Below are 70,217 nucleotides of genomic sequence, written 5' to 3'. Positions count from 1 at the left end.
GCTCGTATCTTCATCCTTGTCGATTAACAGGTCAAATTGACTGGCACGCTTTGGATATCGATTCGGGTATTAGCCCTTTGTGTTTGTAGATCTACTTTTGCATCAATAGCCCCGTTCGCTAGGGGACGGCTAGTGGTCTAGAGACGCACTCCAAGAGTACCAGGGGGTTTCTCTAATGGGTGCCAAGGTCATTCGCTAGCCTCGGTGGCTCGGTGCCTCCCTACGGTGGGATCCCATTTGGATACTTCCCCGCCAGTCTCGGACATGACTTAGGACGCCCCGAGCGACCGTTTGCTTGGGCCTAGGCCATTTGTAGGCTCGCCCCGATGTCATCCCTAACTCTGTTGCCCTAGGGCGGCTGTCGAAACCTCTTGGAGGCCCAGCCTTCGAACCCCTGGACCGTAACAGGCTTGGTGCCCTTTATCGTGTTTGTAGCGAAACCTCTAGCACAGTTTTAGACCCGTTTGTCTTTGTCTTCGGTATCCTAGCCCTTTCATCTGATCTTCACATGTCCTTTTTGTTCGGACAGAGGGTTAGTTTGCCGAGCCCATTCTGGTCTCGGCAAGGTTGCAGGAAGAGCCCCTAGCCTCTGCGTGAGAGGGCCATTGGGAGTTCCCCTGGCTTTTTATACGCCCCTCGCGCATGAGGGTTTGTTTACCGAGGCCCCTTTGGGCACGAGCCCGGGTCATGGGGTCTCGGCATATTTGCAGGAGGAGCCCCCTAGCCTCTGCATAGGGCGAGAAGGCCGTCGGGGGTTCCCCTGACTTTTTATGCGACCCTCGCGCTTCCTTTTCGCTCGGAAGGAGGGGTGGAATGTGCCTCGCTACCCTCGATGGGCACAAGCGGTGGCACTTCCGGTGAGCTGTTATCGGGTAGTCCGAGTGGAGGCCCGAACCCTGTTTGTTAGGGGACGGCTAGCGGTCCAGAGACACACTCCAAGAGTACCAGAGGATTTCTCTAGTGGGTGCCAAGGCCATTCGTTGGGCCTTGGTGGCTCAGTGCCTCCCTACGGTGGGATCCCATTCGGATACTTTCCTGCCAGTCTCGGACACGACTTTGGGCGTCCCAAGCATTTTGCTCGCTTGGGCCTCGGCCCCGTATAGGCTCGCCCGTAGTCGCCCCTGACTCTATTATCCTAGGGCGGCTGTCGAAACCCTTTGGGGTCCAGCCTTCGAACCCCTAGATCGTAATAGGCTCAGAGCTCGGTTCATTCCTATGAAAGGAACAGCCCGCGGGGAATATGTTCCCTATTGGCTCGGCAACGGGTGGCGCGCCTTTTGAGGTGGTTTCATGGGGAGGCGAAATGACGCCTGCTGCCGTAGTGGCCGAGTGTGACGTGATGGATGGGACGTAACTGTCCTCGCATTTAATGCGGGAGACGTGGGCGCGTGGGTCGCCGAAATTGGCTCATGGTTAACCATGCCGGACGGGGGGGAAAACCTCCCCGATTTCGTCGCCCGTTCGTTTCGCCTCCTCGTTGCATAAATACCCGAGGAGTCTCACCCCTCCTCGTCTTACCTTGTCGCCGCCCCCGATTCCTCCATCGCACCCATGGCCGACAATGTCATCGTTGTCGAGGTGGACCCCTGGGATCCATCGGATTTCACCAAGGAGATGCTCCAGTCGCTTGTCGATGGTGGACTCCTCCGCCCGGTGACAGACCCTAGTAGGCTGAAGTGGATTGCTCCGTATGGCGAGCCAGAGCCGAGGCCCCATGATGGCTACATCATGAGCTTCGTCTCCTTCCACGAGCGCGGCCTCGGTGTCCCAGCGGATCGGTTCATGCGGGCGCTCCCACACTACTATGGCGTGGAGCTCCACAATTTTAATCCCAACTCTATCGCTTAGGCGGCTATCTTCATTGCCATCTGCGAGGGGTATTTAGGGATCGCTCCCCATTGGGAGTTGTGGCTCCACCTGTTCCGGGTGGGGCATACTACCAAGCCGACGGGCACGTCGGGTAAGAGGAAGGCATCGAGGGCCGAAGGCTGCACTCTCCAAGTGCGGCAGGACCGCCTGCACCTGTACATCCCGGCCCAACTCGCGTCCTCCAACCACCGGTGGTACACGAGTTGGTTTTACCTCTGCAACGACGATGGAGGACTTCCCCCCTACACTAGGCGGATTGTGGGGAGTTGCCTAGAGAAATGGAAGTGGGGTGTCCCAAAGGTCGACCAGCCCAAGCTAGAGCCGCTCCTGGAGGGGCTGGCGAGGCTACGGGGCCATGGCCTCACCGTAGCTGTGGTCGTGGCCGCTTTCCACTGCCGGAGGGTGCTGCCGCTGATGGCTCAGCAATGGCAGCTGTTCTAGATGAAGCTAGGTGAGCCCATTGAGGGCACCCGGATGTCCTTCTCCGCCCTCTCCGATGAGGAAATTCTCTGTCAGGTGGGGGAGACGGTAGATGCGAAGTTGTGGGGCGGCAACTTGACCCCCTTCGTGATGCGACCGTCGCGGGGGTTCCTTTCGCTGGTAAGTTGAGTGCTGTTGTAGCCACTGAGCCTCCTCAATTTCCCCTTATCCCTTGTTTCCTTATGCGCGTTTGTCGTTCCTTTAGGGGATGAGGGACGTGTGCTCCTCTCCGCCGCCCGTTCCCAAGGACGCGGGGCGGCGGGTGATCAATTGCGCACACGCCGATGCACAGAAGAAGTGAAAGGATGCTAAGGCGACGAAGCGCACGAAGCACATCCTCGCATGCGAGGAATTGGATAAGCGCTGCCGTCAGCAATGGAAGGATGGTCTCTCGTTGGAGGAATCCCCGTCGACGTCGTTGTCGACGGAGGCCTCGGACGAGAACGATAAGGGCGAGGGAGGGTGAGGTCCCCTAGACCACCTTCCTGATGTTGTGGAGGTGGTGCCCGGGGCATCGGCAAGCAGCCCAGCACCCCCAGGAAGGGGAGGAGAAGCAGACCCGGGGCTGGCGGTTGCCTACTCTGGGGCCGAGGCTGACACGCCCGAGGCGCGGGCGTTAGGCAAACACGCCGTCGGCTCGGTAGGCTCGATGGTCGTGGCAGAGCAGGTGGCGGTGGAGGCGATGCCACCACCCCTGTAGAGGACCAAAGGGGCGTCGGGGTCCGCTGAGGACCGACCAGCGCCGATGGATACGGATGCGATGCCACTGCCGCCACCTCCACCGTTGCGGATGAGGTTTGCTGTGGCGAAGTGGGGGCCGCCCTGTTCAAAGTAAGTGTATTTTTGGTAGGGTCATAGTGTCTTTCGTTCGCTTTTTTGGTCTCGTGCTGACCCTATAGGTTAATTTTCTTTAGTCAGAAGTGGCCTACGGACGACCTCCCCTTGGCGCCCCTTAAGGCGCTTAAGGCGAGCCCTGGCTCCTCCACCCACTGGGTGGCGGAGGCACAAGCCGCCATCCAACACGGCGCGGCATCGGCGAGGGTCGACCCAAAGGGACTGCCCAAGGAGGGGTTGCCGAGGCGGCCCCTACACAGTCGAATGGGGCCGTCGTGCCCTTTGTTGTCGAGGCTCCTAGGGCCTCCAAGGCTAAGGCGATGGAGGCCCTGGTGCCCACGACCACCGAGACCGCAGTGGCCGCGGTCGGCGTCTCTGTGTCTACCGAGGCCACGATGGCAGAGGTCGGAGCCCCCAAGACCGCTGAGGCCATGGTTGCAGAGGCCGGAGCCCTCGAGGTCACCAAGGCCGTCGTGATGGTGGCGAGGCCGTCTGTGCAGGAGGCGGGGATGCAGGCGGCGGAGGCCTCGGTCGTGCCCTTGGTTCAAGGTCCGCCGTTGTTCCGGGAGAGCGCCCGGGAGGCAAAGGTCTATCCGATCTCCTCCGACGATACTTCTCGGGTGCGGGAGGTGGTCGACGCTGAGGAGACCGATGCCGTGGAGCAGCTGGCGCTGCTCTTGGATGAGGGAAGCTCGACCCTCGTGCGGGTGCGACCCGAGCCCTGTGGGTGGGATCACCTACGGGTACTGTGGTAGAGCCGGGACAACCCTGAGGGGGAGCCTCTGTTCACCCTCGAGGACGCGGCCGAGGGTGGGCGCTGGAGCACCTTCGAGCAGTACTGCGAGCTGGCGGAGCGGTCGCTACGGACGGCGCTATCTGTGGTGGCCGACGAACTGCCCGGAGTTGCCTAGGTTCGTATTTTCCTTTCTCGCGTGACATTGTTCTTTTCTCGGTTTTGTCACAATCAATGACCTTTGTTCTGCCTCCTCAGGAGCTCAAGACCTGGTCCCTTAGGAAGTCGGTCTTTTCTTCGGTGGGAGAGGGGAATCTGGGACCAGCTTCAGCGGCGGAGGGGCCTTCTTGCCGATGCTAACGAGCTTCTGTCGGCACGAAGCATGGAGGTGGAGGACCTCCACCTTCGCTGTGCCGACACGAAGGTCGAGGTGGCCACAGCCCAGACGCAGCTCGCCCCCTTGGCGGCGTGGGTTAAGGAGCTAGAGGAGGAGCTTACCCATGCCGTCAGCGATCGGGATGCCTTCAGATCCTAGGCCGAAGAAGCGACGGCCTCAGGCAAGGCCCTCGTCGGGTAGCTGGGGGCAGAGGAGAGTGCGCACCGGCTGACCAAAGGCGCTCTAAACGAGGCCCTTGCTGCAATTGAGGCCTCGCAAATCGAGGCTGTGGTTTTGAGGGGGACGGTCGAGGGTGAGTTCTAGTCCCCTTGTTTTGTTTCCTTCTCCTTATGTTCGCTCCCTAACTTCCTTGTATGACGCAGAGCTAGGGAGTGAAGCTTCCAGGGCGGCCGAGGCCTCTCAGGTCGAGGCCCAGCGGTTGAAGGAGAAAGCCGAGGCCTGTCAGGCCAAGACCCGACGCTAGGAGCAGAAGGCCAAGGGTGAGTTCTGTGGGCTTCCGTCCCTAACTTAGGTTGTTTTTTCTCTGGCTCGACCTCATTCCATTTTCCGCGGTGCAGAGTTAGAGACGGAGTTCGCTCGGGCCACCGAGGCTTCTAGCGCGATGCAGACAGTGCTCGACACCAAGATCGAGGAGCATGAGGCGCTAAAATGTGCTGCCCTTTCCGCCTGCGAGGCCTTGGAGGTCGAGGGGGTTCAGTCAGGCAGCTCCCTTGGGAGTGCTTGATTGCGCTGAGCAGCCAGATGCACGAGCGACTCTGAGGGGCGCTGCACATGGGTGTTAAGCAGGCAATGGCTGTCATCTCCTCTCACTACCTTGGCGTCGACCTCCCGGCATCAGTGATGGCTATGTTCTGCCTGATGATGACGAGGAGGCCAATGTGGCGGTCGTGAAGCTGATGGAGGTGGCGGAAGGCCCTGGCACGGCGCTGGCGACGCTCTTCAAAGAGGAGGTGGTTCCTCCCCTACCATCTGCCGGTGCTGAAGGCCCCGAGCCTTAATCTGGGCCCCGGGGGCTATGTAAAGATAGAATAGGGGTTATTTTTGTATCATAACGCTTGTGGCCGTGGAGGCCTCTATTTCTGAAGTATTTGTGTTTCTTAGTTGTTTTCCTCATGTTTCTGAGCCTTTGCCCTCTGTTGCTTCTGATCAGATTTCGTTTGCAAAACACCCCTTTGGGGCCTAAGCCATCCCTTAAGCGAGAGGTAGTGAGGGAGTGCCGTAGCCCGGGGGCATGGGCCATCTCGCGACTCTACCGGCCTCTTGCTTAGAAAACAGACCTTGGTCCGAGGAGTTTTTACAACTGATTCGTCAGAGCCTGCTAGAGTTTGGGCATAGAAATTTTTGCGACAAACAACTGAAGAATGGTGCGTGGGACCTAGGGGGATTCCCCCATCTAGCCCCCGAGGGAGGCTTGGTTCTGCCGAGGCAAAGCCGAGTCTCCCTTGTCATGTTTATTGTGCTGCCGAGACCTATGATGGGCTCGGGGGGGGGGGGTTCTCAAAAAATAAGACCAACTAAAGAACGCTTTTTAATTGTATTTCGAGAAACGACATATACAATGCTTGGAAATTTAGGGATAAAAGTGACGTAGCTGTTCTATGTTCCAAGTGTTGGTGAAGATTTTGCCCTTCTCATTGGCCAGCTTGTAGGTCCCGGGCTTTAGTACTTGGGCGATGATGTACGGTCCTTCCCATGGCGGGGTCAGCTTGTGGCGACCCTTGTTGCTCTATGCTAGCCTCAACACCAGGTCACCTACCTTCAAGTCTCAGCCTCGGACGTGTTAGGCCTAATAGCGCTGCAGGCTCTGCTGGTACTTGGCCGAGTGTAGTAGCGCGATGTCTCGGGCTTCCTCCAGCTGATCAAGGGCGTCCTCTCAGGTGGTGCAGTTACTTTGTTCGTTATAAGCTTGCAGCCTTGGGGAACCATATTCCAGGTTGGTGGGGAGGATGGCCTCGGCCCCATAGACTAGGAAGAAAGGCGTGAATCCCGTGGCTCGGCTTAGAGTGTTCCTCAGGCTCTAGATGACCGACGGGAGTTCGGCGAGCCATTTCTTGCCAAACTTTTTCAACTAGTTGTGAATCCTTGGCTTGAGGCCTTGTAGGATCATGCCGTTGGCACGCTCCACTTGGCTGTTGGTCCTTGGGTGTCCTACGGCCAACCAGGCCACTCGAATGTGGTGGTCGTCGCAAAACATTAGGAACTTTTTGCCAGTGAACTACGTCCCATTGTCAGTGATGATGGTGTTGGGGACCTCAAACCTGTGGATAATGTTAGTGAAGAACAGCACTGCCTGCTCAGATTTGATTCGATTGATCGGACGAGCCTCGATCCATTTGGAGAACTTGTCGATTGATACCAGTAGATGGGTGTAGCCCCCGGGGGCCTTTTGCAGAGGCTCGACCATGTTGAGTTCCCACACGGCGAATGACCATGTGATGGGGATGGTTTGCAGGGCCAAGGACGGGAGATGTGTCTGCCGAGCGTAGTACTGGCATCCTTCATAGGAGCGTACTAGCTTGGTAGCATCGGCGACCACCGTTGGCCAGTAGAACCCTTGGCGGAAAGCATTCCCTATGAGCGTCCGAGGCACCGCATGGTGCCCACAGGCGCCTACGTGTAAGTCCTAAAGCAGGGCTTGGCCCGCCTCGGCACTAATACAACGTTGGAGGACACCTGAGGGACTTCACCTGTACAATTCGTCATTGTAGAGGGTGTAGGTCTTGGCTTGGCGCGCGAGCCATCGCGCTTCAGTTCTGTCATCAGGAAGCTCCCCCCAATCAAGCCAATCGAGATATGGGACTCGCTAATCCGCGTCCTAATTAGTCTGCGGAGGCTCGGCGTTGACTTCCATGACCTCAGGCTCGGTCGAGGGGGTCTTGGCAGCAGAGGGGGCGTCGGGCTTTGCCATGGGTTCCACAGGTGGGCCCTCCTCTATTGTCGAGGTGCAGCCGATGGAAGGTTTGTGGAGGTCTCTGGCGAAGACGTTCGGGGGGACCAGGGCTCATGCCGAGGCCATCTTTGCCAGCTCGTTGGCGGCCTCATTGTACTTCTACGTGACGTGATTTAGTTTGAGACCATCAAACTTGTCTTCTAGGCGTCATACCATCTTGCAGTAAGCCTCCATTTTGGGGTCGAGGCAGTTTGACTCCTTCATCACTTGATCTATGACGAGCCGCGAGTTGCCTCGGACGTCGAGGCATCGTGCCCCAAGCTCGATGGCGACTTGCAAGCCATTGATGAGGGCCTCGTATTCGGCCACATTGTTGGAGGCAGTGAAGTGGAGCCACACCATGTAGCGCATGTGTACTCCGAGGAGCGAAATGAAGAGCAGGCCCACGCCTGCCCCGGTCTTCATCAGGGATCCATTGAAGTACAGGGTCCAGCACTCCATCTAAATTTGAGCAGGTGGCAGTTGGGTATCTATCCATTCAGCCACGAAAGGTCAAGGTTTCCCCCATAAGCTCGATAGCCCACTTGGCTATCCTGCCCGAGGCCTCCCGGTTATGAACTATCTCACCCAGGGGGAAGGATGACACCACAGTCACTAGGTGCGACTCGAAGTAGTGGCACAGTTTGCGCCGGGCCAGGACCATGGCATAGACCAACTTTTGGATGTGGGGGTAGCGTGCTTTGGTCTCGAAGAGCACCTCACTGATAAAATAAATAGGTCATTGGGTGGGCAGAGTATGCCCTTCTTCCTACCTCTCTACCACTACGGCGGCGCTGACCACTTGGGTCGTTGTGGTGACGTAGAGTAAGAGGACCTCATCCATGGCCGGGGGTATCAGGACGGGAGGATTGGTGAGCAGCCTCTTGAGTCTATCAAGGGCTTCCTCGGCCTCGAGGGTCTAAGAAAAATGCTCAGACTTTCTCAAGAGTCGGTATAGAGGCAAACCTTTTTTGCCAAGGCGCGAGATGAAGCGGCTCAGGGCCATAAGGCATCCCATGACCCTCTGCACTCCCTTGAGGTCTCTGATTGGTCCCATGCTGGTTATGGCCAAGACCTTCTCTGGGTTGGCTTCAATGCCGCGTTCTGAGACTATGAATCCCAAGAGCATGCCTCGGGGGACCCCGAACACACACTTCTCGGGATTGAGCTTGATGCCCTTCTCTCTAAGGCATTTGAAGGTTATCCTTAAGTCATCGATGAGACCTTCAGCCTTTCTGGTCTTGACCACGATGTCGTCTACGTAGGCCTCGATGGTCCACCCAATGTTGTCGCCAAAGACCTAGGTCATGCATCGTTGGTACGTGGCACCTACATTTCTAAGGCCGAAGGGCATCGTCACGTAGCAGTACATGCCGTATGGTGTGATGAAAGAAGTCGCGAGCTGGTCAAACACTTTCATCTTGATCTAATGGTAACTAGAATACGCATCGAGGAAAGACAAGGTCTCGCACCCTGCGGTGGAATCAACGATTTGATCGATTCGAGGTAATGGGAAGGGGACCTTTGGATAGGCTTTGTTCAAACCGGTGTAGTCTACGCACATCCTCCATTTCCCATTTTTCTCCTTGACCAACACAGGGTTAGCCAACCACTCTGGGTGGGACACTTCCTTGATGAACCCGGCCGCCAAGAGTTTCTGTATCTCCTCACCGATGGCCCTACACTTTTCCTTGTCGAAGCGGCGCAGGCGTTGCCTCGCCGGTCTAGATCCAGCCCAGATGTCCAGGGCATGCTCAGTGACCTCCCTTGGTATGCTCGGCATGTCTGAGGGACTCCATGCGAATATGTCGGTGTTCGCACAGAGAAAGTCGATGAGCACGGCTTCCTATTTGATGTTGAGGGTGGCGCTGATCCTTAGCGCTCGGTCATCGGGGCAAGCGGGGTCGACTGGGATGAGTTTGATGGTTTCAGCGGGCTCGAACGCCCCCGCGCGACGCTTGGAGTCAGGCACCTCGCCACTAAGTTGGTCGAGGTGGGCGATGAGGGTCTTGGCCTCTGCAAGAGCCTCGGCGTACTCGATGCATTCGATGTCGCAGTTGTATGCATGTTCATACATGGACTCAATCGTGATGACACCGCTAGGGCCTGGCATCTTGAGCTTGAGGTAGGTATAGTTGGGCACTACCATGAACTTGGCGTAGCACGACCGCCCTAGAATGGCATGGTAGGCTCCCCCGAACCTGACTACCTCGAAGGTGAGGACTTCCTTGCGGTAGTTGGAGGGGGTGCCAAAGCAGACAGGAAGGTCGATGTGCCCGAGGGGTCGCATGCGCTTCCCTAGCACGATGCCATGGAAGGGTGCGATGTCGCCTCGGAGCCTCGATCGGTCGATCTCCAAGAGCTCCAGGGTGTTGGCGTAGAGGATGTTGAGGCCGCTGCCTCCGTCCATCAACACCTTGGAGAGTCGGGTGTTGTCGATGATCGGGTCGACGACCAGTGGGTACTGCCCGGGATTCGGAATATGGTTAGGGTGGTCATCTCGATCGAAGGTGATCGCCTCTCAAGACCAGTCGAGGTACTAGGGGGTGGCCACCTTGACTGAGAAGACCTCTCGGTGTTCCCTCTTGTGCTGCCGCACCGTAAGGCATGCCGAGGGCCCACCGAAGATCATGAAGGCATTGCGTACCTCGGGGAACCCATCGTCCTTGCCATCGTCCCGGTCGCCGGCGCCCTTCTGCTTGGTGTCATCGTCGGGGAGCCTGAGCCTAGCGTTGTAATGCCGCAGCATGGAGCAATCCTCGAGGGCATGCTTGACCGGGCTTTGGTGGTAAGGGTAGGGTTTCTTGAGCATGTCATCGAAGGGCCTAGGGCCTTTGAAGCCTTAGGGGTTCTTGCATTCCGCGACTGCGACCAGATCAGCCTCCAGGACCTCCTGCTTCCCTAGGCGCCCCTTTTTCTTTCTCTTAGGGAGGTGGGAGGCTAAGGCCTCGTCCCTCCGCTTACCCTTGGTGTCGGTGTTGGGGAAGATGGCTCCGACAGCCTCTTCACCTGAGGCGAAGCTGGTGGCGATGTCGAGAAGCATGGTAGCAGAGCGCGGCACATTCCGACCTAACTCTCGGACCAAGTCCTGACAAGTGGTGCCAGAGAGGAAAGCTTGGACGATCTCCGAATCGCCGACGCTAGGCAACTCGGTGCATTGTTTGGAGAAGCACCGGATGAAGTCTCAGAGAGACTCGTCCAGCTTCTGGCGACAGCTCTTAAGATCCCAGGAGTTCCCATGGCGCACGTATGTGCCCTGGAAGTTCCCGACGAAGATCCTAACCAAGTCGCGCTAGTCGTGGATTTGCGAGGGAGGAAGGTGCTCGAGCTAGGCTCACGCCGAGTCCGACAGGAGCAAGGGGAGATTGCGGATGATGAGCAGGTCATCGTCCATGCCACCTAGCTGGCAGGCTAGGCGGTAATCGGCAAGCTAGAGTTTCAGGTTGGTCTCACCGCTGTACTTCGCAAGATTGGCCTGCTACCGGAACTAGGTGGGGAAAGGAGCAGCGCGGATGGCCTTGTTGAAGACCCGAGGGCCTGGCGGTTTAGGGGAAGGACTGTGGTCCTCCCCGCTGTTGTAGCAACTGCCTCGGTGTGGGTGGTAGCCCCGAGCGGGCCCCTCATTGTCGTGGCGTCGTCGCCTACTGACCACCTCATGGTCTCCCTACACCTCGCGTCGATTGCCGAGGTGGTCTAGAAGCACAGGGACCCTATGGGCTATTGGCGCTTGGTCGGGCTCAGGATGAGCTAGGGCTTCCCTGTCCTACCGAGGCGGTGCCGTGGGAAGGTTCGAGGCCCCCCGTGCCATCGGGAGGTGGAACTCTCAGCCTGCTGAACCGCAGCAGTCTCTAGGAGATCGCGGAGATCGCCGCGGACTCGCCGCCCCTCCGTGGTAGAAGGCTTGGGCATTGCGCGGACCAGCATTGCCGTAGCCGCGATGTTCTGGCTAGCGTGATTGAAGACTGGGGGTTGCTCACTCCCTTCATCATCATGGATGTGGTGATGCACATCGTGGGCCCTTCGTCGGGCTCCCCCGCCTTCGCCGCGGCCTCACTGTTCTTGTTCGAGAGAGTCTCAAAGCTGCTGCAGAAGGAGTTGGTCTTGTTCGACCTTGGCCTAGAGCTCACGGAGCTGCTCTAGGTCTGGGCGCTGAGGTCGTGCAAGAGCGACATTCTCATTTCGTGTGGCTGGCAGGACATTGCGTGGGGGCGTGGCGGCGCCCGCCCCTGGACAAAGTGGGGAATGGCTACCTGCCCCCTCATCCTCTTCGCCGGCCCTCGGTATCCCGAGCCCGACGTGAAAACACTCGCGAGTGGGGTCATAAGTGCCTTTGTCGTTGGAGTTGGAGTAGCTGAGGCAGTAGTCGCTTGCGGCAAAGAACTGGTGCAAAGCCTCAAGGTCGTGGAGCCCAGAGAAATCCACTCCAGGCCATGCCTCGTCCTCATCCGAGGAGTCGCGTGGGTGCTTAGGTCAAGAGCGAAGCGCTGGCGATGTTTCGAGGGATCCTCGTGAGCGATAGTGTAAGCGTAGGCGTAAGAGGTGGTGGCATTTCTCAACCCAAAGGGGTATGGGGATGGTGCCGTTGCCAGATTCTACTCCGCCGGGGTCGGTTCTTTAGGGAGTGGTGGAGCAGAGCTTGATGACTGGGCATCGCTGTGTGTCATCAGCGATTTTCCTTTGTCCAAGCTTAGGCCAGACAGGTCCCCAGCCAGGGACCCTATGCTAACAGCTGGTCGTAGGATATCGGTAGGGAGTGGCGTGCTGCCCCGGGTTCGCATAGCGTTGGGGTGGCCTTGCTTGCGTCGTGCCTGGCGAGCGCGGCGAGAGCAGCCACCCGGGCGCCACCTGCGCATGGGCTGCCGGTGCGTAACTTCATCGTCAGATGGTGGGGCTCGAGGTGTGAGGAGTACCATGTCGTACTCATGCCCTAGAGATATGAACTCTAGGCTCCCGAACCAAACTACGGTGCCAAGACGCAATGGTCGTACAGGGTCTGCCATCCAGAACCTACTGGGATGACGAAACTAACACGTAGAGGCCCCTACCTGGCGCGCCAACTGTCGGTGTTTCAGACTGGGGGGGGTCCTCAATCGACTAGTGAATTTGTTCTGCATGCTCCCGATTCCGGATGGTGATGCAAAGAGACACAAGATTTATACTAGTTCGGGCAATCGGTGCCCTACGTCCAGTCTGAGAGATCGAACTTGTATTCCTTGCACCGAAGTGCTCGTAGTAGGGGGTTACAAGCTAAGGGAGAGAAGGAACTAGTCCTAGGTCTCAGCAGGGTGTCATGTGGGCCATCTGAGATGTTGCTCTCAAGCGGCTGGAATGTGTGCGTATGTGTTACCCAGTGTTCTCCCCCCTCCTAAGTGGCCCAAGTCCTCTCCTTTTATAGTTGAAGGGAGGACAAGGACAGTACATGTATTACTATGCAGCGTCGTGCCAATAGGGGTGGCACGTCCGAGCCCTATGGCCTATTCCTGTGGCGGCGTGGTCATAGGAGTGGTCCGTCCTTGGAGTACTAGGGTGGCGTGGTTGTCCTATCAGATCCTGTGTGTCGTGGGAGCCCCGAGAATGCCTTAGAGCGGACGTGGCAGCGAACGTGCAAGCCACTGTGGACAGACTGTGCGCGAGGCTGAGACTTGGTCGGTGCCGAGGCTTGCACTGCGGTGCGGGGGGGTCTCGGTAGGCACAAACCCCAAGATCGCCGAGGCCCTGGTGTACAGTGCTGAGGCCTTGTGTGGGCGGCTGATCGTGGGTACAGCGTTAGGACATAGTGGCTGGTAATCCCCGTCGTACCCTATCCTAGCCGGTATGGCGCTGATCGTGGACACAGCGTTAGGACACAATGGCCAGTAATCCTCGCCGTGCCCTGTCCCGGTCGGTATGGTGCTAATGCGACCTTGGGTCGTGTCAGCCATTCTGTGGTGTTGAGCCACTGTCCGGCTGAGATTGCGGGAGTGGTTGAAAGTATTAATGAGACGTGACGCGCTGTCGGGGGGGGGGGGGTCGACCAAGGCGGGGGGTGATGGGCTGCGGACGAGCCGGCCTCGAGCGGTACGGAGAATGAGGCCTCGTGCGGGATGGAGATCAGGCTCCTTGCCGAGGCCTCACGCGATACGGAGAATGCACCTCCTGCCGAGGCCTTCTGTGGAGAGCCTCGGGTGAGGCGGAGACGGCGTTCCCTACCGAGGCCTTCTCCAGAGAGCCTCGGGCGAAGCGGAGTTTGCGTCAGGATATCGAGACCTCCTGCTCGAGGCTCGAGGCGAGGAGGAGGAGGACCCAGTGGGCTCGGTCGTGGCGGGTGAGGGGCCCACGACTTGCCTTCTAGTTTTTATTTATTAGATGGGACTCTAGCGACCCTTTTGATGTTTGCTTGGGGTACCCCGTTCTAAGGTACCCGACACTAAGTGCCTCTAGATGCAATCACTCAAGCAATGCACTTGGATTCTCTCCCAATCTCACAAAGATGATGGATCAATGATGGAGATGAGTGGGAGTGCTTTGGCTAAGCTCACAAGATTGCTATGTCAATGAAAATGTGTAAGAATGTGAGCTAGAGCTAGCCATAGGGCTTAAATAGAAGCCCCCATGAAATAGAGCCGTTATACCCCTTCACTGGGCACTGATCGGGGTGACTGGATGCTCTGGTCCTACTGACCAGACATAGGGCTCAGCGTCCGGTCGCCCGATGGCGGCCACGTGTCATCTTGTGTTCAATAGGAGTCGTCTGATCTCAACGGTCATGACATGACCGGATGCTCTACCATAAGTGACCACACGCCAAACATCCAGAGTCCGGTCATTTCCAGAAAGCTCCCAAAGACGGCAAAACTTGACCAGATGCGTCCGGTGGTACTTGACCGGACACAGCCAGTGTCCGGTCAGTTACCATGACTTCTGTGTAGCTACGTTAGCTCTGACCGGATGTATCCTTCCAGCATTCGGTCAGTCAGAGGCCCAGCGTCCGGTCACATGACCGACACTAGGTCATTACTGCAATGCTTGACCGGACGCATCGGTCCCCCTGAGACCAGCGTCCGGTCAGTTGTAAAACAGCGAGACTGACCCTTTTTCATTTCTATCTCCTTCACCCTTGCTCAAATGTGCTAACCACCAAGTGTATCACCTTGTGCACATGTGTTAGCATATTTTCACAAATATTTTCAAGGGTGTTAGTACTCCACTAGATCCTAAATGCATATGCAATGAATTAGAGCATCTAGTGGCACTTTGATAACCACATTTCGATACGAGTTTCACTCCTCTTAATAGTATGGCTATCTAACCTAAATGTGATCACACTCACTAAGTGTCTTGATCACTTAAACAAAATGGCTCCTTCATTTTATACCTTTGCCTTGAGCCTTTTGTTTTTCTCTTTCTTCTTTTCTAAGTTCAAGCCTTTGATCATAACCATCACCATTGTCATGATCTTTGTCATTGCTTCATCACTTGGAATAGTGCTACCTATCTCATGATCACTTTGATAAACTAGGTTAGCACTTAGGGTTTCATCAATTAACCAAAACCAAACTAGAGCTTTCACCTGCGCAATTGCCCCATTATTGTCATAATGTAGACTCAACGGGCTAGACGCATTCGAAAACACACCAAGTTCAATGAGGAACCTCCTCATCCAAACACCTTCCTTCATAGCTCCAGAAGCTACAATGTACTCGGCCTCTGCTATTGAATCGGTCACCGTCTCCTGCTTGGAACTTTTCTAACTTACAGCACCACCATTTATTGTGAACACAAAACCTGATTGAGACTGAATCATCCATGTCAGTTTGGAAGCTAGCATCGGTGTAACCATTTACAATGAGCTCCTCCTCACCTCCATAGATTAGGAACACATCTTTAGTCCTTCTCAAGTACTTAAGAATGTTTTTAACAAGTGTCCAGTGACTCTCTCCTAGATCAGCTTGGTACCTGCTCGCAACACTTAGAGCATATGAGACATCTAGGCGAGTACATATCATGGCATACATAATGGAACCAACTGTCGAGGCATATGGAACCTTACTCATGCGCTTCCGCTCATCAGCTATCGAAGGACACTATTTATCGCTAAAGCGCATACCATGTGACATAGGCAAGAACCCTTTCTTGGACTGTTCCATGTTGAATCGTTTCAACACCTTGTCAATGTACGTATCTTGGCTTAATCCTATAATCCTCTTCGATCTATCTCTATAGATCTTGATGCCCAAAATGTATGTTGCTTCTCCTAAATCCTTCATAGAAAAAATATTATTCAGTGAAGTGTTTATGGATTGCAACATAGGAATGTCATTCCCAATCAATAATATGTCATCCACATACAAGATCAAAAATACAATAGCGCTCCCACTTTCCTTCTTGTAAACACAAGGTTCTTCTTCATTCTGATGGAAGCCAAACCCTTTGACCACTTTATCAAAACGAATGATCCAACTTTGAGATGCTTGCTTTAACCCATAAATGGATTTCTGAAGCTTGCAAATTTTTCCAGCATTGTTTGGATCAACAAAACCTTCGGGCTATATCATATACACATCCTCATCCAAATTTCCATTTAGAAAGGTTGTTTTAACATCCATCTACCATATCTCATAATCAAAATAAACAACTATTGCTAGAATGATCCGGATAGATTTAAGCATCGCTACCGGCGAGAAAGTCTCGTCATAGTCAATTCCTTGAACTTGCCAAAAACCCTTTGCAACAAGTCGAGCTTTATAGATGTGAATGTTTCCATCCATATCCTTTTTCTTTTTATAGATCCATTTGCACTCTATGGGTCTAACCCCATCAGGCGGGTCAACCAAGTTCCAAACTTGATTATTTCCCATGGAATCTATCTCGGATCTCATGGCACTTTGCCATTTCTTGGAATCTGGGTCCATCCTTGCTTCTGCATAAGTTGCAGGTTCATCATCGTCTAACAATAACAAATCCCCACGCAACTCATGGATTCTTGCTGACCTTCATGGTTGTGGCGGTGTTTCTATTACCACGGGTATCTCAACTTGTTCTACTACATTAGCATCACTTGTGGAGTCCTTCCCAACTGGCTAATCTTGAACTTCTTCAAGATGCACCTTCTATCCACTTTTCTCTCTTTTGAGAAACTCTTTCTCTAAGAAAACACCATTCTGAGCAACAAACACTTTGCCCTCTGATCAGTTGTAGAAGTAATACCCTAAAGTTTCCTTCAGATATCCCATGAAAAAGCAATTGTCTGACTTGGGTGTTAGTTTATCTGTCATAAGTCATTTGACATAAACTTCACAACCCCAAATTTTTAGAAAAGACAAACTAGGACTCTTACCAGTCCACATCTCATGTGGTGTCTTAACTACGGACTTAGATGGTACCCTATTCAATGTGAAAGCGGCTGTTTCTAGAGTGTATCCCCAAAATGATAATGGTAGATCTGACTGGCTCATCATAGACTGAACCATGTCCAACAAAGTCCGATTACGTCGCTCGGACACGCCATTTCTCTGAGGCATTCTAGGTGGCGTAAGCTGTGGAACAATTCCACAACTCTTTAGATGATTGCTAAACTCGTGGCTCAAATATTCACCTCCATAATCAGATCACAAAGCCTTAATTTTCTTGCCACGTTGATTCTCTACTTCACTCTGAAACTCCTTGAACTTTTCAAATGTCTCAGACTTATGTCTCATTAAGTAGACATAGCCATATCTACTAAAGTCATCAGTGAAGGTTATGAAGTATTGGAATTCGCCTCTTGCTGTCGTACTCATTGGTCCGCACACATCAGTATGTATGAGTTCTAGCAAGTTTGCCACCCTCTTAGGAAAACCTATGAAGGGTGTCTTGGTCATCTTGCCCAGTAAGCAAGCCTCACATGTCACATATGATTCAAAATCAAACAAAGTTAAAAGCCCATCAGAATGGAGCCTCTTCATGCGATTCTCACTTATATGACCTAAACGACAATGCCACATATAGGTAGGACTTAACTCATTAAGCCGAGACTTTTTAGCACTTATATTATAGACAGGAGCATCTTCAAGATTTAAAATAAATAATCCATTCACAATGGATGCAGAAGCCACAAACATGCCATTTTTAGAGATCACACAACCATTGTCTTTACTCGCAAATGAATAACCATCCTTCATCAAACATGAAGGTGACACAATGTTTCGACTTAAACTAGGAACAAAATAACAATTATTCAACTCCATAATAAATCCTGACGAGAGGTGGAGTTGCATCATCCCGACGTTCAATGCAGCAACTCTTGCATTATTGCCCATGCAGAAATCAACTTCTCCCTTTTCCACGCTTCTACTTCTTATCATTCTCTACATCGTATTGCAAATATGAGCAACCGATCCAGTATCAAATACCCAAGAATTAATATAAGAATTAGCAAGGAAAATATCTGTAACATAAACAACAAGTGTGCAAGCTGCGGGAGTACCTTTACTGCCGCGATCCTTTATGGATTCCAGGTACAGTTTGCAATTCCTCTTCCAGTGACCTTTCCCATGACAATGAAAGCACTCAGTATCAGCAGGTGGTCCAGCCTTGGGCGTAGGTGGGTTTGGCTTAGAGATCTCATCTTTAGCCTTGCCCTTTTTCTTCTTTCAAGAATTGCCCTTCTTCTTAAACTTAGGCTTGTTTTGGACCGCCATCACATGGCTACTGCCAGCACCTTTCTTGATATCATCCTCTGCTATTTTAAGCATGCCACATAATTCATTCAAGTCCTTCTCCGCCCCATGCATATGGTAGTTCGTGACGAAATTTCCATAGCTGGGCGGAAGAGACGCGAGAATAAAATCAGTAGCTAATTCAGGGCCAATTAGGAAGCCCAACTTCTCTAACCTCTGAGTGTAACCAACCATTTTGATCACATGTGGCCCAACTACTGCACCCTCTGCTAGCTTGGTTTCAGCAAAAGCCTTTGAGACATTGAACCTTTTAGTCCTGGCTTTAGTCTGGAACATATCATTGAGTGCCACAATCATATCGTGCGCTGCATGGTTATTGTCAAACTGCAATTGCAGATCTGGTTCCATACAAGCAAGCATAAGACAACTCACTTCAAGATCAGCATCACATGCTCTCTTGTAAGCATTTTTCTCTTCAGTAGGTGCATTGTCAGCAGGCTCTTCTGGTAATGGGGTGTCTAGAATTTCTTCCTTTTTCTCAGCCCTGAGAACAATTCTCAGGTTGCGAATCCAATCCGCATAGTTTGTTCCATTCAACTTATCTTTCTCAAGAATTGAACGCAAAGTAAATGGTTGATTGCTAGGCGCCATTTATCTACAACAAAAGTAATGCAAAATACTAAGACAATGTATCCAAGATAGAGTAAACAATATTAAACCTTTAATAGAATCTACTCCCACTAAAATCAATATCCCTCTCTTGAAACTTAGTGATTCAAGACCCATAACTAACAAGTCTACTAGTGAGCTTTAGCATCACCGCTAGAAGACATGGTAGATTGGTAAGCAACTCTTTGCTAATAATATCACATATGACTCTTGTTGTTGGGTAGCATCTCTATGCTTTGGTTCCCAACTACTCATGCTCCAAGGTCCCTAACCGTTAGGATGACCTTGTCCAAGTAACCAACCCTTCTGCTGTAAGTATTCGATACGAACCTGTCTAGTCAAGAAAAACCAGTGGCACCCTAATTTCATAGACCCACCACCAATTGTACAAGACACATGTGAAAGGTCCTTGTGTGGTTTTGGTAATTGAGTGACAACCTAGGTGGACTAATTGTGTTTATATGAGATACACAGGTGATTAGTCCACAGGTACATGTGTGTGAGCAACATATGCCATGAAGGTGAAAATGGCTTGGAGATGTTACAAAGCTCACACATGTGATAATGAAGGAGCTTAAATGCACATGAGACATGACATTGAGTCATGTGATCAAGGTGGAGAAGATCAAGACAAGACTTAGCTTGATGGACTGGTTGCAAGCATGAAGGGCAAGTCAAAGGCTTTTAAGTGATGGACCGCGTGGCGGTGAAGCTTGAGAAAGACTTGGCGTTGATGGATGATGGCAATGGTGAAGGGTAAGTGAAGTCAAGATCGATGAACCAATATGATCACGTGATGATATGAAGTGGATCATATCATTGTTGATCATGTTGGTGCATGTGTTGCATCATCATTGGAGGAGATGGAATGGAATGCACAAGGCAAAGGTATAACCTAGGGCATTTCATTTCATCAGTCATAGGTGTGTAGAGAAGTTTATGACCAGGTTTAGGATAGATGGTCATACTATCAAGAGGGGCAAACTTGTTTGCATATCGGTCATCTAGTGCCACTTGAGTGATCTAACTTTGCATCGTTGCTAGGATCGAGTGGCGTGGCAAGTTGAGTGGCTAATCCTTTGAAAAATGATTATGAAAATGCTAACACACATACACATGATGGTGTACACTTGGTGGTGTTGGCACATTTGCAAAGGAGAAGAAGTTGGTGATGAAAGCGAGTGAGTCGCGCTGGTTACAGAGTGACCGAACATGTCCGGTATGGTGACCGGACACGTCTGGTATTTGGCGGCGTACTCAGTGATCGGACACATCCGATCGCCACACCAGATGCGTTCGGTGTGAATTAGAAAAGGCGGTGTTCGGCAGTGTAGTCGATTGGACGCTGGCAGCATCCGGTCCGATGTGACCGGATGTGTTCGGTTGTTAGAGGATGCTTACTGTACTTGACCAGACGCTGAGGCTCAGCGTCCGGTCGGTTTCTAACTGTCGCATCTGGTCGGCCCTAAAGGCTTACTGGACTCGATCGGACGCAGCAGTCGAGCGTCCGGTTGGTTCATGCTGAGCATCCAGTCATTGTGTCAGAGAGCCATTAGAGGCAACGGTTGGACACGTGGTGGTCTGGCAGCTACCGGACACATCCAGTATAGCGACCGGACACGTCCAGTATGCACGATCGGTGCGTCCGGTGCAGCGTCCGATGCTACATCCGGTCGACCCAAAAAATGCCCAGTGAAGGGGTAACGGCTCTATTTGTCCGTGGGGTTATAAATAGAAGCCATGGTCGGCCTTAGGCCGGTAGGAGAGCACACTAGAGCCTTGGTGGCTTGTGTAGTAGTGCTTGGAAGCCCTCCATCTCACATATACTTGATAGCGATTATCCGATTGTGTGAGTGAGCGATTCTAGTGCGATTGCATCATGAGGTTGCATCGAGTAGCACTAGGTGATCGAGTTGCAAGTCGGTGGTGCTTATTACTCTTGGAGGTTGCCACCTCCTAGATGGCTTGGTGGTGGTCTCCGACGAAGCCCGCAAGAAGCTTGTGCGGCGCTCCAGAGAAAAGCTTGTGAGGGGCATTGTGCTCGCCTTACAGGAGTCGCAAAGATCAACTTTAGTAAAGCGTGTCATTGAGCTACCCTCACTCAAGGGGTAGGTTCTTGCGGTGCCCGACGTGTGGGCTTGGCGGGTGTTGCCAATTAGCCGCTGAACCACCAAGTGAGCGATCGACACAACGAGGACTAGCGTGTTGGCAAACACGTGAACCTCGAGAGAAAAATCATCATGTCAACCTTGTTCTTCCTGTTGGTTTGCATCCCTATTACACAAGCTTGCAATTACTTTTATACATATTAAGCTTGTGTGGTTGCTCTTGTAATTGGATAGCTTGTGTAGCTTGCTAATTACCTTCTTGCTTGTGTAGCATAAAAGTAGCTCCCTTACGTGGCTAATTTGGTTTGTTTAACCTTGTTAGTCACATTACTTAGTTTGTGTAGCTAAGTATTTGCGCTCTCTAATTTGGCATTGGTTGCCTTGTTATTGAGCATTGCTAGTGAGCTTAGTTGGCTTTATGCTTTTGCTTACTAGCATGTGTATGAGCTCCCTTGTTGCTTAAAGTACTAGAGGCATAGGTTTGTGTAACCTTGCTCCTAGAATTAGTTAGGTGAGCTCTAGCTAGCCTGGCATCTTTGTTGCTTGATTAGTATCTTTGAAAGGTGCTAGAGAATATAGATAGAGGGGTGTAGTCTTGGCTAGACCGATAGTTCTTAATTCCTCACTTGCTTTGGTTAGCCGACGCGATTAATTTTAAAAAGGACTATTCACCCCCCTCTAGTTGCCATCTCGACCCTTTCAATTGGTATCGGAGCCTAGTCTCTCATTTGTGGTCTTCACCGACCCAAGAGGATAGCAAAATTTGGGCTAGAAGTTGTTTGTGACACACACATTTTTATGGCACACACTATGCACGGTGGAAATGTCATATGCTTGATCATTTTCATGAATTGGGTCCCAAGGCATGGTGGATCATTGTTGTTGGTTTTTCTCGTGATGCCTTGGATAAGGATAACCTCACTCAAGCGCAAGAGGATTGCTTACAACTTGATCATTGTGCTCTTTATTATCTAACGTGTGCTATACATGATGATATTTTTAGACGTGTGTGAGACTTGGAGAGTGCTCATGATATGTGGCTAGCACTCCAAGCCTTTTACGGTGACTCCTCCACATGGGATGATGGTAAATTCAAGAAGGAGGATGAACCAAAGAAGGAGGCGCATGAGTGTGTTGAGCATAACCACAATTTGGTGATTGTGGAAGATTGCTCCACCTCATGGTCAAGTGATGATGATAATGATCGATCTACTACAAGTTCACTTGACAAGGTTGATGATGATGCCACAAGTGTTGCAAGTGACGATGCTACCCCATGCACACTTGATGGTGATGATGGTTCATGCTCAAGCCATGATGATGCTACTACAAGTCCATCCACTACACCACATTGTCTCATGTCACAAGGTGACACCAAGGTATCAAATGATGATGTGGTTGATCATGTTGATTCATATGATGAGCTTGTTAGTAGACTTGCTAGCATGACCATGTCTTTAGAAAATGAGAAAGCTAAAACATTAAAATTAGAAAATGAAAAATCATTTCTAAAGAACACTTGTGAAGAACATAAGAAATTACATAATGCTTTTAAATCTTCACTTGATGAGCTTAAATTGAATCATGGGACACTACTTGCATCTCATGATGAATTATTAGAACAACATTCTTCTCTCATTAAAGTATTTGCAAAGAAACTTAAAAATAATGAGAGTTCATCACATGGGTCAATTGATCAATCACATATTATTGCTAACCCTTGTGATGTAGGCAAGAAGCATGTATCCACCTCTTGTGATAATTTATTAGATATGCTATGCTCTTCACAAATAGATGCTTGTTCTACTTTTATGTCTTGTAAGACTAACCTTTTGAAGGAGAACAATGAGCTCAAAAATGAAGTGAAGAAATTGAGCAACAAGTTAGAGAGGTGCTACAACTCTTAAGTCACCTTTGAGCATATGTTGAAGACTCAAAGAAACTTTGGTGACAAGAGTGGAGTCGGCTTCATGACTAGCAAAGTCAATCATCAAGAAAGCCGCAATGATATAAGTGGCATTGGCTTCAACAAGAGCAAGATCAAGGGCAAAAGATGGGGCAAGAGAAGATATGAAAGAGAAATAAAGAAGCAAGAACAAGAGAAGCTCTCTCATTTCATGTGCTTTAAGTGCCATGAAGTGGGACATCTTGCAAATGGTTGCCCCAATAAAGAAAAACTCAAGTTGAAGAAAGAAGAAGAGAGGCTAAGGAATGTGAAGTGCTTTAAGTGCCGCACTTGGGGTCATCTTACCTCAATGTGCCCAACCAAGCAATTGGTGAAGCAACAAGTGAAGCCTTAACCAAAGCCACAAGTTGAGCAAGAGAAGACACCCCAAGTTCAAATCAAGATCAACCATGAAGATGGTAGTGATTTGATGATAAAGAAGAAGAAAACAAGAAGGGGTGGAAAGACAAGGCATCCAATGCAAACTCAAGATGTCAAGATGATGAGCAAGAATAAAGATGAGAAGAAAGATTATGCTCACATCAAGTGCTTCAAGTGTGGAAGTATGGGACACTTTATCTCTAAGTGTCCTACCAAGCTTGAGAAGAAGGCTCAAGCAATCCATGAGAGGCAAGGCAATGAGAAGCACCACATGGACAAGGAAGAGAAGGCTCAATCAAAGAGAAAGTGCTACTCATGTCGGGAAAGGGGACACATGGCACATTCATGTCCCCTAGGTGACATTTCTAAGCCTATTTAAATTGTTGATAATAATATGCTTAGGAAGGATGGCAATGGTACCTCATTGGTTGCAATTGCAAAACATCCCGCTACTCATACTAAGGCATCGCCTAAGTATGTTGCTCCTAACTTGAGAGGACCCAAACTTGTTTGGGTACCATCAAAAAGTGGATGATTGATTGTAGGTACCATCGGCATTGGAGGCTTGGTTCAAATGATATTCATCTTGTTGATCATGTAGTTGAGCCAAGTATTGCTAAGTGATGATCATTATCCCAATGCCATGACAAATTAAATGAAGTCCAAATGTGCTATCAACATACAAGTGTCAATTTCAAGCTGTTGGTAATTCATTGGATATATTTGATGACTTGCAAATAATTGAAGTCAAAGCTTGCTAGTTGAATGATCATGAGCTAACCAAAGGTATATCTTTTGTTGATCATTTCATTTGGGCGCATATGAGTTGATTGAATTGGATAAATATGCAATGTTGCTTGCTATGAGATGATTGAATGGATAATTGATTAGTAGTCAAGTTTGGATTGATTTGTGTTGGATAAGTTCATAAGATGACTTTTAGTAAGTGGTTTGAATGGATATATGTCTTATGGAAGTATTCAAACAAGTTGGTATCAAGTTTGATTCATATTTGATGAAGTATATAGCTCAATTGTTGAAATCTGTCCTATATTGCAAAATCTGAGCTAGCTATGATCTTAGCCATGTTTGAGAAATCAAAACTTATTGGATTGGCATAAGAATTGGTGTACATGCTCTAGACTTATGATATAAGATGTTGTATAAATTTCATGAAAATTGGATAAGAAATGCTTCGGTTTTGGAGCGGTTCTTGTCAGCTATAGTGCAGCAGTTTTCAGCATGTAGCAGTGGTGAAAGAATTGAAATATGGCAGCAATCTAGAGGTCAAATGAAGCTCAAATTTTTACAGCTGCTAGATAACTTAGTGAAGAACATATCCACCAAATTTCATAGTATTTGGATTTGTACTTTGGAAAATATGCTTATTTCTTTGAAGGATACAAAATCTGTTAGAAAAGTGACAAATGTTGGATTGATCTAGAGTCACTTTGATTGAAAGGTCCTCAAGTTGGAAACATATTTACAAGTGTTTGAGGTACCTAAGTTTGGTTTTGAGATGATCTAGAAGCATGACAAGATATGAGTATAAGGCTAATTTGATTGTGGAGTGTACTTTGCACACATTCGGTACTCAAATTGGAAAATCAAGATCAAACTCAAGATGAAGTTGAAGTTTAAGTTCTAGTGACTATTGAAAATCATTTGGTAGAAAGAAAAGAACTTAAACAAGAAGAAAGAAAAGGACTTAAAGAAGGAATCAAGGTTACTCATCAAGTTAAGTCCATCACTTGGATCAATCAATCAAGTTATTTCAAGTAAGTGTCAAGAATGGTTCTTGGAGAGATGTCACTTCTCCCTAGTGTAGGGGCTTGCCGCCTATGTGTAGGTAAACCAAATGTGGTACTTGGAAGGCTAACATGGAAGTGGTGATCTGAGGAATATTTGAGATGCTTAGTTGAAGCAATCAAAAGGGTTGATCAAGAAAAGCAAGCAACACCCAAAAGAGAGCTAATCATGATATTTCAAGTGGTATTCTCAAATTGATACTCTCATGCAAGCAAAGATCAAAAGATAAAGCAAGTCAACCATAACAAGAAAGTGTACTTGATCATAAGTGGTATTCATTTCATATGGGTGAAGAATAAAATTCAACATAGTATCTATTGGTCTTCACCAAGCTCATAATTGGACTTCACATTGCTATTGGAGTAATGAATTGAAATCTATATGACTATCCTCTACTCCAACATAGCAAAGGTATCATTGTAATGTGCATGATCATTTCATCCCTTACTAGTATGCGGTTAGTGCATATAGTACATGTTTCATAGGATCATGCATAACAAATGAAATGTTTAAATTCATAACCTACCACTATTGCTTGAATTATTACTTGATCTAGTGGTTAGTATATGAATTTATTCATGAGCTAGCAATCCCAAGTACTTGATCTAATTTGAATTGCTAACAAGTGACAAGTATAATATTGGCAAGATAACCCTTGCAAGAGGTGTGAAGAAGCTTGTCATTGGTTCAAACCGGACTTGCAAGCTTAGGCAAAACAATTTAGTTCAAGTCAATCATAGAAGCTCATGATAGTGATAAGAGTACAAGCATAAGACAACAATGCAAATGGATATCTAGTTTGTATGTTTCAAATGGTATCTAGACTTAAGTATTTTATCAAGAATCTACAAATAATATCTAGATCAACTCACAAGTGATATCCTATAAGTGGTACTCATGAAGATAGAAAATATTCAAGAAATAGTTTTTATTGATAAATCAAACAAGTGGTTCTATACTAGAAGATTCTTTCAAATGGTATTCACTTCATACAAGTGGTATCGTATCTATACATAGTATTAATCATGCAAAATGATGGTTCCACAAGTGATCCTCAACTTTAAGTGATCATCAAATGAAGAATGCATCCCTCAACTACAAGAGTTCAAGTGTATCAAATGGATGACCCATGCTATCACATAGGGGGAGGTGTCCCACAAATTGATATCAAGATCAAAGATCCTATGTGTGGTATCTCTAGAAGCCCTACACAAGATACAAGTGGTACAAGCTACAAGTGATATTTACAAATGGTGTCATTACAACAAACAAGAGATGTCCATAAAAAATGCAAGATTCAAGCCTCAACCATCTACCCCAAACGTATACCTTTGCATCAATAAGAAGCTTACCTTTTATGGAAATTGGTGACAAAGGGGGAGAGATTGTACAAAGATATGAAAGCTTGATTGAATGGGGGAGAGATTGTACAATGGGAGAGATGAGTAAAAGAAATAGAGGTTGGACATGAACATGGACAAAGAGGGAGCAACATTGAAGAAAAGAGATGGATCAAAATTCTTGAACAAAAGAAGCACACAAGTAGGGGGAGCAAGCTCATGAACTTTGATTGGTTGCATTTGATATGTGCATATTCATGTGCTTGCTTGCATTGCATAAGTTTTCAAACTCAAATATGCATGTTTGTGTGGTGTATGCTAGTTGTAGAACTTGAATGATGATTTGATAACTAGCATGCATAGGATGATAGCTAGACACTTGGTATGCTTTTCAAGTAATGCTAGTACCTTGCTTTTAATGTTGATCTCACAAAGTATCTAGTGTTTTTATTGCCAAGTGATATCTAGCTAACCATGGTGCTAAGGATGAACTTCAAGATGCAACTCCGATTGGTACACACTTCAAAGGTTTATTCTATACACCTTAGCATCATTTTGTAGTAATTACTCTCCCACAATTTCAATCTATGCATATGTGTGAACTTTAAGTCAAACATTCTAGCACATATGTAGGGGGAGCTAATACTACCATTTTGGGTTTGTGGTACTTGTCCAAAATCATTTTCACATGGTAAAATTGCTTGGGCAAGCAACATGAATCCAAAAGAGCTTAATTTCCATATCTTTGTAGAGTTGTCATCAATTACCAAAAAGGGGGAGATTGAAAGGTCCTTATGTGGTTTTGGTAATTGAGTGACAACCTAGGTGGACTAATTATGTTTATGTGAGATACACAGGTGATTAGTCCATAGGTATATGTGTGTGAGCAACATATGCCATGAAGGTGAAAATGGCTTGGAGATGTTGCAAAGCTCATACATGTGATAATGAAGGAGCTTAAATGCACATGAGACATGACATTGAGTCATGTGATCAAGGTGGAGAAGATCAAGACAAGACTTGGCTTGATGGACTGGTTGCAAGCATGAAGGACAAGTCAAAGGCTTTGGAGTGATGGACCATGTGGTGGTAAAGCTTGAGCAAGACTTGGCGTCGATGGACAATGGCAACGGTGAAGGGCAAGTGAAGTCAAGATCGATGAACCAATATGATCATGTGATGACATGAAGTGGATCATATCATTGTTGGTCATGTTGGTGCATGTGTTGCATCAACATTGGAGGAGATGGAATGGAATGCACAAGGCAAAGGTATAACCTAGGGCATTTCATTTCATCGGTCATAGGTGTGTAGAGAAGTTTATGACCAGGTTTAGGATAGATGGTCGTACTATCAAGAGGGGCAAACTTATTTGCATATCGATCATCTAGTGCCACTCGAGTGATCTAACTTTGCATCATTGCTAGGATCGAGTGGCGTGGCAAGTTGAGTGGCTAATCCTTTGAAAAATGATTGTGAAAATGCTAACACACATACACATGATGGTGTACACTTGGTGGTGTTGGCACATTTGCAAAGGAGAAGTTGGTGATGAAAACGAGTGAGTCGCGCTGGTTAGAGAGTGACTAGACGTGTTTGGTATGGTGACCGGACACGTCTGGTATTTGGCGGTGTACTCAGCGATCGGACGTGTCCGGTCGCCACACCAGACGCGTCCGGTGTGAATCAGAAAAGGCGGTGTTCGGCAGTGCAGTCGATCGGATGTTGGCAGCATCCGGTCCAGTGTGATCGGACGTGTCTGGTCGTCAGAGGATGCTTACTGTACTCGACCGGATGCTGAGGCTCAGTGTCTGGTCAGTTTCTAACTATCGCATCCGGTCGGCCCTGAAGGCTTACTGGACTCGACCGGACACAGCGGTCGAGCATCCGGTCGGTTCATGCTGAGCGTCCGGTCATCGTGTCAGAGAGCCGTTAGAGGCAATGGTTGGACACGTGGTGGTCTGGCAGCTATCGGACATGTCCGGTATAGCGATCGGACACGTCCGGTATGCACGATCGGTGCGTCCGGTGCAGCGTCCGGTCGACCCAAAAAACACCCAGTGAAGGAGTAACGGCTCTATTTGTTCGTGGGGTTATAAATAAAAGCCATGGTCGGCCTTGGGCCGATAGGAGAGCACACTAGAGCCTTGGTGGCTTGTGTAGTAGTGCTTGGGAGCCCTCCATCTCACACATACTTGATAGCGATCATCTGATTGTGTGAGATGAGCGATTCTAGTGCGATTTCATCATGAGGTTGCATCGAGTGGCACTAGGTGATCAAGTTGCAAGCCGGTGGTGCTTGTTACTCTTGGACATCAAGGTGAACAAGCAAGCCAACAATGGGGCCAAACGCTTTTGGGTGCCAAAGGAAATCATTTCAAACATGAAGAGCACCAAGAAGGTTTGGATCCCGAAAGGGAAGTGAGAAGTCTGTCGGATTTCGAGGAATTTGGAGACTTGGCAAAGTTTGGGTGCATTACATGGGGTGCATCATGATGGACAAAGTCATTGCCAAGTGGGTTAGTGAATACTATGGACCAAAATTTCCCTTCCTATGTTAGGTAACTAGATGTCATTACTTTCAATTAGTATTCATTTCAATTTGCATTGTTTTTCAATTGATATACTCTTAAAGCATCTAGTTATCTTTCATGCCTATGTTTGCATTTACATGCTTAAATCTTTTGTCATGCATTCAATAGGTATATCATATGGTAGGCTTACTCGGTTTCATTGTCAACCCTTGGAGCAAACCTACATGGTTTAAAATTATTTAGGAGCACGGCACATAGCTTGTCCTACTTTTGTTTATCTAATATGTGCCAAAGTCCAAAGTGTAGATAATCTCTCCCGAATATCATTTTTGAAAATGATTCTCACATTCATGAAAAGTCATCTTTCAAATGGTATTTTGATACTAAAATCAATGTGCACAAATTTTATAAGTATTCAACATTTGTGTGCACATATTTAGGGGGAGTAATTCTACAACTTGGATGCCTTGAGACTAACACTTTTTCAAATGGTATCAATCTTTCAAACCTATCACATGTGTAGTAGTCTCATTGGAAGAAAATTGGAGTCCCCAGAGTTAAGCATCATTCTTCAATTGGCATCATCTTGTTGTTTTCATTTCATATTTATATGCTTTCTTCACGCATTATATAGATTAAACTCTCTTATACAATAAATTGCTAATTATGCATATGCTTTGCTTTCTACCATATGCATGCATATATTTAGGGGGAGCTTAGTCTATATAATGTGAGAGTCAAAATTTGTGATTCATTTCACTCTATACACAAAGGATCACGAAGTTTGACCCTCTCTTGTGCTACTAATGTCTTCCTTTTCGGTGTTTGATGCCAAAGGGGGAGAATTTGAAGGACCAAAGACAAGCATTTAGTTACAAGTAGTAATGGTCCGAGAAAAGGAGGAAAGTGAATTATGGGAGTCTAAGTAATGGGAGATTTTTTTAGAAATCTAGGCTTTAATCCATAATATCACATGTGGACATTTGCAAGGGCAAGGCAAGCTTTTAAGTAAAGTTTTAATTGGTATCTGTCAATTAGTATCATATAATCTTGCCCTTTGCATTGCATCCTAGCAAGTAGGTAGTTTTTTACTTCCAAATTCTTATTATTTGCTTGCTTTGGTCGTGTTGGCATTAATCATCAAAAAGGGGGAGATTGTAAGGAAAATGGACCCTTGGCCCATTTACTTTGTATTTTGGTGTTTGATGACCAACATAACCAAATTGGACTAATGAATTTGCAAGTGTTTATTTTGTAGTTCAATAGGGTGCAAGACGTGACTTGGACGAAGGCGACGTGGTGATTCGATGATCAACACTTTAAGAAAGACCTTAGAAGCACAAGAGAAGACCCAAGATATCAAGCAAATTCTAAGCATGAAGATTGGAACCAAGCCGTACGCAAGATCATGAAGAAATGAGCTCACCGTGGTGACCAGATGTAGGACCAGACGCTGGACAAGCAACCAGACGCTGGGCAAGTGGCTCGGCAGACAGGCGACTGGATCTCAGACCGAACACTGGCGGCAACCGACCGGACGCAGGACAGCAGCGTCCGATCAATTACAGTAAGGTTCCAGAGCGGCAAATCTGTGACCGGACGCATCCGGTGGTAGGCAACCCGACGCTGGCCAGCGTTCGATCAGTATATTGCTGGCTCAACGGTCGGAATGACTGGACGTGTCCGGTCAGGACAATTCAGTGTCCAGTCAGTAGCTGTTTCGCGGGAATTCGACCCCAACGGCTACTTTCTCAGTGGGGCTTATAAATATAACCCCCAACCGGCCATTTGAGATGTGTGGAGCTGAGGAAACATACCAAGGGTGTTGATACACCATTTTAGTGATCTCCATATGCATAGTGCTTAGTGTTTTATTAGGTGATTAGCATAAATGCTTTACGAAGTACTTAGGTTGATTAGACCACCGCTTATGCGCTTGCTCTAGGTTTATGCCTAGTGTTTAGTGAGGTTTGCATACCTCTTGCCACCTCGAGCTTGCGAGCACAAGTGTTGTACATCGAAGGGGCTTAAAGTCTTGCAAGATCACACCAACTGCGTTTGTGGTGTGTCCGCCACCGTGTACCGGAGGGAACAAGGCCTGCGGTGTTTCGGCTGGAAGCTTGATAGTGAAGACGGCGGGGAGCATCCGGGAGAGGCTTGCCGGAAGGCACGTCGGAGACCCACTTGCACATGGAGAAGGCCCGAGGCTATCCACGGAGTTACTCGACCGGGAGCTTGGCCCTTGTGAGGGGCTCCAACGAGGATTAGGGGGAAGCTTACGCGCTTCTCGATACTTCAATAAAAATACCGGAGTCGTCGATGGGAGTTTGCATATCTCTACCTTGCTCTTTAGCTTCCACATTTACATTACTTGTATTACTCCTTCTTGCGGTAGAGATAGCAACACTCTAGCAAAACCATAGTTGCACATTTAGATAGTTTATCTTTTGCATAGGTTTTGCTAAGGTTAGCAAAAGAGGCCATAGTTTAGAGTTAGAATTTTAAGTTGCCTAATTCACCCCCCTCTTAGGCATCACGGTCCTTTCAGTAGTCTTGGCTAGACCGATAGTTCTTAATTCCGCACTTGTTTCGGTTAGCTGACGCGATTAGTTTTAAAAAGGACTATTCATCCCCCCTCTAGTCGCCATCTCGACCCTTTCAACATGGCAGTGCAAGGTTTGGGGAAGCATTTTAACTTAAACATTGCCGAGGGATCGTTCTACTTCACCATCACATGTAGACAAAAACATTATCGCACGTGAAAGTAGAACATAGTAAGAACGGTATTAACACAGATATGACATGGTATAGCCCATTGTTCCTTTGGGGATCTCCATCTCCATCGACCTGTTCCTCATGATGATCTCCATCTCCATGATCCATGTATGCCATCCTTCAGTGATGAGTCCACCAAGACTAGCTATCACTAACATAAGGTAGTGAAGAAAATTACATAGTCGCGGATAGGATCATCACAGTTTGGCACGTAGGCCATTACATCAAATTGACAATATCTTTGTGGCTCCAGCCATATTGTCATACCCACGATATGCAAGCCATGAATTAATTACATACATGCATCACATACACATAAGGGCTATACCAGTCATAAATTCCTACAAAACAGAGTTAACCGATTCCGACGTCTAATCTTAAAACGCCGAAAACACCATCTTCCCGCTCGTTTTTCGCAAATCTAATTTCAACGAAACCACCAGAGGGGGTGAGAATCGGATGTAAAATTTTTTCTCTACAATTTTCGTTTAGAGTTTGTCTCAATCCGAGGTCGTATGCAAAAGTTATGGTTGTTTTACCGAACAACACTTTTTCTTATACCCCGGCGCCCGGCAGTAGATCCAATCTATCACCGTTGAGCATCACATGCGCTCGGCACTTGACCTAGGTTTGATTCGATCAATCTGATTGATCTCCATCTTGCCATGACTGGATTTACATGTATCACTTAACTCGGATGACGGAATTCTGACCGGTACGAGTAGATCGTTACAAGACCAACACGGTAAAATCACAAACCATGATCAGAGACTCATCTACAACCGCGCATATCTTTATACGCACTCATCCAAACCTATAACAACGCAGTAACCCGCTCTAATACCACTGAAGGGTTATGAGGATGCTACGCTAGCCGAAAACAAAAAAAATTTCGACCACGGCCTCTACTACCCGAGGTGCCCTGGGGCGGCACACTTCGTCGGGTACAGCGACAGCGACCACGCCGGTGACATCGATACCAGTAAGAGCACGAGCGGGATCCTCTTCCTCCTCGGCAAGTGCCTCGTTAGCTGGCAGTCGGTCAAGCAGCAGGTGGTGGCCCTGTCCAGCTGCGAGGCCGAGTACATAGCGGCCTCCACCGCTTTGACTCAGGCGCTCTGGCTCGCTCGACTGCTTGGTGATCTCCTCGGCAGAGATGCTAGAGCGGTGGAGCTCAGGGTGGACAGCAAGTCCGCTCTGGCCCTGGCAAAGAACCCCGTGTTCCACGAACGCAGCAAGCATATCCGGGTGAGGTACCACTTCATCCGAGGCTGTTTGGAGGAAGGGAGCATCAAGGCGAGCTACATCAACACCAAGGACCAGCTTGCGGACCTGCTCACCAAGCCCCTTGGGAGAATCAAGTTCCTTGAGCTCTGCTCCAGGACCGGAATGGTTCAACTCTCCCACAAGACGACACACAAGACTTAGGGGGAGAATAATGGATAAGTCTCATGTGTGGCTGGTCTTTGTGGGGTTGTGCTGCTAACATGGTCGTTGTGGCTGTTTTTCTGTTTTTAGGACAGCATCTTAGACTAGAGGACAACATCTTAGAGGACAGCACTAGAGGACAACATCTTAGTTAGGACAGCATATTAGCATCTTAGACTAGCATCTTGGCATATGCTTGGCTGGCTAGCAGCCTATAAATATGTAACCCCAACCCCTCAGGTTGGTATGACATTTGTGTGAGTTTGTGTGAGAAATAGACAAGAAAATTGCTCCAACTCCTAGTGTCATCCTCTCTCGATGCGAGTAAGAATTCTCCTACTACCAAGAGTGAGAATTCAGCGACTAACAACCCGAAGCGCTGGTGGCAGAGACACTTGAACTCTTCCCAATCCGGAATGCCGACATCGCGCTCGAGGACGATGTACCACTGCTAGGCTGTGCCGCCCTGTCGGCGTGGCGCGTCTGCTGAGCGCGAAAGAATTGTTTGCACTTGTTCAACTAGCCCAGCGGATCCTCCTTGCCATCATAAGTGGGGATGGACAACTTGTGGTAGCGTGGCACGGCCGGACCTTCCGGTTCTGGCGGGATGTGGGGCAGAGGCGGCGGCATGTGCATGGCGGCGGACTGCGGAGGGTGGGACGCTTGCATGATGGACGAGAAGGACGGCACCGGTGACGGCGAGTGGGGGAAGGCGATCTCGGTGATGGGCACGCCCAAAGTTGGCGGTGGCGGTTGGGAGGACACGGCCACGGAGACTTGCACCGATGGGTTGGCCGCCGGCAGGGATGGCCGTGCAGGCGGCGCGGAGAGCAGCTACGAGATAACCGGGCCTGAAACCGGACGTGCGGGAAGGCCACCGTACCCTGGCATGCCGAACTACAGGAGTGGCAGCGCGGAGGAAGATGGGCAACTCTTGACGGTCGCCAAGCGCATGGAAATATCCCCCATCTGGCGCTGCATGCCATAGATGGCGGCGGTGAGCGCATTGAGGGCTTCGGTGGGGATCGCGATGAGCGCGGGCTGCGGCGCGGTGGTGACGATGGCGGCGCTAGTGACTGCGGGAGCTGATGAGAACATGGGTGGCACGGCGGAGGTGGTGGCGGTGCTGGTGGTGGGAGCGACGGCGGCGGAAAATGATCCAGAACCTGACATGGCTGATACCAGATTGTTGGAACGTGGAATACTGCGTAAGGAGTATGATTGTGAGGTGGAGGGCCTAGGCTTGAACGGCCGACGGCGAGCTGGCGACGCCATGCTCGGCGCCAAGGGCTTAGGGTTGTCACGAGGGCGAGAGCGCTAGAGCGCCTGGAGCAAGAGAGATTAACTCTAAATCTCTGGCTGATCTTTCATTAACAAAAGTGTTCCCTACTTATAACAAATGCCTAACAACTGTTCCTGAATTAAAGGGATACAAATCACATGAAACAATCTCCTAATGAATCGGATCCTGATAACTGCAGCGACGCCGCAGAGCTGGTGCCCGCCCTGGTTCGCCGCTCAGCCACTAGACTTGTTGCGGCGCTTGTAGACTTTACCGATCATAACAACTACTTCCATTACATGATGGATTCATAAGGGCATAGCTTTTGGTTTATTTATGCATAACTTTAGTGCAGCATTATGTTCCAAGGGCGAACCCGTTCAGCTTTAGTCCACGTTTTTTTTGCTTGTAGCTTCTGTATCTGGAAAATGTTACTTGAATGTTTATTTCCATGAAATATGTTACCGAGGAAGAGTATCTAATGATGTCCTCAGTTGATATACAATTATATAAGTAACTGAAACTTTCTACTCCTTGTTTGTCTTTTTTTGTCATAGCATATGCCATAACTTACAAAATCATGTAATTAATCCTCCATATATTTCAGATGCGAAAATCCAAGGCTGATGCAGTCTATCAGTTTTTTTAAGAGATATCTATGAGAGATTGTAAATATTCAAATTCAGTAGCTTTCATAAATTTGTATTCTCGTGCTTTAAATATTTTCATGATATTGATTATTTTTGGAACTTGTTCCTTGTATACCCACCCACTTTGCATAAGTTCTGCTGATTCTGCACTGATGTGGCTTACTAAACAAGTGCAGGTGGATTCCTATGCATATCTTCCTGCAAACACAAAACATTCTATGATCTCAGATGAACCAACCACTGTTGTAATATTTGAGAGGAGGTACAATAATTTCATGGAGATGCTACAGTTTTACTGATGTAGTACTATAGAAATTTGGTTGCTTGTTACCACTTCTGTTTACATAACTGCTGCAATCCTGTTGTTCATTTGTCTATTTACTTCATCAATTGCTGCCATGGTCACTTGTGTTGGACGCTTAGACTGGTGTGAGGTCATGGTCATTATAATCTAGGTAGTGGTGCGAATGTAACTGTGTTGGGCTGGTAGGAGCAGGCTTTGCCTCTCCCTTGTTTTTTTTTCTTAATGAAATGACATGTAGCTTTCCTGCGTCGTTCGAGAAAAAAAGGTGTACTAAAATCTTCAAGATTTGGATTAAGTTTGCTTATAGAAATGATTGAACTTTAGGAAAACCAAATCTAAAGCATATGCTGGCTGTTGTTCTTCTCTTTGGTTATGGATATTATTTGTTCAACTCAGATGCAAAAACTTTTCAGTTAGCGCTTCAAGTTCTTTTTTCATTTTTTAATAAAATTAATTACACTGAAGACCTTTCTCAATTCTATTCCCTTATCAGGTACAGTGCCATCGAGGATTCCCATCCTGATCTAATTGTCGGTTCAACAGATAAGCAACCCCTTCTTGAAACCCTGGGAGAGGTACAATTGGCCTTATATCTGTGGATCATCATCTATCTACAATCTCTGTGCACCTAAAATACTTGGACTTCCTACCATTTAGAAGGCTTGTTTTTCATACCATGAACATCAAGTGGCGTAATAAAATTTGTTTCCTTTTCTTTTTAGAACTAGGGAGCTCTCTGCACTGGGTACGCCCTTTTTTCTTTTTAGAACCAGGATGTTCAAACTTATTTATGACTTTCACTGACAGCTTACAATCTTGTCTCATTCTGGTCGTCCTTTTTGGACTTGAAACTTCACGAATCATGCTAGTTCTTTTAGCTGTCGTTATCTCAGATCCTCAGTGCTGACGTAATTTGTTGTATCTTGTTTCTTTAATAGGTATTTCAACTGAGGAAGCTGCTGCCAACTTCTCTGTCCTATGACTTTAATATCCATGTAAGTTTGGTCACTTTAGGATCATTATTTTACTCAATGTATCCCACATTATTACACTACCCTAAACCCGAAACCCTAAACCCTAAACCCAAGCATCGTTCAGCTCTTTCTTAGCTGCATATAAATTACTCAATTAATTAGTTAATTTCATCTGTAAACAAGATAAGAAGATTTCCCTATGCGAGAGTGGTGTTTAACAAAAATATTGTTTGTAATGCACCCGATAGTTGGGTAGTGCTGATACTGAGTTAGAGACATTATTTGAAAGGACCTGAAAGTTGTTTGTTGCCTTTTTCTTTTATGTCATATGATCAGCATTGTCTAATATCCCTTCTCTCACATGCAGATAATGGACTTTCAACCAGGCGAATATCTCAATGTAAAGGTTTGTAGAATTTGAGGTGTTTGGGCAATAATTGACTACTAGTCTTGCTGCATGAACCATGTGATGTTGTGGCACTGTCCGTACATCTGGTCCTTAAGCTTCCTTTTTTTTTGGGTTTATTTCTACCAGGAGGTTCATTATAATCAACATGGACTTCTTCTTTTAGAGGGGCAAGGAATATACCGACTGGGGGAGAGTTGGTAAGGAAGCAAATTAAAAATCCTCCTTTTGTTTTAGTGTTGTTTTCTTCATGTTAAGCTTTTTAACCTCGTGCAACCTTGGAATAGCAGCCTATGTTTTGTATAGAAACTTAAATATTTCATATAAGATTATTTGCTTCGCTGTGGTATAACTTCTAGAAGACATGAGCTACAGAGATTAACTACCCATTTATCTCATTAAACATATGATGTGTGTTTCATATGCAAAATTATGTGTATGGATATTTTTTTCTTTTGTCCTCCTCCACCCCCCTGTTGCCCTTTACGCTTTTTAGTGTATGCTTTGCTAAGATTTACGAATTATATGCACAAACTGCATGTGTTCCTTTTTTTTCCCCCATTTGAAGTTTTCAATTCAACTTTTGTTTACATATTATACTTAACCCCAATAAATTCTGAAGACCACCTCTATTGATTACGCAGGTATCCCGTGCAAGCAGGGGATACCATTTGGATGGCACCGTTTGTTCCTCAGTGGTTAGTGTATGCCACCTTCGTGTTTGACATCTACTGCTTGTCTTTTTTCTAGCTAGCTCACCCCTGTCCCTTTTGTCGTAAACGTAATGTTCCAGGTATGCTGCCCTTGGTAAGACCAGGACGAGATACTTGCTGTACAAAGATGTCAATAGGAATCCATTGATATGATCAAGAAACCAGAACAATAAGGCAATAAATCAAATGGTGAGCTGTGCCAGGTATGAAGAATTTGAATGGGAGGCGATCACAGGAATGAGAAAAGATCTTATTGTATGCTGAATAAAAAATCTTGAAACCAAATAACGAGGGAAGTTGAATGTGCACTTGTGATGTTCATCAGTCATCACTGCCAGTCTTGGGTGACCGGTGCAATTTGAATTGTGATGTAACATATTCTGGACAGCAGTTTGCTTTGGATATGCTGTGGCATTTGTGAATGCCTTTTTTTTAGCAACATTTGTGAATGGCTAATCCCATGAATTTGGATGATGTTTGATTTAGAAATGATACTGCAAATATAAATGGTATGAGATCCAGGGGGAATGATTACAGGATATTCAGTTTTCCATTTTGTTCGGTTCCACAGTTAGGTACGTGTATTGCCTGATGATTAACGCTGGATTTGCACTGGCCTGAGACCCCATCCAGGGGACTTGATTATGCCCAAAGTGAACCAGACAAATTTAACGGATTCAGATTTTGCACTGGTCTGGGACTTGATTATGCACAAGTGAACCAAACAAATTTAAATGATTCAGATTATGTTGTGAACAGATGATGTCTCAAAATTATTGAACCAAACACTTCGTAGGTGTGGTTGAATGGTTCTAAAAATCAAGCATGTTCCTAACCCAAAGATGCGCGCATCAAGTATATGGGGGCACTGGTATGGTAATGGCAAACAACTATATACAAAAAAAATTACTTAGGTATTTAAAAAAAAGAAGAGATAGTTTCAGACATGCCTATTATATATTTGCAGTGGAAAGAGAAAATAAAAGATAATATAGTTCTGTGATGGTCCCATGTTACAACTTACCTCTATACTCTCAACTAGGACAGTTCCTATTTTGAAGTGGAGAAGATTAGTTCCAAGCCATGTTAGAAAATCTATGATTATCGCTGCTAGTGAATACGGCGTAAACATCATGATCATGACTATTATCTTTAACTTTGCCTGCCCCTTTAGAGCCTGTTTGATGCACCCAACTAAAGTTTAGTTAGCTAAATTTCAAAGTAAAATTTTAGCGAGCTAAAAATTTCTCAGCTAAATTTTAGCTGGGTTGAAATAGATAAACCTAGCTAAACTTTAGTTGATCTTTTAGCTAGGCTGTTTGGATGCCTAGCAGCTAAATTTAGTCGGCTAAGGTTTAGCTAGTGCATCCAAACAGGCCCTGTGAAACCAAGTTGCTATTTTCTTGCATATCAGGACATGATAAATGCAAAAGGAGATGTTTGCATTCTTTTTTTACTACGCATGTATCTTCGGTCTCAAAAAATTTGAGCCATTCGATTAGAACAGAGCTAGAGCAAATTCAAAAAAGCGCGCTTGCTTTTATGGATACTTCGATTTATATCATGAGGTGCATATATGGTAAAAATAATTAGTTATAATTACTTTTTGTTTCTTTATTTTTTTTGGCATATTTTTGTGTGTGTTTTGATTGACATGAGTGTGCTCTACACGGATCCGCCCTTAACTAGAACATATGTTCACAAAATATTCTTACGCTGGACTTTTTCTACGGGACTGGCATACAGTGATTTGGAGCTTCTATCTATCCAAATCATATCCCGTCGATGATTCGTGCTACACATATTTTATTTTCTATTTTTGAGATTTATATAGCATAATAAAAACATTACCTGTACAATAAAAAGACTAACTAGTTGTTCAAAGAAAAAAGAGAGTCAAATCGAAGTCCTCAAAAACACTCAAAACTATTTTCGTGCAATGATTTAGATTGATGCTTGGCTAATCATCATCCCACCACTCAGCTGAACCTGACTAATTAAACACAACCAGCCAAAGACATCTGAAAACGAATTAATTAACTAAATAATCATGATAAACATCTTTTTTTAATCGCAAGGAACTCTGAGGGTGCACTTTTTTTTGAAAATAACACGCTCTGACCTGCGGCTGCACTTAAGGAGGATATAATTAATAAACAAAGTTAAAGCAAGTCAATGCCGGAATGGATTGCAACGGCAAATCGCGTCACATGTCCAACAAAATATCTGCAGCTGTACGACATTCCGTGATCACCAGCAGCTAGCAGCTGCTTTGATTCCGACCCATGTGTTCCTTTGCTTTTTGCGTTCCCACCCGCCCATCCCCTCAAAATTGAACCTTTTACGTGTGTGCCATTATTAAAGATGGTCGTGGTTTATCTGCCGCTAAAAAGTTCGAACTTATGTATATCATGACACTTTTACAGTGATTTTGAGGAGCCTTTTACCGTTTGCCAATCAGTTAGTGAAAACGTCCCAAATGTGTTTAGGTTTAAACTGCAGTCCACCGCCGCAAAATCTCCACCGTCTCTCAGTGCCCGTTCTCCCTAACCGCAGTCCACAACTCACGCTTCCTTCCCAAATCGAACGTAGCCGACAGCCGGATGTCGATTGCGGCGGCAGGAACAGTGGCCGCGCATCGCCGCGGACCTGGGGCGCTGAGAAGGAGAACAACCCGATCCTCGAAATCAACTGAACGTGGCTTGTTCATTCCTCTGATCCATCGAGGCAGAGCTATAACGAAACGTACGCTCTATGCATAAACAACAAATATCCTCCAAATACACCACCACGAACGGAAGCAAGAAGTAGAGAGCAGGCAACACCTACGAGCATCAATCAAACCCGTAAAAGAATCAAGCTCATATGCTCCATCCCAGCTGTACAGATTTCGAACTTGGGACGAATCCAAACCGGGGCAGCGCACGGCTTACTAGTATGTATGAGATCAGGCAGGACTCACCCTCGGTGTTGGCGACGACCCGTCCCGGCCCGAGCAGCACCGCCACAGCAAGGACCACCGCCCACCACCTCCCCGCTGCCGCCACCGCCGCCGCCATTCCAACTCGAGCGCCAAGTGGGCCCCATCACCTCACCGACGCATGGGCGCGTGGGTCCCCCCACCGATGCGAGCTACATGGCGCTGTCGATCTGCCGCGCCGCCGCCGGCCTCTCCCTCCATAGCCACGGTGTGCTCCTCCTCCCCCCTCTCCTCTCTCTCTCGTGGACACGGTCCTCGGTACGCCCGGTCTCGTCATTCTCGAGTGATGGTGTCGCTTCGTACACCGTTACCGGGAAAAGCGAACGGAATGACTTGAAAAATAAAAAAAGTAAAGTGTTATATATACGGGTGAATTTGAATTTTTTAGCAGCACTTAAGTCCGCATGTTTACAGTGGCACAGTTAAAAGGCTCCTCAAAATTCCCAGCCTGTCCCTCCCTCCCCCCACCCCCCCTGCGCCCGTGCTCGCTCGCCCCAGGCCCCTTTCCACCACCCCGGGCGCAAACCCTAACCCTACCGTCGCTCGCCCCGCGGCGCCTGCCAATGGCGCGCCCCGTGTGAGTGTGTGAGAGAGGGGAAGACCTAGAGCCCGCGCTACCCGGGGAGGAGAGAGAGAAGGAGAGCGGAGCGATGTATAAGCAGGGGGGAGCAGGGGGAGGGGCTGGGCTGGACCGGAAGCGGATCAGCGACGCGCTAGACAAGCACCTCGAGAAGGTGGTCGCGTCGCCGTCCACGTCGAGGGGGTCGGCGGGCGGCGGCGGCGGCGGGCGCGACCACCACCGCCTCGTCGTTCCGTCCTCCGTTTCGTCCATCCCCAAGGGCCGCTGCTCCGAAGGTGACGTCACGCGGTGTTCTCCTTCCTCCCTCTCAGTTTCAGTTTCAGGTGCCGCGTCGTGGTCTCGTGGCGTGCCGCGAATCCGTGCCTGTTTTGGTGCCCTCATGAGGCTGTGGCAGCTGTGTTGCGTTTCGGTGCAGTAGGATGCAGGTGCAGAAGGAGATTGGGGTTGCGAAGTGATGATGCACCTGCTCTGCACATGGTTGTTGATACTCAATTTTGAATGGCCGTGGCTGAGATTTTTGTTCAGATTTTGCCCTTAACATGTGGGATTGGCACTTGGAGCTTGCTGTCCTGACACTGTATTGATCTGGGGAATATTGAGTTTCGAGTGTGTTCATGTGTTTTCGAGTGGGCTCTTTACTGGTGGCCACATTAAGTTCCAAAGGCTTGGTTTGATTCACTCAGATGTTTGTTTAGATTGATACTGATATAACTGTGGAAAAAAGGAACTCTGTAATACTAGAATATGCTTTTGAAGTTGACATATGGTGTCATGTGATGCAGACAATTCTACTTTATTCCTGTTGTTACAACACAGATCTTGTCAATTACAAAAGTTCTGCTTGCTGTTGCTTTTTTCTACCTGTTAATAACTTGAGTTTATGGTAGATTGTATATAATGTTCAATTTGCATCGTAATCCTTAAGCATGCGTGCATTGACATTTTCATCCTTAATATTCCAGGGGAGTCTGATTCTGATAGTGAAGCATCAGACGTTAGCGGCTCTGATGGAGAAGACACATCATGGATTTCATGGTACCGCAACCTTAGGGGGAACGAATTCTTCTGTGAAGTCGACGATGACTACATTCAAGACGACTTCAACCTTTGTGGCCTCAGCAGCCAAGTTCCTTATTATGATTATGCTCTCGATCTCATTTTAGATATCGAGTCATCTCATGGTAAGTGTTCTACATAATACTCACGCACATTAAACCTCACGATGGATGGATGGATGTGAGCCAAGCATATACTGATGCCATACAATTGAAAATCGTAAAAGCTTTGCTGGTCGGATTCAGAGTCCCATACTGGGGTTCTGCATTTCCTGTTCCTAACAGATATCATGCTTGTTCTTACAAACAGAAAAGGTGAAAGAATAGCTGTATATTTTGATCTGTCTCTACAACTGTTCTTTTGAATCAGATGTCTTAATCTGGACATACAAGATGTTGCAGAATGTCATGTATCCAACTAATTATTAATCTAGTTTTTGGACACACAGCTTGAGAGCACTATTTTTTTTGTCCTGCATGAAATATGTTACACCCAGCTCCATTCAGTCCATCATTGGGCTGGCAGTAGTGGTTGGACCGCACATGTTCAGTTCTAGAGTTGTAGTCATCTTTTCTAGCCTTTAGATGTTTTGATCTGGTAGAAATATAAGATACTTTAGAATTCCATGTTTACAACTAACAAATTAATATATTTTCCCAACATGTCTTGAAAGCACTAGCCTTTCTATCCTGTATGGAATGTTTTACACCCAGCTCAGTGTGCTTCATTGTTAGGCTGGCAGTAGTGGGTTGATGCCACATGTTCTAGATTTATAGTCTTGCTAGAGTTGCATATAAATCTTAGGAAACCATCAATAGCAACTGTTTCAACCATTTTAAGTGTATCTTGTTGCAACAGATAGTGTGTTATATTCTGCAATAGTCAGGGTAGCTACTGCTCCTGCCCCACGGACAATCATATCCGTAGCATGCTGTGCACAGCTGCATTTTTCTGCACTGCAGTAGCATTTTGCTTTTGTGAATTGTGAAATGCCCGTTACTACTTTAGGGTATTGATGATGTTGATTATGCACACCAAGTTAAGAACTATAGACAAAACACTAGTACCTCCATTCACAAGTATAATGGATTCTAGTGGACGGAGGTAGTACTTATTTATTATTTCTAATATCTTCATGAATTTTTGTAGATCAATGTTTCTTGGTGATTTTATTCATTGAAACTATGGTGCTAGGTATCACATGATCAATAAGAGTGAGTGGAAATTTATATCTGAATTTGGTCATTGCTAGCGTTTGGTTTAAATATGGTGCTAGGTATCACATGATCAATAAGAATGAGTGGAAATTTATATCTGAATTTGGTCATTGCTAGTTGTTTGGTTTAAATATGTTAGTCATTTTGAATAGCTTTTTTCGATATGTAACATGTAAGGTATGTTTGATAAGTAGGCAGAGCAATTAGCAATCCATGTGACCAAACCATTAGGTGTAGTTTGGTTTAAATTGTAATCATTTTGCACATTTCTTTTTTCTATGTAAAGTGTGTTTGGATGTTGGTGGGGAAATGAGCAATCCATGTGACTGAACCGTGATATAAGATATATCTTTTACTTTTATTATTATTATTATCATAATAATAATAATATTATTATTATTATTATTATTATTATTATTACACTGAATATACCCAAAGACTTAGCCTTAGATAGGAGTGCTTGGAAGACAGCTATTCACGTGCCTGAACCTTGATTGCTTCTGATGAGTTTCAACTCTAGCCTACCCCAACTTGTTTGGGACTTAAAGGCTTTGTTGTTGTTGTTGTTGTTGTTGTTTTACCTCTTTTATATAATTATTACATATTTTATTTATGACTCATGTTGGGTTCCTTCTCTAGCCTATCCCAAATTGCTTGGGATGAAAAGCTTTTGTTGTTGTTGTATCCCTTGGTTACATATCCCTTTTAGTGATGTTCTTTCAGTTATGTAATTGTGTAGGTGATATGTTCACCGAGGAACAAAATGAGCTCGTAGAATCAGCTGCAGAGATGCTTTATGGGCTGATCCATGCACGATACATTCTGACCAGTAAAGGACTGGCTGCGATGGTACATGTTCTGCTCTAACTGGTGTACTCAGTTACTCACACTTTGATGTAGTATTATTTATCAAGGTTGCTTTCTTCTGCAGCTCGAGAAGTATAAGAACTATGACTTTGGGAGGTGCCCGCGTGTTTACTGCTGCGGTCAACCATGCCTGCCAGTTGGACAATCAGATATCCATCGATCTAGTACCGTGAAAATATACTGCCCCAAGTGTGAAGACATCTACTACCCACGGTCCAAGTACCAAGGCAGTATCCTAACCATACTCTTACCAGACTGTCTTAGGGGGTGTTTGGTTCGAGCTACTAAACTTTAGTAGCTACTAAACAGTTTAGTCACTTTTAGTAACTCCAGAGTTACTAGAGAGGACTAAAGCCCTTTTAGTAGCTTTTAGTCATAGCGTTTGGTTAAAAAGTTACTAAAGTGACTAAAAGCTACTAAATTTAGTAGCTACTAGGCGAACCAGTGCGAATGTGTTTCAAACTTTGACCTCTTCGTGAGAACCTAAACCAACGGTATTTTTGTATCAAGTATGACACTGAGAATGGGCTGCCAATGTTCTCATATGTGTTTGCACCCATTTACCTACAGCTCTTTGTCGGTAAACAAAAAACCATTAAACATGAAAACTGTCCACAGTGCCCACCAATCACCATGTGTTTTCAACTCCCATGGAATAGTACCTGAGATGCGTTAGCGCTCTTCTGTGCTATTGTGGTTCTGTAGTTGCAGAATGTTTGCCATTATGTTATATCCTGCTATTTTCTTAACCTTGTTCAGACATCGACGGCGCATACTTTGGGACAACGTTCCCTCATCTGTTCCTGATGACATACGAGCACCTCAAGCCGCAGAAGCCCTCGCAGCGCTATGTTCCTCGTGTCTTTGGCTTCAAGCTCCACAAGCCATGAGCCTCGTGTATTTGGCTTTTAAGCTCGACAACCACAAGATGTGGCACACTGGGGGGGAAGACAGGAGTTTTGCAAGGTCAAGGTCCTTGAAGACTACATATAAGGGCGCCATTGGCAGATCAGTGGATTGGTAAAATTCTATCATGCTGCAGCGCGCTTGTAGCTTAGCGGCTGGCGGCCTATCCAACATTTGAATGTAGCTTAAGGATATCAATGTTGTTGTAACCTAACTGCAATTGTTCTTTGATTAGTAAACCAGGACCCCCCCTACAATGTAGAATATGGGCATTATTTATGGCTTTGCATAAAATCGTCATGCTGTCCTAGCAACCCTTTACCTGTTTGGTTCTCGTAAGATGGTCTTTGAATTTGATAGTTTACAATTCTATTTTGAATTGTAATTTGTGATGGGTGCGCCATCTTCATTGCCTGCGCTCTCATTTAAATGCTAGCTAAGGCTTTCATTGCCTGCACTCTCATTTAGATGTTGGCTAAGGCTGAGCCATATTTTTAGAGCTGCTGTGCCAAATAAATGCACTATCAATACGTTTAATAGTATTTCTATTTGATGGTAGATTTTTATAAAACTAATTTGGTACTTCAGATGCTAGTGCATTTTCTTAATAAAATTTACTCCCTCGATTCCTTAATATAAGCCATATAGATTTTTAAAGAAAATTTTAAAATATAGGTACGTATCAGTTTCCACGCCGATTAATTTAAAAACATTTTCACCGTATATAGCATATACCCTAACCAATCCCTTAGATTTAGGAAGCAATCTGACTGGGAGAGAGAAGATGATCTGATTTTTCTTTTTTTTCTCGGTCTCACATCCTTCCTCAAGTCGTGCGTTAATATTAGTACTAAAAACTATATGGCTTATATTAAGGAACGGATGGAGTATCAAAAGTTTAAAAATTATAGGATAAAATAGGGTAGGTTTTTTTGTTGCCATCGTTATGGTTAAAGTTAAGAAAAGTACCAACCATGTAAGGTGGACAGATGAGCTAAGAAAGTTTCGCCACAGGTGCAGTTCGAACGCGAACTAGTTTATCTAGAATTTCATATAACATTCTAACAGTAACAGAATTATACTCTATCCGTTTCAAACTATGAAACGTTTTGATTTTTCTAGATACATTGTTTTAACTATGCATTTAGACATAGTGCCTAAGTATATAGTGAAAGCTATGTATTTAAAAAAGCTAAAATGTCTTATAATAGGTAGTAGTAACAATCAAACAGAGCTGTGTATCTAAAAAACCCAGAACATCTTATAATTTAAAACGGAGGAAGTATCAATCATCATACAAAGTAATGTAGCTAGTCTCATTTACACCATATGGTGTATTATACCATTATACCACTTTATGTCTGCTTACAACCAAGCGTTGCCTTAGCAATCAACTCCTATAAATTGCAAGTCTGAGATCTTATCACACACTTGATTTTATCATACTAAGCATAAGCATGATTACAATCTAAGAGGTAAACATGCAACACTTCATGGCATGCCTTGAACAACTAAGGAATGAAAGCTTAAGTGACTTGCATCAAGGTGGTTGTCATACATACATAATGCAATACATACACGACTATCATGCGTTGTAAAAGAGAGAGGGATGCTTAGGTTCTGTCTTGGGTTTAGCTTAAGGATTAGTGAGCTCCGGTTCAGGCACAAACCTGGCCTTCGACTCAGGGTTGCCCCTTCGGTCGCTTTCGTTTCAACATGGGTGCAATTCTGCTTAGGTTAAACATGGTGCTATGAACTGCAATGCTCATGGATGAACAAGATAGAGTATCAATCATAACTCATAATGTAAGTAGGGACAATAGGTTGACACTTAAGGTTCAAGGCTTAACCTAATTGGTTGTTGTATTGATTTGCCCGACGAGGCATTGGACCTTCCTGGCCAAGGGGTTAGGCCTGTCTGAGGTGGCATCAAACGATCTGTCCAAGATTTAGGCTCTGGGACTTGGTCAATATATGGAAGCATTCTGATTTGGAAGGTTTGTGAACCATCCGCTAACATATGTTGGGCTGTCCGTAGGTATGGGTCAACGGGTCTAGAGGTGGTGTCTCACTGCATGATTTCTTAGACAGTTTGAGTAGTGGGTCGGATCATCTACTTGATCAAGACAAAGGTTTTGTGTCTCTAGGTAGCTCTGGGCTATGATGGTGGACCACCCAAGAGTATGCTCAAACCATGTGTACGCGCATGATACCCTTGGGCTAGCGGAATCCGAGTTGAGTCTGTGGACCATCCGTGAGCTCTAGACAGAACTCACATGGCTCTAGTGGCTCATCTTTGTGCACATCAACCTTTTGGTAAGTACCACCGGACCAACCGGGGATTTAGGATGTCTCAAAGTGTGAGTTTTGACTAGGCAAACCATTCGGGTGTCGAGGCTCACTATCTAGCTTGCCAAGAGCGGATTGGGCCATGCCTTCCAAGGGGGATTGTCCTAGAGGTTGCTAGGTCCCTACACATTAAGGAGGTGCATTGGTCGATTTGTGCACATGTGAAGTTCTAGTTATCAATGGCTATCCTACCTTGTTCCGAGACCTCGAGCATGGTGCCCAAGATACAGAGTAGTGGGCTTGGATGAGCTTCTCCTCTCCCTTGTAGTCTTCATCCCCACCAATCTCGAGGGTAGAATCACTCCTTACTCCACCCTAACAACAGGGAGAACCTTGGTGATTTCCTAATTGTACCCTTGGTGCTCCTTATTCCTTGGTCTCTTCTTCCTCTTCTTTCATTTCCCTTTCTCCTTGCTTCTCCTTGAGCTCTTGCTTAGAGAGAGGGAGAGAGATGAGTGTGGCACAAGTACACTGATGCATTGAGCGAAGACACTTCATGCTGACATGTGGGCCCTGGAGTTAGAGGTGGACAACTCATAAAATTGCATGGACTTTCCCCTTGAGCTCTTGTTCAGAGAGGGAGAGATGTGTGTGACAAAACTACCTATGTGATGAACAACTTTGATTGACCGATTGTCATTGTGCCGTGGCAGATTTTCTAGGTCCTAGCCGGACCATCTGTCTACCACAACTTTGACTGACTGACTTTGCGAACTTGCTAACATGGCAACTAATGGACCATTCAAACTACTATAATGGGCCATACAACGATTCAAAAAATGTCTAGTTCAACTAAACATAACATATATTATGCAAATAGGAGTTTATGCCCATAATGATTATGTATAGATCAATGAATTCATGCTAGGCCGTTACACGTAAATAAACAACAAATGACAAGATGATTACGCAATGCACGCTAGACTTTCTTAAATTCACTCTATTTTTCATCCTAACATATTTTCTATATCTTGTGCGTACTCCAAAGAGCTAGTACTGGTATCATCTTTAGCTAGCAAAAAATCTGAAATAAAGGATAGATATATTTAGAGATCTATAAAGAAGATGTTGTAAAATCTCTACTCCTAAAAGTGCACCTTTTTTAGGACAGAGTAGGCACTCCGAAGATGGACTGAAAATTCTGACTCACAAGAACCAAAACATCTCATGCAGTAACCTAACAGTAGTTTATATTTCTCTTAAAAATAGACATTTAAAAGAAAGCAGCTCCGGGTCTTGAGCTCAGAGTTAAAATATTCACCAGTACAAAAAGAAATCCATGCAGGATTCAGGTAACAAGAAGAAACGGATGTCCATGTTTTAGATGGAGTATAATTTATTTAGGATCATTCCCTCCATCCCATGTCCATGAGTTTGCAAACTTAAACTCACTCTAAAATTGTAGATGAAAAAGACAGACAATTTAAGATGCCACCAATTAACCGGTCAATGCAGCATTGAGCGCACTGTGAACATCGACTCCAATCTGAGCCTCAGCCTTCTCCAGGTCAGTAGAGGCCGAACCAAGCTTGGCAGTGAAGTCCGCGAGACCCTTCTGAACCAATGCTGGGTCAATCTGATCCACAGGAACAGCCTCAACAGCCACAATATCAGCAATGGAGTTTGCATGGACGAAAGCAAACCCACTGCTCACAAAGTACTTGGTCACATCGTTTCCCTCGTGTACTGAGAGAACACCAGGCTTGAGCTCTGCAATTGTGGCAACATGGCCTGGCAAAACACCCATCTGACCAGTTGTAGCTGGTACAATGACCATGTCAACCTGAAAACAAAATCAAATCAACGAAAAGCAACAGAGGATGAAAAAGGTTGTCAGGGAAAACTGTCACATGAACCATATCATAACTAACAAGAAAACAATAAATGCCACAAACTAATTCCTTGTCAGACAGATAATGATAGTAAAAAAACAGAAGAGAACATGCCCTGAAACCTATGAACTGTATACATCACAATGTAAAGAGTTACATTTCCATAAAGAGGTTTGCATGACAACAAATAAGCAGTGCAAAGGATGCAAAAACACGACGAGAAGATTCCGTTTAAACAAAAGCATGGATCATACTTAGATCACCCTTCTGTCCAACAGTACCACAGAAAGCACTTTGAACTATGCACCATAAAGCATTATAAGTATTATTAAGAGATGATGGCATACCATGGTAAATACATGGGAATAGATGACAGGACAAAGCTATATTCACTAATAAGAAACTAGGTTGCAGAAAATAAGCCATTCTATTCACAACAAGAACAAACCTCACGAGCAAAAGCAAAAAAAAATGATGAACCAAAAATGAAGTAAACTGTTTATGCGATTTTTAGGGCGCGATTAAGTAGGAATTTGGAACTTAAAATGTGGTTTTTGGTGATCTGGATAACCTAAACCAAAGATATGACATTATCTACTGCATGTCAAAGTAATAACCTTGTTAAGGCACACAGGTATATGATAAGAATCTGTCTAAGTTTGTCTCACTTGTCCTTGATTCACCATATCAACTAATTATAGATAAAAAACGGAGCAACTAACCTCACATCCATAAATGACAACAGCAGACATAACTGTGTCGACGCCAATATAAAAAAAGTGCAGAACACATAATAGGATTCCATTTGATGTAGCATACTAGATAGAATAAAACATTGATTATACAAACATTAGAAAACACTTAAAGGAACCTGAAATGTGGATATACACAATCTTCAATCCCATAAAACATAAAAAGCAAAGTGCATAAAAAGAAGCTAAGCAAGCAGGCATGTACTCCTATTTTGAGGGCTTAAAGATGTTCAACCAGGATGCTCTGAAATTACAGCAACTCGTGTGCATCCACTAAACTCCAAACAACTGCAAGCATTATCAGCAGCAATCACTTGTAATCAGTGAACTTAGATTCTGACACTTCTATACATATATCAGTTAAATGACTAAATACAACCGAAACCATTTATCTCAAGGGTTCCACCACAGTCCACATTGGCCTATCCAAGAGAGGCAGTTCAAACTGCCCATGGGCCATGGCAACCAAAGACCCAACACAAACAACAAAATTACAAAACACCTGATTAATTATACAACATCCTCTAGCAATTAGAAACTCTGTAGGATCACATTGCATCGCAAACATTTGACCTCAACAAAACAAAAACGCAGGCTAACGGCACTCATTGCACCACCTTACATCGAATCCACAACCGCTATCCAAAACACGGACTCCGGACGGAGGTTCACGTCAACCCGTGAGAACCAGATCAAGGTAGGCGCATGCCTCCTCAAAATATCCCCCTACAGTCTACAGGGCCAACCCAATCCCCAGATCGTGCAGACAACAAACTCTAGAAACGACCAACATACAGATCTGGGACCAGAAATGGCGAAGGGGAGGGGGCGGCGGATGGGTATATATACCTCCTTGTTGGCGATCTCGGACTTGTAGGGGAGGACGAAGTTGACGGTGAGCTTGGTGGGGATGGTGGCCGGCGTGGGCGGGCGCGGCTGCATGAGGGAGAGGGGCGTCGTTGGGGGCTCGATGTTGGGGGCGACCTTTTTCCACGCCTCCACGAACGTGGAGTCCTCGGCGGCCTCCGCGGGCACCTCCGCCGTGGCGAGCGCCCGGCGGGCGGTGGGCGCCGCGGCGGTGCGGGAGACGAGACGGCGGGCGGCGTGGCGCAGCATTTTTTTTCCCCCTCCCTCTCACTCGTTTTCCTCTCTCGTTGCCCTTCGCGGATTTTGACGGAGTGCGGAAGAGTAGGGGGAGCTCAGCTGGGGTTCGGGCGATTTGGAGAGGATATAGGTGGGAGACCTGTGCCTGCGGTTGGGCTGGGCTGGGGTGTGTTGTGCTGGACCTGACCGAATTTATATTTGGTCTGGGCTTTTGTTTTTGCTTAGCCCTCCCCTGTACTGGTCCAGCGGGTATGGGTGCGGGGCGAATTTTCACCCATAGTTTTTGGGTTTGGAACCCGAAACTTATCGGGCTTAGTTTTGGTTCCAACCATGGATTTCCAATGAAGGTCCAAAATAGACCATTTTGAATCAAAATTATCTTGTACTCCCTTCATTCCAAATTATAAGACGTTTTGACTTTTCTAGATATATTATTTTTATTATGTATCTAGACATAGTGTATATCTAAATACAATAGCAAAAACTATACATCTAGAAAAACCAAAACGTCTTCTAATTTGAAATGGAGAGAGTATTAATTAATTATTTATGTAAGCTACTAATTTTGTTGTAAGTTGAGTCATGAAATTATATGTTGTTTGTCGCCTCTTGTTTATCGCTCTTATTGTACTCCGTGAGTGAAAAATCACCGGGTTTAGGGTTTAAAGTTTCGGGTTCTGCGGATCCACCAGTTTGGTGGCGGGGTGGATTTTCATTCGAATTGGTGTTCGGGCGGTTTCGGGTTCAGATTCGCCGATACTCCACCCGACACGAATTTACCCCGTTGCCATCCCTAATAGTAGTTGAACTCACGAGTGCTCATGGGCGCCACAACCACTAGAATGTAGGCAAGTCACACCTATGGATCTCACCGGATCGGATCTGAAATAAACAAGGGTCGAGTGCGGATGCTAAATTTCAGTCGTGGGTGTCTAGGGTGGTCTGAAATATAGGGAACATCCTATGTAACCAAGTATCCATGCTCAGTTGCTAACCACATATTTGACACCCAGGTCTTAAATTTTTTGTCCATTGTATAACTACCACATGTGTGATAGATGATTAGTTGTGTGACATACTGATGAGAAACTTTGCTAGTTTCTTAAATTTTTACACTTATCAATACAATCATGATGATATATTGCTTGTGATATTAACATACCAGACGGGTGGCTCAAGCTCATGGGCACGGTTGTAAACAGCCTGTTCGTTTGGTCGTATTCGGCTTATAAGCCATGACTTATCAGCCAACGAATAGTATTTTTCTCTCACACCAAATCAGTCAATAGTACTTTCAACCTTGGCTTATAAGCCAAACAAGGCCAAACGAACAGGGCAAAAATTGCACTAGAAGGGTGTGACGAGGGCAGGTGCGATAAAATTTTGCAGGCGTTATCATGGACGGGTGTTTACTTTACCCACACTACACAGATCCGTTGCTCTCCCTAGCCATAGAGGCTTTGGTTTTGACTGATCGTGCTCCTATCCGACCCACAGTGGAGATTTTCCACCATTTGTTCCTATCGACAGGCATCACCTAGTTACTAGAATATTTGGTCGAAGACTATGCCTCGCCGCATATTCTTGCCTATGACAGCAAGTACACATCTATACACTAGCCTGTTTGGCCGAGCTCCTCCCCACTCTGGTTTCGTGCTATAATAGGAGCTAGAACCGGAGGAGCCCAAAAAAGCTGGCCTCCCCCAGCACCCAATTCATCTGGAGAAGCGGTATAAAAAAGGCTTCTATAAATAGTACAGGAGCTAGAACAGTCGGAGCTGCGAAGAGCCCTTCCAAAAGGACATTAGACGGTATCATACATCATCTTACCCAGAGTTACCAAGGTTTTTTTTATATAAAACAGAGGAGAGAGGTAGAGAAAAGGATCATTGTTTCGTGAAACACTCTTTATAAAACTAAAACTTTGACTATTAAGTTGCATGGATACTACATGGAGTAGAATCAACAAAAGCTAAAGCTTTAAATGTAGCCATAAAAAAACAGGATTTTTTTTCCAGTTCAGATATAGCCATAAAAAACCTGGATTCCCGATTCTAGATCTTGATCAGTACTTTTGTACTCCCTCAATTTCAAATTATAATACATTTTAGCTTTTCTAGATACATTATTTTTTTGCTACACATCTAGACATAGCCAATACATCTTATGATTTGGACTGGAATATACATGTATAGCAACGACAAAGCACTTTTAACTGGATAACTGGAAGAGTCTTAGCACAGGCCCCAGTTGAGAAGACTGCTTGAGGTGCTTAGATGAGGATGAAAATTTACTTCGGCTTTCCGGTGAATCTGAGAATCTCACATCTCACAGATCTAAAACTATCCCGTATGATCGCAGAACAAGACGGGAGATATAAGCTCAACTGCGATGCAGTTAGCAAGCTAATCAGAAATCAACTCAACTGCAATGCAGTTAGCAAGCTAATCAGAAATCAACAGTCCATTCGTTTCGTCTATAGGATTAGGATTATTTACTGCTGACTGGTTTAATATGAGAGAAAAATATTGTTCCGGCTTATAATCCACGATCATATACGATCAAGCGAACAGGCTGCAAAATCCCAGGAAGCCAACCACGATGAAGCTGTCGTCTCGATAAACTCATTTCTCCGATCTGGCTCGATGGCAACAGAAGCTTCAAACACAAACGAAACACGCAGATTTCATTCGAGTTGACCTCTCACAAAAGTGCCACTTGCTGAAAGAAATAGAACAAATATGTGATGCACCAACGCATGAATATTCCTCCGAACAGACCAAATAAATCCCACTACGATCAGTCATTCCCCCCACAAGATTTCAGTATCAAACTGACTTTAACAGAACACTCCCAAATTTCCAATCATCACAAACTACTTTTACCATCACCTAAATCATTTCTGTGGCATAAATATGAAAACTATATCGGATGCATACAAAATGTAACGGTAAATATCTTGACATGTGCGATATCCGAAAGGGTTGGCCACCCCACCTATGACACCTCTATACAAAGCCACTCTACAGGCGTCTTCATGGTACCATGGAGGCATGCAATTGCTGCAACTGGAATTTCTGAGTGGCAGCATATCCTGGAATATTCACATCGTACCATTATAGGCCCCGATTGCCTTTCTATACAGGTGAGGGATGAGGGTAGTGCCATCAACCTCTCGATGCACAATATGACCCCTCTTGTGGTCAAAGCGGGTAGTGAACTACAACGATCAAGAACATGATACGTTGCAACCCTTGCTCCTCAGCACTGGCCGTTGGTCAATAGCCATAGCCATCTTGTACAAGCCTGCCCCCATAAATATCCAATACATAGTGTGCCATGATATGCTTGTTCCAATTGCTTGCATCTGATGTCTATGCACCATTGATTCTGAAATAGAGGAGAAGGGCACAACATGTGGGCCAAAAGATGCAACCCACCAAACTTCCAAAATGTGGCTTCACCCTATCACAAGCTTTCATTATCACTGGGGAGGAGGTTGAAGAGACTGTGGTTGGGTGTTATAGTGCGCATATGATTGAGAGTACAAGGGGTTCATCATACTCTGTAAAAAAGTATTACTAGTTATATATATGCAACAAGAGATGGAAACAAAGGATTAAGAATTTGGAAGACAACCACCTGCGACTGTAGGGGGGCAGCGGCAGCCATTCCATAATGAATCTGAGATGACTCATCTTGTGAGGGATCATTATATCCCGCTTGTGTAAACATTCCATGAGATCCATGGGCCATGTGATCCTGGATCAAATCAACAGGTTTAGGAGCATACAAATCCAAGGGACATGCAAAAATGGTTAGGTTACTTGATATAACGGCCATGCACCAATATCACCGCACGGACCTGAGATACAATGTCATTTGTTGTACCAATATGGGAGTATCCAGGATGTGCATTTTGGTTCATATAACTCCCAGAGTATCCAGATTGGGGCGCTTGAGTAAACTCAACGCCATAACCGCCTTGAGAAGCCTGTCGATGGGTAAAAAAAATCTATGAGCCAAAGAACTAAACTTCACAACAATCACATAATTTGCTTGTGTATATGAATCTAGAAAGGGTAAAAAATAACATGTTGTGAAATGTATAGAAACCTGGGTAGAAAATTCTGCAATGTTGTATGGCACATGTGATCCTTGGCTCTTAAAATCATCTACAAAGAAGTCCTAGCAAACAAGCAAAAGAGTATTGTATCAATAAAGAGTACAAGAAGATAATAATGCCAGGCATCACTTATTGCCAATACCTGAGACATCCCACCAATGGAAAAACCATCACGGAATGTTTGACTTAGTCCTTGGACAGGCATCTAAGTTGAAAAGAAAAATGTCACTATGTGACTATTGTTATTGCATATGTATTATAAGATAGAAAAACAAACCTGTGTCATTAATCCGGTTTGGGACATTTGGGCTCCACCAGAAGGCTGACTACTCGGATTCTCCATGCCAGTGTAGTTAAAGTTTGACCCAATGCCCCCCATAGCTTGCTGGGAGTTCTGTTGATGAGCAAGGTGACCACCAATAGGCCCACCAGTACTTGAACGAGGCACCCCAAAGTTTCTACTTCCAGGTTGATGCAACGGTGGAACAGCTCCAATGGGCCCATGCAAACCCCGGGTCGGAATCGCATATGGTTGAGAATGTGGAGCCCCAGGAAATGGAGGAAAAGGCATACGAGGTACAGCATAGCCTGCTGGGTGCACACCAGGCTTATGCACCCCATTTGGAGGGCCATAAGGAACAAATGATTGTCCTGCTTTCGAGCAGGGAGTCAGAGGGTGAACCGTAACTATCTATGTAAAACAAATATAACATGAACATGTAAACTGTGCATACCTTTCCCCCTGCCACTTCTCTTATCTGCTGCTTGGCTTGAGGCCCCAGCCCCATGCATAACACCTTGACCACCGCCCAGGAACAATCTCCGGTCATTATATATCTGCTTACCAAATAGCATTGATTGAAGTAGAAAAACAAACATGACATGACACCTTGCAGCAGTCATCTGAGGGCAAAGCATTCACCTTTTTTGGCTTCTGAAATTGCACCATACTCTGCTTTAAGTTGTTCAAAGGCCCTTCTACCAAGCACTCATGCTCCTAAATACACAAGTTATGTATGTAAAATTCAAAACAGAAAAAAGTAATATTGTTCTTCACTGGTCATACTGTTAATAACAACAGAAATAACAGTAACAACAATCCCAAATCAGAGTTCAAATGTATGAAATAGCTTACCTTGTAATGTGTCAACAAGCTATTCCAAAGTGGCTGCTTGCTTAGTACTTTTGGATTACCAAGAATAACTATGCCATAACGTGCACGAGTTAACGCAACATTTAACCTGCGCGGATCATTGAGAAACCCAATTCCCTGAAAGAGCATAGAAGGCATAAATTTACACAACAGTTTGCTACTTAAGCACAAAGAGGCGAGGGCATGTTTGGCTGCCTGCATTAACTTGTATCCAGGATTGTGCAATGCAGTTTGTCCATGTTTGGTTGCCTGCAAAGGGTCTTGCACAGGATTGCACAGTGCTCAAAGCAGGTCCAAAGCAGCATTACCTAATACGCCAGATTTGGTCCATATTAGGCAATGCAGATTTGCACAAGCCGACAGGCACACAAATGAAACTCTCACCTACCATAAGGCACGCCAGATTTGGAGGTGACTACATGCAACAATGTAAGCAACCAAACATAATTTTACCAAACAGGGCTCGCCTGTGCAGGAAAAAACCAAACACCAAGACACTGCATACGTTTATGTCGGTTTGGGTTCTGCTGCATAAGTTCTAATGCAGGCTAAGGCTCATGCAAGCAACCAATCACACACTAAGCTACAAGCATGACAGTACAATGATTGCAAATGAAAAGGATGAACGCCGCAGAGATAAAAATAAATAAATGATCAATGGATACCCCATCCAGGAATACTCCACATCAACACAGCCTTGATGGTTTCATGCATCAACTGCTTATACTACACACACAAGGAACTCCATACTGAACAAAACCCAGACAGCTGCAGATTGACCACAGCCATTCATCATGATTAAATTGGCAAACCACCACAAAGTGACATAGTACTTCTACATCATAAACATCAAATGAATAAAACTGCAAAGGAGCATACCTGGTGCTCATTGCTTCTAACACAAGATAGAATAATATAGTCTTTCTCTCTACCCTGAAATGAGTCTACACTAGCAACCTGCAAGAGGTATAAAACTTAACCAAAGCAACCTTCTATAAGACGGATTAAAGCTATGTTTTTACAAGTTTTATGGTCGACCTCGATTTCCTTGTAAAGTTGTTGGCGAAGAGAGCCATTCCTTGACATGTAATTTACGATGTATGCCCTTTGTCCTTCATAAGGTGTGATAACTCCAATCTGTGTGTTAAAAATGCATGAGTTCAGGCCGTCTCAGGGATTTTGACTTCATATAAACTAAAGAATATCTGGTCATGAGATGATCAGACACACAATGAGTAAAAATACCTGGCTTGGTACAACACCACTTCTTAAAAATGTTGTTACAATTTTTTCAACATTTGCAGCTTCAGTTCTATTGAGATACGATGTCCCACTAGCACTGATCTCTTCTTGTCCCATCTGCAGAAATTTGTATAAATATGCAGCACATCCAAATAAGGAAGAGTTTGTGTATGAAACATAATAATATTTCGACAATTATCAAAGAAGCTACCTGCACATAGAAGAACATAGGCCGATTTGGAACAGGCCAAGGAAAATCAATTCCAGACGATTGCCTCTCATTAACAGTCACTCCATTTTGCAGTGTGCCTTCATAGAAGCAGTTGGATGGAAACTCTGAGAGGCAAGGATGCATTCTATACTGGACCTATAAATCAGAGATGATTTGAGTTAGAATTATCGCTGATGGAATAGATTTATCAGCTCACTTCTAAATGTAACTACTAATCATGGCAATGCCATTGTTTAAGTTTTGACATAACTTAACAGATTGATAACAGCATGAAAAATCAGATATTAACATCACCATGAATTCATTTACGTGAAGTACAAAAAGCTCAAGGCCATAGATTGTTGACACGCCTCAGCAACCAAGTAACTCGATGGTTCTTTCAGAAAATGTATATTTTTACTTTACCATCAAATATATATTCCATATAAAAAAGGTTAGGTGCTTGCGTGCCAAACACAGCGCTATGATAGCATGGATATGTTCCATATAAAAATCTAACACCCCCCTCCGTCCCAAAATATAAGCGTTTTTTTATTTTGTCCTAAGTGAAACTACCCTAAGTTTGACCAAATTCGTAGAGAAGAGAGTATTAACACCTACCATATCAAAGAAGTAAATTATAAAAAATAGTTGCATAATGGATCTAATAATGTTCATTTGATATCATAAATATTATTTTTCTTTTTATAAACTTACAAACTTGTGACAGAGGGAGTACAAAAACAATAGTTTCCAAAATGTCTAATGAGAGGAATAATTATCTCTACAGAAATATGTAACTGCTAGAAGCCTAGAACTAAAACAATAAGGCAAGAAAAATCATAGCCAAAGTTGCAGGATGAAGCAGGGAAAGAATAATAACACCGAGGTAGCACTGTTGAGGCATAATACATCAGATGCAATTTATTACCTGTAGCCTGAATGGCTTCACTCCAAGGATAACAAGGCGTTCAAAGAGAGATTGTGCTAACCCTGCACGGGCTGCTTTTTTGCACATGATGACTGGACCCAGTTGGCAATGATCTCCGACAAGGACAACCTACAATCGCAAGAGTATAAATAAAGGATAATAAAATAAAACAAAAATATATATATTTTTACCTGCTTGACACCAAGCACCAAAGGAATAAGGCATTCAGGTTCTGTCGCCTGTGTGGACTCATCAATAAGAACCTGACAATAAAGTTCACTGTTGCCTCAGGACATATTACACAATAGGAATCATTGTTAACCTGAGACAGCAGGAGGTGATAATAATTACTTGTCGGAAACGAAAGTTTGAAAGACGAGGATCTCCAGCACCAACACAGGTGCAACAAATGACATCGGCACTCTGCAGTATCTCTCTTTCAGTGGCACGCTTTAGTGCCTTGTACTTCTTCTCATCACTGCTGGACAATTCACCTGCAATAGTATAATATGGATGTAAGAATACTCGCTCAATAATCTCTGCACATCACATCCCTCAAAAATGCTTGATTGTGGCACAATGGTATCACAATACTTAAACATGGATTACCTTGTTCATCTTTCAGTTGCTGTAGCTTGTGCAATTCACTCTTTTCAGAGGTATCAAGGTGCCTAACCTGCAAGATTTTACATAAGCATCAGTTACATCAATAGAAAGATTAATTTCCATAAAAGCAACAAAAGGAAGTACCTGATAATGAAGTGTCAGATGCTCAACAGGAGACGAAACAGCTTCTCTAGATTTTGCACACAGCCTGACAACCTGTAGCACGTAATCAAAATTAATTACAGAAATCACTAAATACCGAATCAATATCAGGACAACAGAACCAACAGAAGTTGGATACTGAAAAGGTGGGCACAGCGGGTGGAATGGGTAATTCTGTTATTTATCATGCTATGATTATTCACAAATTCTTAGTTGAATATCATTATCATATACTACTGGAATACTCGTGACAGGTTCACACTGCAGTCAACCATACAGACAATGCTCGGTTAACCCTCCAAATAGTTTTGGCATACAACTATAAATATAAAACAAGTTGGAGAACTGCAGAAATTTAAATAAGATTTCAATGATACCTTGAGACCGGTTGAGCTTATCTTCTCTGCCAACTGATCAACTGCAACATTACTTGGGGCACATACAAGAACCTACAAATTTGACAAAATTAGAGGCCAGAAAATTCTCCCTATATATATCACCAAATCAAACAGCATACTTTTAATAATCCTATACCTGTCCTTGACCTTGTTTTGCCATGTGATACACAATTGCAGCAGATGTGACAGTTTTTCCAGTGCCAGGTGGACCTTGAATCAAACTAACTGGCTTCTGCAGGACACTTTTAACTGCTAAAACCTGAACACACACCAAATAATACAGAAGACAACATCAGATCAAACAGTCAATAATAATATACACAGATCATAACAGCAGCCAGCTTGCGAAGCTGCACCCAAAATTGAAAATATATAATATTCACAGCTTGTCCCAGAACAGAAGACAACCATGTTAATCAAAGGCATGAAGTACCACGTGAAAAGAAAACATGACAAGCAAAAAAAAAGATAGGAAACATACATACATACATATATATATATATATATATATATATATATATATATATAATGTACCTGGGAAGCATTTAGTTCTGGAAGTCCAGGTGCACCAAAGCGTCTTGGCAGGGTATTACGTATTATTTGATGCTCAACTTCATGTCCCAAAAGGTGATGGTATATGTATCTGTGTGAGAGAACGGACACAGTAAAACTTTGTTAATAGTGATACAACTATAACAAACACTTCAGAAGAGCGGAATTATACAAGAATGAATGAACTAAATAAAATCTTATTACAGCTACTAAGAATATTCTGCAGTATGCACATAGTTAACCAATGAAACAGTGTATGTATCAGAAACAATCAAATAGTTCGCCAACCAATAATATTTGAAGTGCTTTTGGATTTGATGAAGTTATTGTTGGCTGCCAGAGGGCAGCTTGGCCAACAGGCCGCTTGGATTGTATTGCAAAAATGACTTAGGGATACAAAGATGCTAACCACTGCATATATAGGCAAGTGGTGTACCTACTTCTTAGCATATTCTAACTGCATAAAGCAGATGCTATGATTCCTACTTGGTTGCCAAGGCACCATGATCAACTTGGTTGCCAAGGAAACACATTACAGAGAATAGTAAATATCTTATAGCAGGTAACATGAAAAACAAGAACACTAGGCTAACTACTGACAATTCTCCCCTTTAGCCTTGTGGTCCTTGGAAGTGATATGCTTGAGCCCAATTCTTCCCCTCATCTCTTCAAATTTTGATCTTCCAAGAGACTTGGTTAGAATGTCAGCCAGCTGATTAGTGGTGGATATGTGATCAGCCTTGATACTTCCATCTTCCAAGCAGTTTCTAATGAAATGGTACTTGATTCTGATGTGTTTACTGCGCTCATGAAAGACTGGATTCTTGGCTAGAGCAAGTGCAGACTTACTGTCAACCTTCAGTTCAACCACTTCCACATTCCTTCCAAGGAGGTCTGCTAGCAACCTGGATAGCCAAATAGCTTGTTTTGCAGCTGTGGTAGTGGCAATGTACTCAGCTTCACAACTAGATAGAGCTACCACCTTCTGCTTCACAGACTGCCAGCATACAAGATTGCTTCCCAGGAAGAACAGAGTGCCACTAGTGCTTTTGCTGGTGTCAATGTCCCCAGCCAAGTCACTGTCGCAGTATCCAACAAACCTTGCTCTCCCTGGAGCTTTAGTGTAGTGAAGTCCGAATTCCAGAGTACCAGCCACATATCTCAGGATGCGCTTGATGGCAGCTTGGTGCTCTGCTGTTGGTCTTTCCATGAACCGACTGACAAAGCCAACTGAGAAGGCTAAGTCAGGTCTTGTGTGGACCAAGTATCGCAGGCTGCCCACCAATCTTCTGTATTGGGTAGGATCAACTTCTTCAGCCGTGCTCTGCCTGCTCAACCTCAGCCGTTCCTCCATTGGTGTATGGGCAGGGTTGCAGGCATCCATGCCTCCTAGCTCAAGGATCCTCTTGGCATAATGGGTCTGCCTCAGAGTGATCCCAGCTGAATCTTGATGTACTTCGACTCCCAGGTAGAAAGACAGAAGGCCGAGGTCGCTCATGTCGAAGACCTTCTTCATCTGAGCCTTGAAACCTTCTATGGCTTGAGTGCTGGCACCGGTGATGATCAAATCATCAACATAGACACCGATCAGCAGCAGCTCCTCCCCTGTTCCTCGCCTGTACATCGCAGCTTCATGGTCGCTTTGCTGGAAACCCATCTCCTTGAGGGTGGCATCCAGCTTGGCGTTCCAAGCTCGAGGAGCCTGCCGCAGGCCATACAGAGCCTTGCGCAGACGGTACACCATCTTCTCCTTCCCGGCGACGGTGAAGCCAGACGGCTGCTTCACATACACCTCCTCCTTGAGGTCGCCGTTGAGGAAAGCAGATTTGACGTCCATGTGGTGGACGCGCCATCCTTCTTGGGCTGCCAGCGCGAGGAGAACTCGGACGGATTCCATGCGCGCCACGGGAGCAAACGCGTCGTCGAAGTCGATCCCTTCCTGCTGGACGAAGCCCCGCGCCACCAAACGCGCCTTGTACTTGGTCACCGCGCCCCGCTCGTCCTTCTTGAGCTTGTAGACCCACTTCAGAGTGATGGGCCGATGACCGGGAGGAAGCTCCACAAGTTCCCAAGTGCAGTTCTGCTCAACTGCCTTGATCTCCTGCTCCATGGCGGCCTGCCAGGCAGGATCGCCTTCAGCCTCCGTGAAGTTGGCTGGCTCGCCGGCGTGCGTGAGATGAAGCTCGGCGAAGAGACGTGAAGCCGGCAGCGGTGTGGGTGCGTCCCCGATGATGTTGGGCATGGTACGGTACCGCAGCTGCTCGCCACCGTAGGAGGCATCAAGGCGATCGTCGTCGTCCTCGAGCGGTGACGCGAACTCAACTGGGTCCGCCTGCTCTGTTTCTGCTGCTGGTGAAGCAGAGGAAGCTGGTGAAGTAGAGGAAGCTTGTGGATCATGCTCCCCTGGAGCTGGTGACGGCGTGTGCGGCGGGGCTCCGTCTGTGTCGACTCCCCAGAACTCGATGTCGAAGTCACTGGAGGCGGAAGCAGACGTCCCGGCGGCCGAATTGGACCAATCCCAGCCGCGCCCTTCATCAAACACCACGTCGCGGCTCACCTTCACGCGTCCCGTCACCGGATCGAGGACCCGATAGGCCTTGGCGCCCTCGGCGTAGCCGATGAAGACCCCAGCCTTGCCGCGGTCGTCGAGCTTGCGCAGGTGTCCGAGCTCCCTTGTGTAGGCGACGCAGCCGAATGTACGCAGGTAGCTCACCGCCGGCGCTCGTCCATGCCAGGCTTCATGGGGGGTCTTGCCTTGCAAGCTTCTTGTTGGCGCGCGGTTGAGCAGATGCACCGCCGTCATTACCGCCTCCCCCCAGAATTTGGCCGGCATGGACCTCTGCTTCAGAAGCGCGCGCGCGGTCGCCACGACCGTCTGATTGCGCCGTTCCACAACACCGTTTTGCTGCGGTGAGTGTGGTGCAGAGTAGTGCCGCTTGACTCCTTCGGCGGCGAAGTACTGCGCTAGCTCGCCGACGGTGAACTCTCCTCCATTGTCGGTCCGCAGTACCTTGAGCTCACGGCCGGTCTCCTTCTCTGCTTCGGCCTTCACCCGCTTCACGGCATCCGCAGCAGCATCCTTGGTCGGCAGAAGCACCGCCCACATGAAGCGGGTGGCGTCGTCCACCATCAGCAAGAAGTAGCGGCGCCCTCCTGGCGTCGCCGGCGTCACCGGCCCACATAGGTCGCCGTGGACGAGGTCCAAGGGCGCCTGCGCGCGGTACTGCGCCTGCTGCGGAAATGGCTTGCGGCGGAGCTTGGTAGTGACGCAGGTGTCGCAGACTTGCTCCGCATGCTTGATCACCGGCATCCCCCTCACCATCTCCTTCTTGCCGAGCTGGTGCAGTGCCTCGAAGCTGAGATGCCCGTAGCGCTCATGCCACCTCCATGACTCGTCCTCTTTCGTGGCGGCAAGACATACCGGCCGCGCGGCCTCCAAGTGCAGGACGTACAACCGACTGGGCCCGCGATGTACCTTGGCGAGAAGACGACTACGCCGGTCCCAGATGCGGAGCACTCCATGATCAATCTCCACCCTGGAGCCTCCTTCGTCGAGCTGCCCCAAACTCATGATCGAGTTCCGGAGCGCTGGGATGTAGAAGACGCCGTGGAGGACGCGCTGATCTCCGTTTTTGGCCTGGAAGACGATGGAGCCGGTCCCCTTGATTTCCACTCGAGACGAGTCGCCGAACCGCACCGTGCCGCGCGCCGTGGTGTCGAGCTCGGCGAAGAGCTCCCGGCGGCCGGTCATGTGATGCGTGGCCCCGCTGTCGAGGTACCATCCGTCGAGCGCCTCCTCGTTGGCGCTGGTGTTGAGGAAGACTCGCGCGCGCGGCTCGTTGATGTCGAGGGAGACCGTGGCCTTGGAGCAGACGGCTTCGTCCTTCTCGTCAAGCTTGAGGAAGCCGTGGGCGAAAAACAGAGCACCATCATCGTCCTCTGCTTCTGCGACGTGAGCAGCTCCGCCACGCCCTCCACCGCGCCTTCCTCCTCGATCACCTCCAACACGGTAGCCTCCTCCGCGTTGGTTGCCACCGCCACCACCGCGGTCACCACCACCACGGCGCGGCTGGCGGCAGTCGCGCGCCCAGTGGCCGCGATCACCACAGTTGAGGCAGGTGTCGTCGTTTACCCCGCGATCGTCGCCACCGCGATTTCCCTTCCCGCGCTGCTTCTTGCCGCCGCGTGGACGACGTCGTGGTTCCTTGCCCGACGCGGAAACGGCAGCCTCCTCCTTCTCCTTGGCACGCCACTGCTCCCTTGTCAGCAGCAGTCCACCGATGGCGGCCGGTTCCGCGTCCAACGCCTCCATGTCGTCCACCGTCTTCAAGCGTCCAGACACCTCCTCGATGGTGAGGTCCTGGAAGTCCAGAAGCGTCTCGATGGCGATCCGGAGCTGAGCGTACTTTGGCGGCACGGCGCGCAGGAGTCTCTCCACCGCGCGCTCTTCATCGATGTCGTTGTCGCCGTGGAGAAGAAGCTGCTGCTTCAGGGCCATCAAGCGAAGGGTGAAGTCCTCGATCTGCTCTCCTGGACGAAAGGCGAGCTTCTCCCAGTCGCTGCGGAGTCGCTGGAGCGTGGCGCGGCGCACTCGATCGACTCCGATTCGCGCGGCGGCGATGGAGTCCCAGGCCTCCTTGGCCGATCCCTTCTCGGACAGCGGCATCTGCATCTCCTGTGGCACGGCGGCGATGATCGCCTCCACCGTGCGCCTGTCCTCATGGTATGGCAGGTCCTGGTACTCGATCGCATCCCAGAGTTGCCGCGCCTGGAGCTTCAGCTTCATGATCGAGGCCCACTCATGGTAATTTGTCTTGTTGAGCATCGGCCAGGTGGAACTTGCGCCAGAGTCCTTGTACACGGTCTGGATCACCGGCGAGCGGCCCCTGGCCCGTCCGCGGCGGCGATCCTGATCCCGATCGGGCGACCGCGTCTGCCTGCGCTCGCGCTCCGGACTCCTCCGCGGAAACGGGCGGCGATCACGCGGCGGATCCTCCTCCACCAACTCTCGACGCAGAGCCGCGGCCGTGGCGGCTGCGTTCCGAGCTGCTGCTGCTGCGGCCTCCGCGGCCTGCTGCGCCTGCGCGGCTGCGGCCTCTGCCGCGGCCAGACGCTGCGCCCGGTGCTCGGCGGCGGCGGCTGCTGCTGCTGCTCTCTCTGCGGAGGTGGCCATGCTCTTCCCTATCTCTCAACCGGCTCTAGATACCAATTGTTGGCTGCCAGAGGGCAGCTTGGCCAACAGGCCGCTTGGATTGTATTGCAAAAATGACTTAGGGATACAAAGATGCTAACCACTGCATATATAGGCAAGTGGTGTACCTACTTCTTAGCATATTCTAACTGCATAAAGCAGATGCTATGATTCCTACTTGGTTGCCAAGGCACCATGATCAACTTGGTTGCCAAGGAAACACATTACAGAGAATAGTAAATATCTTATAGCAGGTAACATGAAAAACAAGAACACTAGGCTAACTACTGACAGTTATTTTCTATCGAAGAGCACAACTTTATAATGCAACGACATGTTCTAATCCTATTCACAAGATCACATATTGAACTCACCCACTGACACTTGTCTCATCCACAGCAAAAGTTTTCATCGCTCCTTGCATCCTATCAAAACTGGTACTCTTCCAAACAAAATCCACACTGAATCCAACGTTTAGCTCAGTAGGCACCCCCTGAAATCCAGGGAAAACGTTACAATAGGATGAGCGAATGCTAAAAAGAAACATGAGAAAAAACATACCGCCTTATACCTGACTAGCACGAAGCTCAAGTGCCACCTCCTCTTGTGCAGTGAGCTTAATCTGAAAGAACAATGTCCTTAGCACAGGCACAAAGATAAAATTGGCCCAATTAAGATTATCAACATGTTTCTAATTACCACATGTCCCACAGATTGCCATGTGGGATGTGAGCTATCACCAGGATATCTCAAGCGTAACTCATCTCCAGGCACAAGCCTCAACTCATTGTCTTCCTAAAATACATAATTGTTTCCCATGTGTTAGGCAAAAGAGTATCACAACGCAATACCAAACATAGTCTACAACAAATCACTATATAATGACAGTATTAATTCACTAATCCCATATATTTCAGTTATTGAACAAACCTTTGGAAAGACAAAGTAAGCTACACGCTTCTTGTTCAACCCAATATCCCACCGGACAGTTACATTATCCTTGCTCTGTGACTCTTTCATCATCTACAACAACATATAAAACAGTAACACAATTCAGTTTTGTGATGGAAAAGATACGAAACATGATCTCGTAATCAGAACACAGTACCTTGTCATAATCAGCCTCAAGCTTTATCAGTGGCGCAAAAACATTTTGGTACTGGCAAAAAAAAGGGGCAGGATATAGTTAGAATGCTAGGTAAAAATATGTGCTTCGACAGATTTGAGAGTAGAAGTAAAGCACCAACAAAAAGTAAGCTCAAGTAATAGAATACAGAACTTTAGAAAGTTTTAACCTGGTAAGCATCTTCATACTTCAAAACAACTGACTGAGGTTCATCATCTACACCAGGCTTTTCAAGATCTTCAAGAGATGCATCAGGATTTGTCTTCCAGAGCTCTTCCACTTTGTTAATTTGCTGAGCACTAATTTGGCGAGCTCTTAGCTGCTCCTGCTCTGAAGGTACCTGGAAGAAAGCAAATTGTTCAACCATCAGAAAGTTACTAGCCATGCACAAATACATGACAGACCGACCTAAGAAATCATCATGAGGAAACACTTGCCTTTACAAGCCACGACAAGAAACACCTGTCATCGATAAGTGGGCACCACTGGCTGAGATCCCAATTCATATCCTTCAGTGCATTAACACTTAAACATGGCTCTCTGCATAATAGAACGACAACATTTTCTGACTTTGCTGAGATAAACCCAAGAAGAAATACATTCCGACAACCACAGTTGTAGCATTCGAGAATTGTTTCTCCCAAAGGGCTATCCTTGTGAAGGCACACTTCCTTATGCTTTGCCCTAACCTGCAAATGATACATGAATGGTTATGACCCTGCACACAGCATTAATTTCATTTATATAGGTAAAGGTAGGTGGAATATTGCGCAGTAAGCATATGCTTAAGAATGAGTAATTTGTATACAAAGCTTATGGTTGACTATAGGTAGCAAGTATATGCTTATAATAGAGTAGGCCAACGGTTGACTGATAGAGCATTGACATCGTAGATCAAGCTAGAAATTCCGCCTCATTGCCAAACCACTGGAGCTTGATTCACATATACTGAATAGAATATCATCACTTTTCTCCCACCCCATTCTCTCCATCCTTCATTTCACTTGTAAATGGACCCATGCCTCAGCTTTTGTATTAAGCATTTTCTGCATGTACTTGTACCAGTACTTGGTTTGCTTGGACAAGCACCATAGCACAAAGTGGCGGGCATCAATGCCAGAACAATGGTGTACTTGCATGCTGTGGGTGGCCTTAATAAGGATAGCAAAGTTGCTTATGGAACACCACAGAGCTTCTCAATAAGGAATCAGGATTGCAATATAATAAGTTGAACAAACAGAGGTGTCACAAAATAGGCTTTCAATGGTTAAGGGACATTTAAAAAAAAAAAAAAAAGATATAGCCCTGTTGCCGTCAAACCATTATGTCCTACTCCTACTCTTATACGGTTTGAGATGGTCTTCACTGAAAATATAATTAAACTGCCAGCAAACTATTTAGACAATGGCTTCAGCAACACCTTGCAAATGAGACATAACAATTAAGACCCTAGCTACCAAATAGGAACGAGATGGTCTTAACTGCAAATACAGTTAGCTTCCTAACGAACTGTTTAAACAATATTGCCAAGGACCCTTTGCAAATGAGTCTGGACAATTAAGATCCGAGCAACCAAAAGAGGAACCACATTCACAAAATATAGCAACCATTCCAATAGCGCAAAAAATCAAAATTCAATACTGCACAGCAAAACCAAACACGCACATCTAGCAATCGTCGCATTCCCAACATCTCCCAGAGATACAACAAGTATACTCCACACTTGCTTATTCTAAACCTAATTCAAGAGATAATTAACATGGCATTAGCTTCAAAGTTATTTTATCTATAATAATTATTTCCACCAGAAAACGTTCCAAGTATAAAGCCACATCAATGCAGCGCAGCCACCAGGATTATAAAAAATTACAGCAAGTAGATACACCGCCACTATCACATACCATAAAAAATACAAAATCTAACTAATAACTGACCACCTCCTTAGCCACTCCCACATATATAATACAAAAACATGCTACCACAACGTCTGAACATTAGTTTACTAGTAGAGCCATAAAGTGCAGCCCAATAAACTAATAAAGCATGATGTCTTCTTTTAACAACCAAAAAGACTAAAATTGATCCAGAGTGGTAAAATTGATCCAGAGTGGTAGAATTTTGTGAGACAGAGCTCTCACCCAGTTCAGTTTCTAAGCAATTATCAACAAGTTTGTAAGACAGAGCTCACTCGTTCAGTTTCTAAGTAATTATCAGCAAATTAAAAGCTCACTAGTCTTGATCTTAAATTCTAACAAAGCTATGTCTATGTCATGACAAAAGGTAAGCAGACAAACCAGGTGATTGACAATGTGGGAGCCAGAGGTGTTCCCCCGCGAGTTACAGAACCACTTGCGGCAGGAGGGCACGTTGCACCTCGCCACGCACGCAGGGTTGTGGATCCCGCAGTACCGGCAGGCGTGTTCCACGAAGTCTCCCTTGCCGTAGTCGTACCCGTCCTCCCCGGCGCCGGCTCCTACAGGCTCCTCGAAGCTGAGTGCGGCAACCCCGGAGGCGAGCCCATCCGCCGCAGCCGACGAGCGCGCCTTGGAGGCGGACCGCGGCGACGGCGAGGAGGAGGAGGCCGGCGGGGTGGGGACGTCCTGAGGCGTGAGATCGGGTTCCGGGGAGGCCGCGTCGGACGGCGGCGGCGGCGGGGCAGGCCACGACGAGGACGACGCGCCGGCGCCGGGGACGGAGGACGTTAGCGGCGTGGATCGAGGCGGCGGTTGGGAGAGCTCTGGGAAGTCGGGGTAATCGAAGTCGTCCCCCTGCGTGTTGAACTCGAGAAAAGTGTAGGCGTCGCCGGCGGCGGAGGCGTCCGGCTGCGAGGCCGTCTCATAGAGGTCAACCGCGGCAGCGGCGGAGGAGGGCGGCTGCGTCGCCATCCCCGGCGGTTAGGGTTAGGGTTTTGTCGCTAGCGGAGGAACGGAGGTAGGGCTTGGGAAGACGGGGCGAATCGGGGAAGGAAGGGGAGAGGACGACTCGGGGAGGATGGTGGTGAAGAGGGTGGGGGTCTGTTTTTTTTTTTTTTGATTTTCTTTTTTCTTATAACCGTGCGGGGTGGTGTTTGATCTGGGGAGGCTGCTGGGTGCACGAGAGAAGTGGAGAGGGACCGGTACCTACGAGTCTACGCTCCGACGACTACGCGTTGGTACGCTGCGTGACAGCCTGAGCCGGTGAGGGACTTTTTCTCAGGCCATTATACTGTGGCTGGTCGCTCGGCCCACCGGCCTGGTGTGGGCGTGTGGCCTAGCTAGATGCGCTGTTCAGCCCACGAAAAGAAAAGGTGGCGGTGGGTGGGCCCAACTGGTAAATGCCCTGTTGTTTCCCATCGCTCTGGATTCTGATGCGCTGTTCATCCCAGGAAAAGAAAAAAAAGTAGCGGCTGCACACTCATTCATTAAACTACCTCTGTCTTGCAATTCCTAGGATGATCAACAACCTATATGCAATTCTAGCCTCGAGATAAGCACTAAGCTATGTCACTATAATTGAAAGTTTTAGCTCAGTTTTCTCCTTAGGATGACAAGTCCTAATATCACCACTTTATGAATTGAACAACAAAAGTAAATGCACAATAGTAGAGAGAGTGAAAATGCAGATGATCTATTTAGATATGCAACTAGATTTTTGTCAAGTATATTAATATCTCTACCGCTAAAGAGTTATGCAACATAGG

General features: G+C 46.4%; 4 protein-coding genes and 1 pseudogene across 8 annotated transcripts; 2 read left to right on the top strand and 3 right to left on the bottom strand.

Moving 5' to 3' along the window:
* Positions 1 to 17,550: 17,550 nt before the first annotated feature.
* On the bottom strand, positions 17,551 to 18,497 carry LOC136544357 (uncharacterized; annotated as a pseudogene).
* Positions 18,498 to 33,919: 15,422 nt separating this feature from the next.
* Positions 33,920 to 37,725, top strand: LOC136542344 (probable (S)-ureidoglycine aminohydrolase). 2 transcript variants are annotated; one of them, XM_066534732.1, is made up of 7 exons: positions 33,925 to 35,062; positions 35,598 to 35,679; positions 36,043 to 36,099; positions 36,446 to 36,484; positions 36,614 to 36,684; positions 37,129 to 37,182; positions 37,278 to 37,725. In XM_066534732.1, exons 1-7 carry the CDS (start codon positions 34,809 to 34,811, stop codon positions 37,348 to 37,350), a joined length of 630 nt encoding a protein of 209 aa, XP_066390829.1. In that variant the 5' UTR covers positions 33,925 to 34,808; the 3' UTR covers positions 37,351 to 37,725. The 2 variants fall into 2 exon arrangements, with proteins under 2 accessions (XP_066390830.1, XP_066390829.1); XM_066534733.1 differs by lacking the exon at positions 36,614 to 36,684 and having other exon boundaries at positions 33,920 to 35,062; positions 37,278 to 37,361.
* A 2,906-nt stretch (positions 37,726 to 40,631) lies between these two features.
* Positions 40,632 to 45,117, top strand: LOC136542343 (putative casein kinase II subunit beta-4). 2 transcript variants are annotated; one of them, XM_066534731.1, is made up of 5 exons: positions 40,632 to 41,032; positions 41,720 to 41,938; positions 43,770 to 43,879; positions 43,962 to 44,124; positions 44,657 to 45,117. In XM_066534731.1, the coding sequence occupies exons 1-5, from the start codon at positions 40,828 to 40,830 to the stop codon at positions 44,785 to 44,787; spliced, it is 828 nt and encodes a 275-aa protein (XP_066390828.1). In that variant the 5' UTR covers positions 40,632 to 40,827; the 3' UTR covers positions 44,788 to 45,117. The 2 variants fall into 2 exon arrangements, with proteins under 2 accessions (XP_066390828.1, XP_066390827.1); XM_066534730.1 differs by having other exon boundaries at positions 40,633 to 41,032; positions 43,962 to 44,127.
* A 3,203-nt stretch (positions 45,118 to 48,320) lies between these two features.
* On the bottom strand, positions 48,321 to 50,938 carry LOC136546800 (ATP synthase subunit delta', mitochondrial-like). The gene is made up of 2 exons (XM_066538771.1): positions 50,586 to 50,938; positions 48,321 to 48,935 (listed from the first exon to the last, which is right to left on the bottom strand). The coding sequence occupies exons 1-2, from the start codon at positions 50,850 to 50,852 to the stop codon at positions 48,591 to 48,593; spliced, it is 612 nt and encodes a 203-aa protein (XP_066394868.1). The 5' UTR covers positions 50,853 to 50,938; the 3' UTR covers positions 48,321 to 48,590.
* A 2,760-nt stretch (positions 50,939 to 53,698) lies between these two features.
* On the bottom strand, positions 53,699 to 69,570 carry LOC136542341 (regulator of nonsense transcripts 1 homolog). 3 transcript variants are annotated; one of them, XM_066534727.1, is made up of 29 exons: positions 68,833 to 69,570; positions 66,976 to 67,227; positions 66,708 to 66,878; positions 66,521 to 66,571; positions 66,343 to 66,435; positions 66,112 to 66,207; positions 65,984 to 66,034; positions 65,787 to 65,905; positions 60,204 to 60,312; positions 59,806 to 59,928; positions 59,649 to 59,720; positions 59,254 to 59,325; positions 59,113 to 59,179; positions 58,855 to 58,997; positions 58,695 to 58,766; positions 58,504 to 58,632; positions 57,573 to 57,728; positions 57,365 to 57,478; positions 57,158 to 57,256; positions 56,999 to 57,076; positions 56,102 to 56,236; positions 55,889 to 55,963; positions 55,701 to 55,803; positions 55,244 to 55,617; positions 55,109 to 55,171; positions 54,957 to 55,028; positions 54,706 to 54,834; positions 54,483 to 54,602; positions 53,699 to 54,405 (listed from the first exon to the last, which is right to left on the bottom strand). In XM_066534727.1, the coding sequence occupies exons 1-29, from the start codon at positions 69,421 to 69,423 to the stop codon at positions 54,325 to 54,327; spliced, it is 3,810 nt and encodes a 1,269-aa protein (XP_066390824.1). In that variant the 5' UTR covers positions 69,424 to 69,570; the 3' UTR covers positions 53,699 to 54,324. The 3 variants fall into 3 exon arrangements, with proteins under 3 accessions (XP_066390824.1, XP_066390825.1, XP_066390826.1); XM_066534728.1 differs by lacking the exon at positions 55,109 to 55,171; XM_066534729.1 differs by lacking the exon at positions 56,999 to 57,076.
* Between the last annotated feature and the right edge of the window lie 647 nt (positions 69,571 to 70,217).

This window comes from Miscanthus floridulus, chromosome 3 (genome assembly GCF_019320115.1).
Source record: "Miscanthus floridulus cultivar M001 chromosome 3, ASM1932011v1, whole genome shotgun sequence".
NCBI classification, from domain to species: domain Eukaryota; kingdom Viridiplantae; phylum Streptophyta; class Magnoliopsida; order Poales; family Poaceae; genus Miscanthus; species Miscanthus floridulus.
The sequence above is the reverse complement of the archived record's forward strand: the minus strand, read 5'-3'. Positions and strand labels throughout refer to the sequence as shown.

Coding starts and splice junctions, on each gene's coding strand:
- LOC136542344 (XM_066534732.1), top strand. CDS start 34,809: ATGAGAGATTGTAAATATTCAAATTCAGTAGCTTTCATAAATTTGTAT. Junction 35,063..35,597: donor GTTGTAATATTTGAGAGGAG/GTACAATAATTT, acceptor TTCCCTTATCAG/GTACAGTGCCATCGAGGATT. Junction 36,685..37,128: donor TACCGACTGGGGGAGAGTTG/GTAAGGAAGCAA, acceptor TTGATTACGCAG/GTATCCCGTGCAAGCAGGGG.
- LOC136542343 (XM_066534730.1), top strand. CDS start 40,828: ATGTATAAGCAGGGGGGAGCAGGGGGAGGGGCTGGGCTGGACCGGAAG. Junction 41,033..41,719: donor CAAGGGCCGCTGCTCCGAAG/GTGACGTCACGC, acceptor TTAATATTCCAG/GGGAGTCTGATTCTGATAGT. Junction 44,128..44,656: donor ACGGTCCAAGTACCAAGGCA/GTATCCTAACCA, acceptor AACCTTGTTCAG/ACATCGACGGCGCATACTTT.
- LOC136546800 (XM_066538771.1), bottom strand. CDS start 50,852: ATGCTGCGCCACGCCGCCCGCCGTCTCGTCTCCCGCACCGCCGCGGCG. Junction 48,936..50,585: donor CCGAGATCGCCAACAAGGAG/GTATATATACCC, acceptor TTTTGTTTTCAG/GTTGACATGGTCATTGTACC.
- LOC136542341 (XM_066534727.1), bottom strand. CDS start 69,423: ATGGCGACGCAGCCGCCCTCCTCCGCCGCTGCCGCGGTTGACCTCTAT. Junction 59,929..60,203: donor CAGAACTAAATGCTTCCCAG/GTACATTATATA, acceptor GTGTGTGTTCAG/GTTTTAGCAGTTAAAAGTGT. Junction 59,721..59,805: donor CAAAACAAGGTCAAGGACAG/GTATAGGATTAT, acceptor TCAAATTTGTAG/GTTCTTGTATGTGCCCCAAG.